The 68,194-nt window shown below is 55.0% G+C and overlaps 4 protein-coding genes and 1 long non-coding RNA gene across 9 annotated transcripts in view; 4 read left to right on the top strand and 1 right to left on the bottom strand.

Moving 5' to 3' along the window:
• LOC123275602 (tumor necrosis factor receptor superfamily member 1A-like) overlaps positions 1–5,010 on the top strand; it is a 15,900-nt gene extending 10,890 nt beyond the window's left edge. Inside the window, exons 9-11 of the mRNA XM_044750131.2 lie at positions 448–705; positions 2,788–2,830; positions 3,792–5,010. Coding sequence (XP_044606066.1) covers positions 448–705; positions 2,788–2,830; positions 3,792–4,096 — 606 coding nt within the window. The 3' untranslated portion in view covers positions 4,097–5,010. The remainder of the gene's footprint in view (positions 1–447; positions 706–2,787; positions 2,831–3,791) is intronic.
• Positions 5,011–7,934: 2,924 nt separating this feature from the next.
• Positions 7,935–37,822, top strand: LOC123277940 (cysteine--tRNA ligase, cytoplasmic-like). 5 transcript variants are annotated; one of them, XM_044749991.2, is made up of 12 exons: positions 7,935–8,042; positions 15,534–15,782; positions 19,555–19,646; positions 20,791–20,879; positions 21,348–21,444; positions 21,979–22,077; positions 23,075–23,227; positions 31,412–31,552; positions 31,733–31,821; positions 33,558–33,679; positions 35,667–35,771; positions 36,076–37,822. In XM_044749991.2, the coding sequence occupies exons 1-11, from the start codon at positions 8,018–8,020 to the stop codon at positions 35,726–35,728; spliced, it is 1,218 nt and encodes a 405-aa protein (XP_044605926.2). In that variant the 5' UTR covers positions 7,935–8,017; the 3' UTR covers positions 35,729–35,771; positions 36,076–37,822. The 5 variants fall into 5 exon arrangements, with proteins under 5 accessions (XP_044605926.2, XP_044605925.2, XP_044605928.2 ...); XM_044749990.2 differs by lacking the exon at positions 36,076–37,822 and having other exon boundaries at positions 35,667–35,948; XM_044749993.2 differs by lacking the exons at positions 35,667–35,771; positions 36,076–37,822 and adding an exon at positions 33,817–34,871.
• LOC123277942 (uncharacterized) lies at positions 36,492–46,526 on the bottom strand. The gene is made up of 3 exons (XR_011495237.1): positions 46,445–46,526; positions 37,194–37,271; positions 36,492–36,623 (listed from the first exon to the last, which is right to left on the bottom strand). It is a non-coding gene; the product is annotated as an uncharacterized lncRNA (long non-coding RNA).
• LOC139040849 (proline-rich protein 36-like) lies at positions 39,867–44,441 on the top strand (the record flags this gene model as incomplete). The annotated part of the gene is given in 5 exon segments (XM_070488579.1): positions 39,867–40,568; positions 42,414–42,697; positions 42,938–43,112; positions 43,320–43,575; positions 43,927–44,441. Coding segments are annotated over 5 exon segments (1,794 nt in total), but the record flags the coding sequence as incomplete, so codon positions are not given.
• Positions 46,527–51,025: 4,499 nt separating the features above from the next.
• LOC106826120 (tumor necrosis factor receptor superfamily member 1A-like) lies at positions 51,026–66,988 on the top strand. The gene is made up of 11 exons (XM_044749997.2): positions 51,026–51,332; positions 54,379–54,466; positions 55,843–55,971; positions 58,806–58,920; positions 60,584–60,687; positions 60,908–60,997; positions 61,389–61,427; positions 61,531–61,556; positions 62,422–62,679; positions 64,762–64,804; positions 65,766–66,988. The coding sequence occupies exons 1-11, from the start codon at positions 51,102–51,104 to the stop codon at positions 66,068–66,070; spliced, it is 1,428 nt and encodes a 475-aa protein (XP_044605932.2). The 5' UTR covers positions 51,026–51,101; the 3' UTR covers positions 66,071–66,988.
• The last annotated feature ends 1,206 nt before the right edge of the window (positions 66,989–68,194 follow it).

Here is a 68,194-nt window from a genome sequence, read left to right as displayed (position 1 = left end):
TGGTTGCCAGCGATCCTCAGCATTCTTTGGCTTGTAGACGCTCGCCCGAGTCTCTGACCCCGTCTTCACGGGGTGCTCTCCCCATGTGTCTCTGTAGCTTAATCAGTATCCTTATAAGGACACTAGTCATTGGATTTAGGGCCCTCTCTAATCCAGTATGACCTCGCCTGCAAAAACCCTATTTCCAAGGGAGGTTCCGTTCACAGGTCCCAGAGTTAGGACGTGGGCATCTCTCTTTGGGGGCCACCGTTCAACCCACAAGAGTCTTGTGTTGGGATCCCCTGGGGAGTGGGTGGCAGAGTGGGACCTGACCCCATGCAGTATTCTCTCAAATGGCACAGCTCTGGCTTACCTATCAGACTGTTGGCATTTCTTTCTCTAAAAGTGGCTTGGGAACGGCCCATCCTGCAGGCTCCTGGCACCAAAAGAAATGACTTTGTCTTCTAGCCACCTGCACGCAGCCAGTCTGACGACGCATTACTACCCCCGGACCCTGAGCAGGACCCATCAGCCGCTGGTGTGGAGACAGAGCGGGAGTTGGAGGAAGAAAGTTTGGCTTTGGACCCCGGGGCCGGGAGCTGCCCAGGGCCTTCTGAGGACCCCGAGAAAAGCATCAAATTGCGGGTGCCAGCAATTTGTGTCCCCGGCGCCCATGGGCCCAAGGGCCTGGCGGAACAGCACCGCTCCCTCAGTAGTCTGGAGCAGGTGAGTGAGACATCTGGGTGGCTCTGAACAATAACAAAGCCTACGTTTATTGAGCGCTTACTGTATGCAGGGCCCTGTGTTCAGTGCTAACACGCGTGCTCCTCTCACATTCTTGTATGAGTGTCCTGGGGCGGCCTCCACAAAGTTCCTGCCACGGCCATGGCGGCTGAAACAGCAGGAACTCATTGTCCCCCAGTTCTGGAGGCTGGGAGTCCGAGATCAAGGTGTGGGAGGGCTGGTTTCTCCTGAGTGCTGTGACGGACAGTCTGCTCCCGGCCTCCCGCCTGGCCGTGGGTGGTTTCTGGCAATCTGTGGGCTCCTTGGCTTGTAGGAGCGCCATCCCGACGTCGGCCCTCATCTTCCCATGATGTTCTCCCTGTGTATGAGCCCGTGTTCACATTTCCCCTTTCTATGAGGGCACTATTCAGATTAGGGCCATCGTAATGACCTCGTCTTTACCATCTGCAAAGACCCTGTTTCCATACGAGGCCACATTTATAGGTATGGGAGTGAGGACTTCCACATGTGGAGAACACAAACCAATCCCTAACAGTCCCCAACCCAACCTGCTGTCCAAGGGGACGCCGAGGCTCAGTGTCCTTGCTCGGCTCCCGGGTCTGGAATGTGGCAGGGTCGAGGAGGCCCACAGGCCGGTGTTAGACCGCAGCCTCCTGAGTGCATGCTCATTTCTTGGGTCAGCGCCGCACACCTCAGCTAAGCCGCTCCTGTGTGCCAGGCGTGGCGTCTGGAGAAGACAGGGTTGCAGGGACCGGGGAGGGAGTGGGGAGCACACACGTCCGCCGGGTGGACCGTGCAGGATGGAAGCAGGTGCCATGTCCAGCTGTGCACAGAGTGACAGTCTCTGTCCTCCATTGTGGGGCTTCAGGGGTGCTGTCCCGAGGCAGTGACAACTTGAATAAGGTTTGGCAAGATGAGCAGACACCTGCTAAGTGGCCCTGGGGAGGAGGGCCCCTTGGGAAGATGGGACGTTATGTGCAGCTGAGGGGAAGGGTGTCAGGGAGGAGATCATGGGGCCCCTGTGCCAGAGGTCGTGGGCCCCTGGGCCCCTGACTCTGGCCTGGAGGTGGAGCTCTCGGAGACTGTGGCTGAGTGGGTCATGTGCCCTTAGGCAGCATTTCAGGGAGGTGGTCTGTGATCATCGGATTCTCCAAGGAGTCCGAGAAGATGAAATGCACAAGTGAGGACTCTGCCCATGTCAGTGAGAGGCACTGGGCGGTCAGGCAGGGTGCGGGGGCCCTGGGTGCCCCTCTCAGACTGTGCCATGAGCATACAACCCGTCTTAGTCTGCGGCTGAGCAGCTACGGGAGAAGGAGGGTGAGGCAGGCGCCGAGCCAGCCGGGGACAAGAGGCAGAGCTGGGACTTGAACCTCGCAGTCATGTTCTGGGCCTTACGCCCAGGGCAGGTGGCTTGATACTAAAGAGAAGGCCTCAGCTCGTCCTCAGGAGGCCCGGGCGTGGGGAGCCATCGCTAGTAGCGGCTCCTTACAAGGGCGGGCGGTCCAGGGTGTCTGGAGTCCGGTCCGCACTGAGGTTTCCATGAACCAGAAAACTGCGTGGAAGTCACTAACATTGCTTCACGGTGCGTTCTGTGCACAGGTGTCCTCTCCGTTAGTATTGTCCCGAGTAGAACAGGTCACCCGCAGGTGACATCATTTTACTGATTCCTGCCGCCGCCATCCCCCCGCCCAGGGTGGAGGGAGCGAGGGCTGGGTCTGGGAAAGAGTCGGGGGGCACGCTCAGAGCAGCCGGGCCACCCAAGCAGGGTCAGCCGTGACAACACAGTGTGGTCCTCGTGCCCCAGCAGTGTCCTGCGGAGCATGACCCAGAGGACACAGGTGGGCTGTGAGCTCTCTGCCACCTGTGGGTGGGACAGGGGGGCACTTCCCTGTGGGCGGACTTTGCCGTCCCACTCTTGGGTCTCCTCAGGTGCACGGAGGGCCGCTGGCCCCCACCCCGCTGCTCCTTCCAGAGAGCAGGTTCTGGTCCTGTTGCAGTAGAATTCCTCGAAGAGGCCACACAGATTTCTTCTCCTGGAACAATTTTATTCTCTTCTCTCTGCAGGAATATGAACAAACGTATTTTTTGAAGGACATGTCCTCTAACGGTAAGTAAACCGAGTTCTTCTTTTATATTGACTGTTCAGGCTCAAATCTTGTTTGCTGTGAACGTCAAGGCCTCATGTCTCTATTTCTGAGATTGGGGAATATCTGCCTCCTCGAGGCTATAAGGACCTTCCCTGTGGATTTGAAATTCAGTTTTTCACGTTCACTAATGACATTAGAGAAAATAGACGTTTGTCAAATAGAAGTTTTGTGGGGTTCATAAAGAGTGAATGTTGCTGTTATTTTATAAAACGTTCATGTTTTTAAGAAAAAACATGAGTGAGTGGTAGGAATACTTGCGTCACCCTCGATTGTTGGGTCCCTCGTTGGCTCCGATGCTGTGTTTTTAGTGGTACGAGAGTCAGGATTTGTTGAACACATGCTGCATAGCAGCTGCTTTCTATAACCTCATCCTCACCAGCAGCTCGGTGAGACTGCCCCATTTCACAGGTTTAAAAGCAAGAGAATCCGAAACCCAGAGAGGTTACAAAACTTGCCCCAGTCTCAGATCCTGAGCGCGGCACCCCTGGCTCATGCCGCGAGGTCTTCTCAGGGCCGACCCCCTTACAGCCTCTCTCCCGGTGTCAAGGGAGACAGGAAGGGCAGGGGGCCCCTCAGCGGATTCCTTATCCCCACGGGGCTTCGGGCTCTCCCAGATCCTTGCTTCCTCCTGCTGGGCTCGTTGGCTCCAGGAATGAATGAGGCACGGGCGCAACCAGAACCCGAGCTGCGCAGGCCCTGGACTGACCTCCGTCTCCTGGCCTCTGCGCCTGCTCCCTTCTGTGGGATCAGCTGGGGTTGCACAGCGCCTCCCACGTCCTGGGCCGGGGCGTGCCAGCTGGTGTGCAGCCCTCGGGAGAGGAGGAGACGCCTCTGGGACAGCACCCCCAGGGAGCAGAGTTACAGTGTGTGCTCCACGTGCCTTCCAGAAATGTAAACAAACGCTTCCTTTTTGTTTTTCAGCCACCAGTCAGACCTATTATATCTTCGGACAGGAGGTTACACCAAGTAAATGGAACATGTTTATGACGCTTATCGGACTCGAAGGAAATGAGATCGAGAGGTGCCGTTACGAAAATCGAGGAAATTTGATTGAAGTGCATCATGAGATGCTCATCACGTGGAGAAGCAAGTTAGGCAGGGAAGCTTCCATTTTTAAACTCATGGCTGCCCTCCATCAAATGCAGTTACGTACATGTTTGGAAAATATTATAAACAAATTGATTGCTGAAAATATTTTAGCTAAGCATGCAGAGACCCCAAATTAGAGTCCACTCCTTTGGCACAGGCGCATGCCTTTAAGCAGTGTCGTGAATGGGTAGGATCTGAGCTTCCCACCCAGTGCTGGCCCCGGCAGAAATTGCCTGAATCCTTGCTGGGGCTGTGCACGTCGTCTCAATAGAGTCTACATAACGCTTCCCGTGGGGAGGTCAGTTCCGCATACACCCAAGAGTGCCGCTCTGCCAGGGCAGGGGAGTCCAGGCGGGCTGCCTCTGGCCAGCGTGGCAGAGATGGGCAGGTCCTCAGTGGACTTCAAGGAGATGTGAGCTTCTCTCCTGGAAACCACTTATTGTGCTGGGTAGGTTCACCTTCCCTGGAACCTGTTCCCAGGCACCGAGGCCAGGAGAGTTTGGTGATTGTCTTTCTGCAGCCACCGACTCCTTGATCTCAATCACTGGGATGTCCCCATGTGTGCAAAGCATTCCCCCAATCTAGCTGCCATTGTATCGTGACAAGGTCTGGCAATGGAAGGAGAATTGTGCAAGGCACTTCTCCAGGGAACATAATTCTTTAAGCAGAATCTTTTGTCCTCCTTTCTAAAGCCTATTACTGATTAACGTCTTCCCTCAGTCCTGGAAGCCTTGTAAAAACAGGCAGAACGAGCAATAAACATATCTCAAAGAACAAACAGCAGCCCCCAAGGAGGTGGGGTCTATAGTCCGTTAATTATATGCTCGCTGCCCTCCTAACTTCATAAAGACCCTGAAACTATGTAACCTCTTCCTAAACAATCCATATGTCTGCTGCACATGTGGATGTAGATAACCACCTTTGATTATTACCTTTAGTCACGCACTGCCCCTCATCTATTGTTCCCATGACGACAATAGTTAGACCACCTCGTGTGATTTTTTCTATATAAGTGTACCCTGTCCCCGAAATAAATCGGACTTGCTTGCAACTGCTTCGAGTCTCACGTCTAGCACTTACACTTTCGCCGACGCTGTCTCTCCCGCGGGTACCTGGACTCTGCCGAGGCTGGAGCCCGGCAAGTGGCGCCCTAACAGGGACCCGACGGGTAAGTTCTCCCCTCTTCCCAGGACGGATAGGTTCCTACCCAGGGCTGGAAAGAAGAGCCCCCTTTAGCCCCTCTCTGGAGAGGGAGGGTGAGGAAAGGACAGACAGGTAGTAGGTCAGAACTTAAAAAGTTGAGAAGTTTCAGTCCCTCTCCCTCTCTAGAAGGGAGAGTGAAATAAGGTCAGGAAGAGGAAGAAATATTAAGAACTTTTGAGAAGTTTTGGGCCATACTGAGTCTAAAGAAAGAAGGCTCTGTATAGAAATAATAACATGTATGCTTGCAAAAAGGAGACATAAGAGCCTCTTCGGGACAGATTGCTAAATTCCTACATTTCGTACAAGAACAATGTCCCTGGTTCCCCGAAGAGGAAACTGTTAATTTGGAAACCTGGATGATAGCGGGAACACAACTTAGAAGCTGATTTTCTTTATAAAGAGGTTATATCAACTTTGCCTAAGTATGTTTTAAAATGTCTAACTGGGAATACTTCCTTATGGGATAAACAGAGCTGTTAAGTCCTGGCCATGGGCCTGTCGCCATGCTACAGCTCTTCGCTGCCCATGGGCCCTGTCCCCACACTATCTTCTGAATAGAGGAGCGCTACTTCCAGACCTTGAGCCCAAGAAGTCTTTCTTTTGACTCCTTGGCTTGCTGAGCCTGCTTGCTTCACCAGCTTGTGAGCTGAAGTTATAGTCTTCCTTGTGCCTTTCTCTTTTTCAAGGATGGATCTAAATTCACTGCTCCATCGGGAACCCTCTCGGACAGCTGTATGAATCCATGTTTGCTGCCCATGGCTACTCTATGGGGCAAATTGTGGCATTCAGCCTGAAGAGAATCAGTACCTTAAGCCTGAGGGTGATGGAAAATGAATTAATCCATTTCTTCCTGATTCTATCTCTAATAGACAAATTTTACATGGGCACGGGTCGGCCACTTAAGTCATTAGGACGGCCGCCAATCTCCAAGACTCCCGTGACAGGTTTCTTTTCCTAAGGCTGGATTGGGATCCCTTTCTCTGGCACCTGACCGCTCTCTGAACTGCGGGAAAGTCCCAATCGGGACTCCAGTTCAAGGAAAGTACCAAACTCTAACCTTTGGTTGAGTATGGGGACCCCTTCTTGGGAGAATGGCTCTAGGACGCAATTGGGTAGAATGTCCCCCAGACCGGCGGAAAAATTCCTCACTGTTTTTCTCTGTTCTTTTATCTTTGGGACAATTCACCTGGCACTTAGGACTGCCAGGCATAATAGGGAAGGTGTACAAGGGATGCAATGCAGAGGGACACCCCCATCACCCCCTGCTATAGGAACCCCACAGGCAGAACAAGTAGGACGCTGCCCTAGGTTCAGGAGATTTTCAAGTTAATGGAACCTTTTCTTTCCTCTCTCTTAAAGTGACAGTGACCACTTTTGGGTTCCTTTTGAGCTTTGCAATTGAGAAACAAACAAATCTTTAAAATATCAAAGGATCCACCTCTGGGAGCCCCCCCTCTGGTTTCCGGGCCTGATCACCCCAGCAACCAAGTGGGGTGCCCTCTCTTGGCGATTGACTCGTTGCCTGATTGATGGCAGTGATTTTTAAAACAATATATGTGAAGGCTCTGTGTCTGTGTGTCTGTGTCTGTGTGTGTGATATTTTTACCCCCGGGTTATATGGCCAAAACTAAGAGCTCTGTTTAATTGGCTTAAAGTAAGCGCTTACATAAATTCTAAATACAATAGAAATTAACCCAATGTCTTTTAAGATGTTATGGATTAATCTTTGGTTAATGAAAATTTAAGTTTGTTGGTTTGATTAAAATGTTTGGAAATGTCCTCCAGAGTTAGCACTGCATATGCAAATATGCAGCCTGGGTTCCTAGTCAAATAAGTTCACGTTGTCTGCTGCTTCTTTCCATCCAGTGCCAGCCAAGCATCTTCAACTTGCTGTTTAGTGTTAAAGTGAATGCCACAACCACCCAGTCTCTCTCAGTCCAGAAACTAGGGTGTCTTCCCCAGCCCCACCGCCTACCTCATCCCGACACTTGTCGCGTTTACCGCCTCCCATGGCTTTCCTAGATCTGTCTGCTCACACTGCTAGTCCAGGCCACCATTTACTCTCCTACAGACGATCAAAACGTCTTCCTAGCAAGTCCTGCTTTCCCGAATCCATTCCAAGTCCACTCAGCAGTTGTCAGAATGATGGTTCTGAGCACGAATCTCTTCACACCCACTGCTGTCTAAAGCCTTCAGTGGGCCTCTGCCATTGTTGACTTTCTCAGATGTTTCAAGAAGCACTGGCCCTAGCCTGAGCCTCAAGCCCCATCTCTCGCCAGGGCTGCTCATGCGTGTCCTGTCGCCGTGCTGAGTTTCTCAGTGGCTTGCTTTCTGCTGGGGTCATTTGCAGGACGGTTCCCTCTGCCTGGAATGCACTTCCCACCCATCCCCAATCTCCTCCACTGAGCCTTCCTTTGAACAAGTCCTCTGTGCCTGACCAGCACATTTCTGTCCCTGGGAGGCCCTCTCTCACCACCTGGCTGGGGCTTGTCCCCACCTCACTTGGTGCAGTGCTAACCCCCGTGCCTGAGTCTTTAATGCTTGCTCCCCGCGGCGAGACTGCAAACTCCGCCCCGAAGCCAGCCCCCTGGTTCGTCACGGCCTTGTCCCCAGGCCGGACACGGACTGCGCGTCCCAGGGGATGCACACGGGCGCGGGCGGCAGCGCAGTAAGAACTACAAGTCCCAGCATGCCCCGGACTCTCGACGCCCCTACCCCGCGGCGGTTGCCTAGCGACTGGGCGTGTCCCGGAAGGTGGGGAGGGGCCGGCCAGGCGCGGGGAGGGACTTCCGGGGCGGCGGTTGCATCAGATTCTGGCAAGCTGTCGCCGCATCCGAGGGTCAGCGATTCCTAGGATGGCAGGTTGTTCCGGGGAGCACAGTGAGTGCGCGCGGCGGTCGGGCGGGGGGCGACCCCGGGCCTGAGGTCCCTGGACTGGAGGGGCGACCCCGGGTCTGAGGTCCCCGGACTGGAGGGGCGACCCCGTGTGTGAGGTCCCCAGACTGGAGGAATGACCCCGGGTCTGTGGTCGCCGAACTGGAGGGATGACCCCGGGCCTGAGGTCCCCAGACTGGAGAAGTGACCCCGGGTCTGAGTGTGCCGGGCTGGAGGGGTGACCCCGGGTCTGAGGGCGGCGCGTCCCCGGGCTGGGCGAGGTGTCTGGCGTGACCCCTGAGCTGGGCCAGCGCTCCTCGCCCTCCGTCCCCCGCGGAACCCAGCCCTGGCCCTAGCGCTCTCACTGGGTTGTGCCGAGGTCCTCTCGCGCCCCATTCCGTGGAGGTGGCCCTGCATGTCCCCCGACTGATCCCTGAATTTTGGGGCCAGGCAAAGCTGGAGCGTTGTTTTGGTTTCCGCCCAGCCCGGGCAGCATCTCGGGGGTGGGCAGAGGGCGCCTAGGCTGCCACTTAGGAAATTGGGGCCGAGGAAGTGAGGCACGCCCCCACACACACACATGAAAGGACTTGGGGTTTTACTGTGCAGCTGCACACAGTGGCCATAGGCGTTTGCCTGGTCACGGCGTTATTGCCCCACTTTATTGCCGCCCAGGAGGTTCTGTGAGCAGCTCTGGCTCTGCCCTCCTGTTGCTCATGTCACCAGCCGGTAGGCAAGTGCATCCCCAGGCTGCCATCCCAGGAGCACTGGGTCTTGTTCCGCCATCCCTCATGCAAGATTGCGCGGGAGAGACCAGAGATTGTCACATTCCTAAGTCTGGAGCCAACTTTCCTCAGGAAGAATTAGCAGTGTATACAGTTTTTATTTCGGCTGGAGAAAATCAGGTGCAGGTTTTTCTGAGACACCGCCAGCTCCACCCGCGGTTGAGGCTGTCCAAGGCTTCCTTGGCGCGCTGGGGTTCTAGGTGGGCAGCTGTCACCTCCTGGGTAATCTGGTGACGTGGGAGGCACCAGATGCCAGGGCTGCTGTCCCCTACTAGTACCCACCTTCCAGGCACTCTGCATTCCGCCTGACAGGTGTCATCAACACCCGCCACATAGCCCGGCCGCGCTCACCGTTCATCCAGACCCCTAAGAAAGAGCCGCGGAGCGATCCGGCTGGACTGGGGTCCCCACGCTGCCCCTTCCTCCCAGCACGGCAGGGAAGTCGTCCTGCCTCTGAGGACGTGTGCGTGGTAAAGGCGTCAGCAGATGTGCGTCTGGGCTTAGACCTGTGCCTGGCATGCGGTAGGCGCCTGTGTCCACCTGGGAAACCACAGGATGTTTCTTTGTTGTTTTATGAGCGAAAGTGTGTTTTGGGTTCGTCTGTGAAGACAAATGACATTGTTGTGTTTTTTTTTTTTTAAATTGCTTCCGCACTTGAGGTTTTCAGAGCCTTGATAAGATTGGCCTGGTTTTGGAGATGGACGCGTAGGTTGGGGTCAACCCTCCCGGCTGTCGGACAGCTGACAGTGTTTCCTAGTCTTAAACCTTAGGGCAGCATCTCCTACCCCGTGCTCGGCTCCAGGACGTAGCCCGCCTGCTTTTTCCTTGACTGCTGCCCCCCCCCACACACACCCTGTCCCGAGGCTCCCCCTCAAGGACGAGAATGTAGACCATCCTCTGAGGACACAGGAAATAAAATGAAGTGGTAGAGGCTTCATTGATACGGCTCCCAGCGTTCTACGTGTTCTTGGTTTCCAGTTTCTGGATGCGTTTTATTCCCAAGGTTGGATTCATCAAATGTGACCGTCTTCCCAGACTTTTCACGGAGGCCCTCCTCTAGAATATTCTTCCCATTTCAGATCATCTTCCCTAAGTGGACTGAGAGCATCTGTTTGGTCCCCTGTGATGGCACTGAGTTTGCAGCTTCTTTGTAGCTTGAAGGTGCGCAGGCACGGTGCCTATTCCAGGGCCTGGTTGTCTTGGAAGACGCGTCTCACCTCTGAGGATCCCCGGGGTGGACGGAGCTCGTGTCCCAGGCCTTGCCCTGCAGACTCGGGGCACTCTCTGTGGCCGCCTGTGAGGTCAGACTGGAGGTTTAATTTTTTAAAGATTTTATTTTTGTTCCTTTTTCTCCCCAAAGCCCCCCGGTACATAATTGTATATTCTTGGTTGTGGGTCCTTCTAGTTGTGGCTTGTGGGACGCTGCCTCAGCGTGGTTTTATGAGCAGTGCCATGTCCGCGCCCAGGATTCGAACCAACGAAACACTGGGCTGCCTGCAGCGGAGCGCGTGAACTTAACCACTCGGCCACGGGGCCAGCCCCTGGAGGTTTAATTTTTTATACATTTAGTTCCAATGATGTTCATCATAATACTGCAGCTAGCATTTTTCTCAGCACGAGTCTGTGCCAGGCCCTGCTCTAAAGACATCTGTTATCGCCTGTAATCCTGAGAGCGACCCTGTGTGGTGGATAGGCCCTTATGTTCCTGTCCAGGTGAGATTCCTGAGGCTCAGAGAAGTGGGTTGTCCAGGGTCACACAGCTAGCCAGAGGCGCGGCCAGGCCTCCTCCGGTCAGTGTGATGGCAGCGGGATCTTCAGCACCGTGCCCTGCTCCCTTTGATGATTCTGTTGAGAATTACAGGACCCCAGTGCCCAAGGGAGTCAAGGCAGAGCAGAGGCTAGAGCTGATAGGCTTTGCTGTTTCCCGTTCTTACCAGGTGGGAGGAAGGAGGACTGCAGGTTGCTGAGAGCGGAGCCCCAGAGCAGGTTTAAATGCTGGTGGGAGGGCGGGGGCGCCGTGCGGGGCTTGCGGTTTCACGTCAGGAGTGCGGTTCATGTGATGTGAACACGTTTCTTGAGTTTGTGTGGTTTCAGGAAACGTCTTGTAAAGACTTGGGCTTTCTAAACGGTGGTCATCACAGTCGCAGATGCCTGCCCTGCTCGGGAGCGCTCCTCTAACCTTGGCATCGCAGGCCGAGAGCCAGACCACAGGCTGGCCCAAAACCGTGCCCACTTCACGGCTGGCCTCTGTGTGTGTTTCCTCCGTGGCCTTCATGCAGCTGCTGCAGTGAGCCCAGCGACTGTCGCCCAGGGCCTGGAAGCCCGTCCTCCCACTGCGCCCTGGGCACCGCCCCTCCGGCCTGAGGACAGCCTTCCTTTTTGAAGGTCTGAGCTGCTCCAGACGGCGCATTTTACATGTGTGTGTAGTCCCCAGGTAAACTCCTCCAGGGCGAATCTGATAATAAGAACAATAATGCGGGAGTGATTATGATAATAATAGTAATGGCAAACCCATTGGGCGCTGGCTGAGTGCCAGGAGGCATTTTAAACATTTGACAAGTGTAATTTTGCTTAATGCTCAACAGCTTTACCAGGCGTGTGTTGTCTGAGCCTGTTTCCCCACAGGAGGCGTCGGCCGGGGGGCCTGGCGCTGGTCCTCCAGGGCCACCTCCCCAGCAGCCCGCCCACCAGCAGTTCCCTCAACTAGTGTCTTAGCTCTTTCAAGCTGTCCGCTGGTTAGAACATTTTACGTTTTTTTCTCATCCTAGAAATAACATAAGGTAGAAGGTGGGCAGGGAAGAAAACAGAGGGAAATAATCGCCTGGATCCCCGCTCGACACAGACAGCCAGTGTGAGGGTGTGGGGAGTTCCCTGCCGTCTGCTTTGCTCCCTGGAAGACGTTTTTTGGGGAGACAATCTCTCCGTCTGCCTGCTATTTGGGGCTTCCGGGCGCTTAGGATCTTGAAATTGCCGTGCCACTGTTCTCAGAGTGGTGCTGTCATCTCTTGCTTTGTTTCCCCTCCCTCCCTCCGTGTCTGGTCCTGGCACACATAGTTGCACGAGGAAGATGCTAGGAGATAGGGAAGAGGGTTGGGAGCGGGCAGCGTTGGGGGAACAGCTTCCGAAGGACGGCCACCCCGTCCTGGGATGTGGCCCACCTCCCGGCTCTGTCCACACCTCTGGCAGGTCCTCAGACTTCTCTTCAGTGAACTGAATTTTCTTCATCCTAACAGAGGGGCATGGCCAGCAGCCACCTAGCAGACGGCTGAGCTGTTGGAGGAATGTCGCCGGGTAAAACAGAAGTTCCCTGGAAGGAAGGTGCTGTGCAGAAGGCTTCCGAGAAGTCTGACATTTGTTTCGTTAGGTTTTCCCGGGTGCTGGCTTAGTGGTGCCCAGAACTGCCCTGTCGGTGCCACCTTCCTGTCCCTGGGTTTCCTCTTCAGCAGGAAGAGAGCGTGTCTAGTCAGAGTCTCGACCTTGGTGACTGTGAGGCAGGGGTCATGAGGACAGGCCCCCTCCGTAGAAGAGTGGGAGACACAGATCTGCCTGGAACTTCCTTCTCTGTGTCAGGCAGACGCGGACACGGGGCCTGTGAGGATGGGGGCTGCTCCCGACAGCCCTCGGGCTGGGTCCTTAGAGCCTCCTGCTCAGGAGAGGGCAGGAGAGCTGGGGCGGCAGCTACTCAAGGGCCCTCGTGGGCCCTGGGACCCTGCTGGCACCTGCAGCAGGGAGGCGTCCGCCTCTGTGTCCCTTTGCTTCCTTGGACAGTTCCAAGGCCCCAAGTGCAAAGTGGCTTGTTCTCCTTGCAGGGCTGGCGCGAAGCAGAAGCAGCACCCCCTGGAGGTGTGCACCTTGGGGCAGCATGGCTCCCGCTGAGCAAGCCATTGGGCCTCAGAAGCTGCTCTAGACTTGCCGGCCAAGGCCCCAGAATGACAGCTGCAGCCCAGCCCACCACAGGCCGTACTGCACTTTGAGATGCACTCTGCTGCTCGCTCATTCATTTATTCTGCAGATTTATCGAGTGTCTAGAATCTTCCAGGCTCAGTTCTAGATGCCGAGTATGTCTGCTGAGCAAATAAAGCAGCGCAGAATGACCGGAAACAGGGAAGACAGTAAAGGACAGACAGAAGGAGTGGAAGTTAGAAATAAGTGCTCTGGAGAAGGAAAGCAGGAAGGGGTGGGACTCCAGGGGCGGGTGGTCATTTGGAACAGTGTCCGGGAAGGCCTCCTGGAGAAGGGGACACTGAGCAGAGCCTGAGGAAGGGAGGGAGCCCGGCCCCGTCTGCGGGAGCGTTCCTGGCAGGGACGGTGGGATAAGAGACCCTGCAAAGGGAGCAGAGCAGGCTCCTGTGGAGTGAGCAGGGACCCGTGTGGCTAGAGTGGGGTGCGTGAGGTGGGGACGGGAGCTGATGTGAGACAGGTCTGGAGGCCCACGTGGGGCTGTCCTGAGGCCGGGGTAAGGCCTGGGCTTGTTGAGTGAGGTGGGGGGTCGAGAGGGAGCGGTGTGAGCTTGCACTCTCAGCAGGGCCGCTGTGTTGTGCAAAGCCAGGATGCCTGTGGAGTGGCCTTCAGCGAGGGATTCGGGTGAGAGAGGGGCTGGGCCCTTGCCGTGGCAGCCACGGGGATCCGGTTGAAAGTGGAGGCCCTGAACTGTCCCGTGGGTTGGCTGTGGGGGTTCCTGAGGATAATTTGTGCAGGGGCGTGACTCCAGTTGAGATGGAAGGATGTGCGAAGCAGTGGCCCCTCATGGCCACATGGAACGGGCGACTGTCCTGTTCGCATCAGATGAGACGGGCCTCTGTGCTGGAACCTTCCTGGGGTGCAGTCGGGAGGAGCAGGCGGTGTTTCTGGAAAGCCTTGTCTGAAGCTCAGCATCCATTTGAGAGCTCAGGGAAGGTTTTTCCCGTTGTTGCTCACACCTTTCCTATAGGTGAAGAGGTCAGGATTCGGGACATGCCTGGGAAGCCAGTGTCCCTGGAGACAGGGCCCAGGGGAGTCACCGCACCGCTCCCCTGGGGCACCCTGAGACCGTTGGGGTGGTTCACGTTGCAGCAGCTTGGAAAATGCTGCAGGCTTCCATCCTTCTGTTGGTGGGTTCCTGCTCATCCTTGCTGACCCCAGCGAGTCCGGGAGGTCGTGTGGGCAGGACCCGAGTGGGGCTTCCCTGTAGTGGAAGCAGGTGCAGAAAGGCGTCTATGTTCGCAGCTGCTCCCCCCACATGCTCTGCCGTCTGTTTTCAGGAGTTGTGTGGGCTTGTTTGGGGTGATTTTCCTGTTCCTGTGCTGGGCAGGTAAACGGAGATAGGGAGGAAGGCGGTCAGAGGTGGGCGCGTGGCTGTGTAGGTCCGGGTCTCCTCCCCATCCAGAGCCGTCCCTGCCATGGGTCCTACATGATGACCTAGTGACCTCGTGGTGTCAGGCAGCTTGCTCTGAAGGGCTCGGGCGTCGGGGTGTCTGCCCTGTGCCCAGGAAGAAGGCTGTGCCTGTTGAAGCGAGAGGGGACGGGCCTGTCCTTTCCCTCTCTGAGCTGACTCCTGGGCTGAGGGGGCCCTGGGCTGAGAGGGTGTCTGTGGATGCCCTGTAATGGAGGGGAACAAGTGCTGGTCCTTTTTCCACAGTCCCCTCAGAAAATAAAACTAAAATCAGTGTGGGGTGATTCTTGGATGCGGCTCAGGCTCGTGGGCTCAGGGACCAGCCTCCTTCCCGCAGACGAGGGCCTGGTGCGACCCAACTTGCCTCTGCCTCCCTGCTTTTGTGGGGGGCTGCGTCTGTGCCCCCCTGGCCGAAGATGCACCCACCCGGCCATTTGTTAAAGCAGTGACAGCAGGTTTTACTCAGTGACCGACGGCAGGAAGAGCTGAGCTGGGCCGGATTTGTGCAGAGGCTGTGGCGAGGGCCCCGGGGCGCAGTAATGGGGGAAGGAGGGAGAGGGCAGGGGAGGGGCGAGCGGGACCCAGTACAGTCAGGGAGATGAAAGTCACAAAGGGTGGTGAGGTCAGGGCCTTGGGCCAGCCGTGTCCACTAGCTGGTGATTATTGGAGTTAGGAGTCTGTCCTCCCACAGATGGGAGAGGGGCCCACCCTTCCTGAAGATCCCCTCTGAGAGGGATGGGCTTCGGGTCGCTGAGGGAGATGCTCGTGGGTTCTGGGACACGTGGAGTCACAGTTGTCAGCCTTTTCAGTCATCGCTCTGAGAGGGAGGCCAGGCATGTGGTCAGCTGCTGGCTCGAGCTCTCTCAGGCAGGCGTGTCAGGTGGCTGCCGTCCTCCTAGGACACAGCCTTCGGCTGCTAGAAGCCTTGCTAGAGCAGGGGTCTGGACCGCGTCCTTAGGGCCGAGACTTCTGCATCCTCGCCCACCCTTGTTGTCCCTCCCGAGGCCCGGACGAGAGGTGTGCCACTGCAGAAAAGGGGCTGTGTGCGTGTTTGTTTATTTTGAGTTTTTCTTTCAGGTGAAATTACTGTTTTAAAGTGGACGATGATTGAGTGGCGTTTAGTGCATTCGCAATGTGGTGCAACCACACCTCTATCTGGTTCCAGAACATTTTCATCTCCCCACACTGAAAACCCCATTTCCCCGTGCCCAGCCCCAGGCAGCCGCTTGTCTGCGTTCTGTCTCGGTGGACGTTTCAGGGTTGACACCCAGGCGCCCCATCTTTGTGGACTCTCGCCCGAGGCCTCTGTCCCCTGACTGACATCGTGTGCCTCTGTCTTTGCAGCTCCCGACTACAGGTCCATCCTGAGCATTAGTGACGAGGCAGCCAGAGTGCAGGCCCTGAACGAGCACCTCAGCACACGTAGCTATGTGCAGGGGCACTCGCTGTCCCAGGCAGACGTGGACGTGTTCAGTCAGCTCGCGGCCCCTCCCGCTGATGCTCGGCTCTTCCATGTGGCTCGCTGGTTCAGGCACATAGAAGCGATCCTGGGCGGCCCCTGCAGCAGAGGCGAGCCCTGTGGGCTCCAAGCAAGTGAGTAGCAGAGCGGCCTCCCCAGCCGTTAGGAACTCTCCCGTCGGCGGCCCCCTCCCATGTCAGGGCCTTTCTCCATTGCCCCATGGATGCTCGGTGCTCGTTGGCAGCAGTGCCCTGGAGGAGCCCACGGGCTGCCTCCTGTCACCAGGTGCAAGCAAGTGGACTGGTGGGCCGACCAGCGCTCCCTGCTAGAGGTTAGGATAAAACACGCCGAGAAGTTGACTCTGGAGGACCAGGACCCCCGCAGTTGCTGTAGTGGAGCTGTGGGGGGCGCATGCCGCCTGGGGCTCCAGCAGGGCTGGGCCGCGGTCTCCGGCCTTGGCGTTTCCTCCAGCTCCTGCCTGGCTCGATGTGACATGGCTCTGTTTGTGTATTCTGTCCGTCATGTTGCCGCGGTTTGTGCCTCAGATGTGGAAGTGTTAAGTCCTAAAGCAGGATTGATTGACATTGAACTTCTGAACGTCAGCCGTGAGCCATTTCTCGGCTTGGAGGTGGAATCAGTTGCGTGGCTGTGGTTCCATCCTGTGACTGCTGGGGTGTCCATACTAGCGCGGCCCCCGTCATTTTGGGGGAGCTTCTGGAGAGTCTCAGGGCTCAGTTCACATGTGGGCTCTCTTTCTCCTCTGATATGTCATACAGGGGTCCTTCGTCCCGTAACGGCCTCCATGCCCTTGAGCAGCTCAGTCCCACCGCGGCTTTGAGCACCCCCCACCTTCACAGCGGGGTGGGCCACATGCTGTCTCTGGTGGTCCCTGCTGGGCTAGGTGCCCCCCTGGGGGCTTTCCAGACTTCTGCAAGTGCGGCATTTGGAACATTCCACAATGCCTGTACTGCTGGTCGCATCCACTGATCCCCCTGCGTGAGCAGCTGTTCGTGGGGTGTCTTTTCTCCGAGAGTAGGGGTGTATTTGGTTTTCTTGATAATCCTGCAGTAAACAGGATTGCAGCTAGGGTGGGAGCATTGGTCTCTGGGTCCGGTGCAGTGACCGAGGTGACTTCTTGGTGTCAGGCATGTTGTCTCTGAAAGGCTCAGGTATCAGGTTGACCCTCAGGCCCCGGCTCCCATGGCACAGCCTTCGGGGGCCGAGATCAGGGAGAATCTGGGGCTCCCCACCTCGCCAGAGGCCTGTCTGGTCTTCCATGCAGGGAACTTGTTGAAAGATTGATGTAGACACATGTCCTCTTAAGCATCATGAGATAAGAAAGAGTCTGCCACTCGAGGCAAGGCGTGGCCTGGCTAATGAGGGAGGTGGCTCTAGGCTGACTCAGAGGCGGGTGGAGGAGGCACCCTGAATGGCATGCATAGGATTGTCCTGCCTCCTATCATTTCCAAGTCACTTTGTCACCGAGGCCATGCAGGAGTCCACCAGGGACCTATGTGCCCAGGGGATGGCATGTGTTAGGTCGGCTGGCCTGCAAGACAGGGCTGGGGTCCAGCCCTGCTGCCTGTCAGCCTGTGGCCTCCAGCAGGTCCCAGAGCCCTCGGAGTCCGACATCCTCATCTATTGCCTGGAATAGCAGGAGCTGAGCATCCGCCTCCCCACATTGCTGCCAGGACCGGAGCAGCTGCCCATCTCAGACATCTCTGAAGGCCTGTCCTGTGCGGGAGCACCACCTCTTCCAGCCCCTCTCTCCGCAGCACCCCATCCGCCTTCCCTCTGAGTCCCTGTTTCTGCTGGAGATTCCGTCCCTGCTGGGCATCCCGTCAGCACCAGGTGTCATAGCTGGTCCCCGTTCCCTCTGCTGACCCCCAGTCTATGTCCCTGTGCCACCTTCGTGCCCTCCATGTCCTCTCCTCTTGGCCATGGGCCCCAGCAGCCCAAGGGACCCTCTCAGACATGAGAAGTCAGACCATAGCTCTGCCTAAGCCCCTTCCCTGCCTCTCTCTTCCTTCTGCTACCCCATCTCCGTCTCATCGCCTCCTCTCTGCGGCCCCAGCATGGCAGGTCCGCTCCACTCAAGGCCCCATCTTTGCTGTGTCTGTGTCTGGAGCGCCCCTCATCCAGAGCAGGGCTCCCCGCCGACGGCCTTCCTCCCAGGAGCCCTCTGCCACCTGCCACATCCATCCCCCCAGGATGTGTGCTCTTCCCTGAGAATACCCGGCAGGCACGGGGCCGTCGGATGCTGAGGCCATGTGTGTGGGAATATAAGCGATTGTGCTGCTCTCTCCTTTGTGGCCGACAGCCCTATGTCCCTATGAAGTGCTTCTCTGCTCTCCGTGGCAGGGGACCATTAATTATGTAAGGGAACACTAGTGAAAATGTCTTCGTATTAAATCAAAAGTCCCTGTCCAGTATTTCCCAGTTTTTCCCTTAAGCAAATAGACTTTGTATATGCCAAACTTCCCTGAACCTGTCACCAGCCGTGTGGCAGTAGCAGCCCTTTGGGGAGCTAGAAAGCCTGAGTGTGACCCAGTGTCCAGGACAGTGTCCCACTGGCCAGGGTCTGGGCCAGCTGTGTCCTGTCACCAGCCGTCTCAAGTCTTCTCCAATGGGCCTTCGGTCCTCTGATCCCCGAGCCCTTCGTGCTGAGCAGGATGGTCGCTGATGGTCGTCTGGTTCACCTCAGTGTGTGGGGCGACTCTGGCCAGCATCCCCAGTCATCCCAGGTGGAGTTCCAGGGTCTGATGGAGGGAGGGGGTTGATGGAGTCCTGAAGTGGCAGATTGACCGTCACCTCACCGTGGACTGAGAGTTCCCTTCGAGGGCGTTGGCTGCATTTAGGGTGACCCTTAGTCAGCATCTGGTGTTTGCGTGAGGATTCGGACTTTTCCCAGTGGGAGAACCTGTGAGTTTGCTGGCACTTAGCTCGAGTAAGAGCTCCTGTTGAGCGCTGTCTATCTGTCTCCCTCCCTCCCCTCTCCTCTCCTTGCTGGCAGGCTGTTGCAGGCACACACACAGGGCACACGCACGCACGCACACACAGCAGCTGCCTTCCTCCTCTCCCCTTCGCCTGTCCGTTACGCACATCCTCTGTCTGGCGGACGAGACCTTGGGTGAATGGCGGAGCCCAGGACTGACTACTCTGTGACTCCGTTGGGAAGCAGCGTGTAGTGATCTGTTGGCTGCATTTGTCATCGATTCAAGGAGGCCTGTGCAGGGTCTCATCTGTCGTCAAACCGTCCGGCATGAGGGAGAAGCCCTCTGCAGAGAGGGGCGGAGAGGGGAGTGGGCACACAGAGGGCAGCTCAGTGCGCCAGGGACACAGGCCTTGCCGAGGCCTCCACCTCGTGGGCCCGTCCTCGGGCAGGCCTGGGGCAGCAGCCGTGCCTGCAGGTGTGCACGGTGGAGTGCGCCACAAGCCAGCTTGGTGCGAGGACTAAAGGGAACAGCTGGGTTCGGGGCACAGGAGCAGAGCCTTGGGAGTGGTTAGAATGTCACCAGGCACCCATGAGGTGCAAATAATCACCTTTTCAGTTAGCACAGACTGACCCACAAGCGCCTCCTCGTGACCCATGAGCTGTGTCAGACGCTGTGCGCACGGAGCGAGCAGGCGGGCCCATGTTTGAAGCCCAGTGGGATGTGATGGGCGTGGACACGTCGTGGAGGCGTTCTCCCGCCGTGCTGGGGTTGGGGGTTGTCGTGGGATCCCTGCCGCGCAGAATGGGAGCACAGCAAAACAGGGAAGCAGTTGCATTTGACTGGGGATGCTGACAGAGATTCATGTTAATGTTGTTTCACATTTTGCTGAAAACAAGATTTCTGTTGTAAAAGCAAACACGCAGTGTGACTTGCATTTCCTGTGACCTGGCCACTCTCTCTGCCCTCGCAGGTAAAGGCCGGCGGGTGCAGCCTCAGTGGTCTCCTCCGGCCGGGTCCGAGCCGTGCAGGCTCCGCCTTTACAACAGCCTCACCCGGAACAAGGTGAGGAGGGATCCCATGGGGGCGGGGCAGACACGGCTCTGTGGGCCCCACGTGCCCTTTCAAAACACACAGGTGTTGTCTGTGCCTCACGGTGGCCTGCCCTGGAGTGCCCGCAATCCAGGTGTGGGATCCTTGAGCTCCTCACGTGGACTCTCTGTGTGGCCTGACGAGGAGCTGTCCTCTGAAACTTGACACACTCATGTCACACCTCGCTGGGAAACCTGCCCATTGGTTTCTGGGCATGGAGCACCCAGAGTAGGCTTTTGAGCCCTGCCCAAGTGTAAATGCTCAGGGTCATTCAGAGCCGAGCCAAGTGTTGGCATGCTCTCGGAGAGGACACGTGGCAGCAGCAGACATCACAGTACAAGCCAAGCAGAAGTAGCAACACAGTGGACCTGTCCAGTGTTGCTGGGAGCTGAGCAGATTTCGAGAAGACTTTGAGTGGGGTTTGCTTGGTTGGTTCTGCTCAGCGTGGCCCGTGGCTCCAGAGATTCTGAAAAGGGCTCTGGCCGTGTGCTGATTGCGTGTCCATCAGCAAGCAGACTTAGCAGACGGGAGACAGGGTGTCCTTCATGGGCCGGGTTGATGCCGGCGGCCCCTGAATTGGTCCGACAGTGTCGGCATGCAGAGCAGTTGCAAAGAGCGCTTGGATCCAGCGGTCCTTGCCTCTATGCCAGGCTCCTCCAGGAGCGCGGACGCTGGGCAGCTGCTCGAGACCTGTGTCTTCATCTGTGAAAGGAAGAGGGCAGCACCCACCTGCGCTGACTGTTTCTAGGAGCAGGTGTAGGTCAGTCTAAGTGCTCGGCGCAGGGCGGGCCCGGCCTAGGCGCTTCCTCAGTGCGGCTGCTGCTGCTGCTAACAAGGCAGCTTTCCAACAAAGTGGCCCATGCGTTTCCTCCACCTCCAGCCCCCCTGAGGGGTGGGAGCCAGGGAGGAAGAGGGCCTCCTCATCCTTGGGAATCTGGCCTCGAGAGTCCGATTGCCCCCTGTGCTGAGACTTTGTGACTTCTTTTAGTAAAACAAAACGGCCCTTGCTAAATTGTCTATGAACCGACAGACCTCGGTTCTCCTCGCGGCTGGTTGGAGTGTTCCTGCGCGACGCCTCGCCCTTCTTGTAACTGTCGTTCTTCTGCTTCTCACTAAGGATGTGTTTATACCTCAAAGTGGGAAGAAGGTGACGTGGTACTGCTGTGGGCCAACCGTCTACGACGCCTCTCACATGGGGCACGCCAGGTAGGGCCCGCTGCTGGGGCTGCACACGTGCGGGGCCCCGGGGAGCAGCTCAGCTCCTGAGGCTTGATGGGAAAATCCACCCTGGACTTCTTTCTCTTGATTTGAAGATAGACATTTTCATTTCATAAGAAGCCATATTCTCTGTAGAAAACTTAGAGAATACTGACAGCCAATAAGGACAGCACCCCGCAGCCCCACTGTTGATCTCTTGGACTGTACCCACACGCTTTTTTCCGTGTGCCTTAAAGTTTTCCTCACCCTGAAGCTCGGGGGGGATGTTTCCCAGACACTCAGACCTGGGGCCTAGTGGATGCTGACCCCGTGGTGGTCTCGGGGTACCGTGTGTAAGGGCAGCTGGCTGTGGGGGAAATGCCACGGCCTCCTTTCCCTTGTTCATGTCTTCATTGCGATGCCGAGATGATGTGCCGAGTGTGCGGTTTGCAAATGCCTGTCTTTTCGTTGCTGCAGGTCCTATATCTCTTTCGACATCCTGAGACGAGTGCTGAGGGATTACTTCAAATTCGACGTCTTCTACTGCATGAACATCACAGACATTGACGATAAGGTAAGGGGAGCTTGCAAGATGAAATTTCAGAAACAATGGATGTTACGAAGGCAGAAAAGACTTTTGGATGTGTCGATAAAAGAAGGTGGGCTTGAACGAGCTCAGGTCTTGAGTGGTAAACATTATTTGAACCCCCTCAATGAGCTGGTATCTCAGTTTATGCAAATGGTGTTCTGTTGGATTTAGATGTTTAGATGCTGTTTGAAACCTGCATGTTCAGGGCCCAGGTTGGCTAAATGTTAATGCTCCGTGGTGCTTCACGGAAGGAAGCACATGGTTTTGTGTGTGGCACTGCGTGGGAAGCTGGGGCCGGCCTGTGTCCTCCACGTCGGAAAGGTGACTGTGGAGCAGTCTCTGCACCAGGAGGTGTGGCCTTCGGGCACCGCTGGGCAGTCGGGTGATGGAGGGCGATGATGTTCCCCCAGGGCGTGCACGGCCAGGGCCCACGGCTGCCCCTCGCTCAGAGTCCACCTGCTGCACAGAGATTGAAGCAGGCTCTGCGCACAAGCCACGTGTTGCCTTTTCTCTTTCCAGATCATCAAGAGGGCCCGGCAGAACTACTTGTTTGAGCAGTACCGGGAGAAGAGGCCCCGGGCAGCGCAGCTCCTGGAGGATGTTCACGCCGCCCTGAAGGTGGGCCCGTCACTGCCTGCTCCCTGATTCCTGGTCTTGGCCCTCGGCCCTCGGCCATTCCTCATCACTGTGCCTAGAGTAGTGGCTGCCCTCAGCAGGCCTCACAAAGTATACGGCACCCAAGCCAGTTCCATCAGGGCTCACTGAAGTCTTGACTGATGTGGGCCCTTGGGCCAAGTCGCCAGGAGAGAAACGCATGGCCGGGGGAGTGGATTAGGGGACTGTTCCTGCCACTCATGGGAAAATGTCAGGACTCGTCACCGTGCCGCTAAGCTACACTTACCTGTCAAAGGCTCCTAACATTGCTATCGAATCTTCCACCTGAGGTCACAACCAAGTCAGATCCTTTTGACTGAGATGCAGAAGCCGTGCCAGCTTCTTAAATTGGTAATACTGGAAATTTTCAGAGTTATTTGAAGAAATTAGTTCTTTCTAATTTAATATTTTAATTTGGAATAAACAGTATTACGAATTATAATATTCCATAGTCAAATAGAACAAGTCATTTTATTCTCCTCAGTAATTACAGTAATAATTACTGGTGTGCTTATACCGCTTTATCTCTGAAAGAATAGGAATAAAATTAGAGCTTAGCAATCTTTTCTGCCAACGAGGTGAGGGCCCAGTAGGCTGTGGGCGCCTTTGTGACAGAGGTGGCCGGTGGCACCTCTCGAGGTCCGTAGATGACACCTCGTGTCGTCCCTAGCGTAGTCTTAGGAGTGCTGCTCTCACAGCCACTGTCCGTCAGAGAGAGGGAGGTCGGGCACCCTGCCCAGGGTGGTGTGAGGAGGCAGCAGCAGGGGGCTGCCTGGGCCGGGCGGCAGGGTCTCTGCTACCGTCCTGCCGCTTGGGGAGAGCTAGGAGGACACTCTCAAGGACACACTTCCTAATGGCCGCAGGCAGTGGGAAGCCCTGGTCTCTGCTGCGCTAAGTAGCCTTTGAGGGCAGGGTCTGCTGGGCAGTGTCTGACAGCCTTGCCTTCTCCTCACGCTTGTAGCCGTTTTCGGTAAAACTCAGTGAGACCACGGATCCCGACAAAAAGCAGATGCTTGAACGCATTCAGCACGCGGTGAAGCTAGCCGCAGAACCGCTGGAGGAAGCTGTGCGGCGTGACCTCGCTGGAGAGGAGGAGCTCAGCAGCCACGTGGAGGTGAGGTTTGGAGTGAGTCGGGCCAGCCCTGTGCATGGAAGGGGCTCCCTGCACGCAGACGTGGGGCTGTGTTAGCACCCAGCACCCTGGGCCGGGCCACTCTGCTGTCCCACATCCTCCTGCCCCTGCTCCGACTCCTTCCCACCACGTCCCCCAGATAAATAGGAGTCGCACTTGGCATGCCTGGGGGAGCAGCCTTCTCTCGAAATTATTCCAGGATTGTCGGTGGGCTCGCCGCTGATGGTTCTCAGTGCAGCTCCTGGAGAAGGAGGAGCAAGAGATTGAAGTGGAAATGAGCTGCGGGGCCTGGGGCCCCTGCTGAACTTCTTCCTCTGTGAAAGGCCTTCCTTCAGACAGATTTGGGGCACTTCATACGAAGGGGCCCGCGCCCTCTCGGGGCCTCTCCCTGCCTGAGTGCCACACAGGACTGCCCCGCAGTCTGGCCTCCCCGCGTTGCCCTCCCCTGCTGGTGGGAAGGTGTCCATGGCCCTTCTCCTTCCCGCCGGCGCCCCCTGCTGGTCACCATCTTCAGAACTCCATGGAGACAAGAAACCTGCAGAAACCATGCGGTGAAGGGGCTGTAAGTCACAATCTGCATGAGGAAACTCGCACACGGGGGCCCGCCCGGCTTCAGTGTTGCTCCTCTGTGGCCGCACACAACGGATCGCTAGGCTGTGCTTGTTCTGAGCTTGTGAAAAGCACGCAGGCCTTCGTGGTCTTGGGGACGAGCCCTCTTCCATGTGCTTCCGAGATGGGCCTGTCCTTACTCAGTGGACGCCTCATCCCTTCCTCTGGGACAGCAGAGCCGGTTCCTTGTCAGCAACAATGCTGCCGTGAATTTTTTCCCGATTGTCCCACTAATATCCTTTTTTAAAAAATTGTGGTCAAATATGTGTAACGTAAGATTTACCGTCTTAACCTTGTTTAAGTGCCCAGTTCATTGGCAGGAAGCACAGCCTCATTGCTGTGCAACCGTCACCTCCGTCCATCTCCAGACATTTGTTCACCTTCCCAAACTGAAGCCCTGTCCCCACTGAACACCAGCTCCCCATTGCCCCTCCCCCAGCCCCTGGCACCCATCATCCCACTTTTTGACTCTGTGAATATGACTCCTCTAGGGACCTCATATAAGTGGAATCCTACAGTATTTGTCCTTTTGTGACTAGCGTATTTCACTCAGCAGGATGTCCTCGAGGTTCGTCCATGTTGTAGCATGCGCCAGAATTTCCTTTTTTGAGACTGAATAATATTCCATGGTGTATATATACGGTATTTTGTGTATCCATTCATCCATCGATGGACACCTGGCTTGTCTCCACCTTCTGGCTGTTGTGACTAATGCTGCTGTGAACATGGGTGTGCAGATTTCTGTTTGGGTCCCTGCTTTCACTTCTTTCAGGGATAGATCCAGCAGAGGGATTGCCGGCTCACATGGTAATTCTTTTTTAATGTTCTGAGGACCCGCTGTACTGTTCCCCACAGCAGCATGAGGCTCCTGGTTTCTCCACGTCCTCGCCAACACCTGTTACTTTGTTTCACCGATGGTAGCCATCGGGATGGGTGGGAGGCGGTACCTCACTGTGGTTTTGCTTTGCCCTTCCCTAAGCACCAGTGCTATTCAGCGTCTTTTCGTGAGCTTGGAGTTGTGTTCTGTTTGTCTGTGGGTGCACGTTTACAAGAGTTTCTTTGGGCTGTCCACCTGAGGGTGAAATTGCTGAGCTGTAGGGGCTGTGTAACTGTTAGGGGTCCCCAACACCTCTCGCACGTTCCGTGATTCTCTGGAAGGATTCATAGGACGCAGCAGAGATGGAAGAGATGGAAGAGACGGAAGTTTGATCGCAGGGGCGCAGAGGGGGAGGAAGGCCCGGGGGGAGTCTGGAGGATCCCATGGCCGGCTTCTGAAGCCGCCTTCCTCCCTCCCCTGAGGGGCCCGAGCACACTCTCCCCACCAGGAACACTGCAGCTGCTCGGGCGAAGTGTTCCTGCTCGGGGAGCCCCTCAGAGCCTCAGCACCCAAGGCGTTACTGGGCTCTGTCGTGTAAGCGCCCCCGCCTGGCGTGAGCCCCAATTTCCGACTCAGAAGGAGAGCACGTTTGTGTTCTGAGGGAGCCGCACTGTGCAGGGACAGCCTGGAGCAGCTGCAGCGGGGCTGGGCGTCCTCACCTCTCAGTGCAGGGGACGTTTATTCTCCAGACACAGCCAGGGACCGACCTGCCAGCAGGCGTTTCTCGGGGCGGCAGCTGGGGCCTGCCGTACGGTAACAGTTCCCTAAACGTGGGTGCAGGTGTGTCCGACGACTAATACATTTCCAGTGTTGTGTTAATTTGCATGAACACCAGCTCTTCATAGTGTCAGAGTCTTTCCTTTTCATAAACTGTGAAGTGGTCATTACTGTGGTGTGAATGTGCATTTCTCCAACCTCTCGTGAGACTCAGTGTCTTTCCACATGTGCATTTTAGTTCTGTGCCCGGCCTCTCCATTTTTCACTGGGCTATTTGTGTTTTTCTTACTGGTTGGTAAGCCTTCTCCCATCTCTGGACCCTAATCCTTTGTCATTTAAATGTGTTACAAACACTTTCTCCCAGTTAATGGCTTTTCTTTTCACTTTCTTTTAATAACCGAGGGTCTTGAGTTTAATGTACTCAAATTTATCAGGACTTTTTCTTCTTCTTCTGCTTCTCCCCAAAGCCCCCTAGTACGTAGTTGTATAATCTAGTTGTAGATCCTTCTGATTGTGCTGTGTGAGACGCCACCACAGCATGGCTTGATGAACGGTGTGCCATGTCCGCACCCAGGATCTGAACTGGCGAAACCCTGGGCCGCTGAAGCGGAGCTTGTGAAGTCAACCACTCAGCCACGGGGCCGGCCCCAGGTTCTTTTTTCTATACTTACAGTTTCGTGTCTTAAGAAATCTTCCCTACCCTGAGACATAAAGATATTCTCCAGTATTTTCTGCTGGAGATTTTAAAGTTGTACAGTTCACATTTGAGTCTTTGATCCTCCTAGAATCAGTTTTTGTAAGTGGTGTGAGTAAGAATCCAATCCCCTTTACCCTCAAAATACGGAAGGCCACCCCTCCTCGGGGACCTGCAGGGCCCGCTCTGTTATGTGTCGGGTTTCTGTCCGTGGGTCTGTCAGTCCTGTTGGTTGGTCAGAGGACCCACCTGCAGAGGTGTCACCATGTCTCTCACTGATGTCTGCTGAGGAAGAGGCCTCATCTTGTTTTTGTTTTTCAGGTGTGTTTTGAATTCTCCTCACCTTGTCAAGTCTCATCCAAGACACTGTTGGGATTTGAAATCTTACTTCTGAGAATTGTTTCAAATCCAACTCTGGCTGTGTTGACCCTCCCTGTTCTGTCTTTCTGTTTCGTCAGTATTTTTAAAGAGCGGTTTTTGAGAGTAGTTTGAGGTTCACAGCAGAATTGAGAGGAAGGTACAGAGATTCCCATGTACTCCCTGCACCCCCACGCATAGCCTCCCCGACTGTCACCGTCCCCCACCAGAGTGGCATGTTTGTTAGAATTGAGGAACCGACGTGGATGCCTCCTCACCACCCAGAGTCTATAGTTTACCTGAGGGTTCTGTCTTGGTGTTATCCATTCTGAGGGTTTGGACAAATGTATAATGACATGTGTCCGCCATTCCAGGATCCTACGTAGTAGTTTCATTGCCCGAAAAAGCCTCTGTGCTCGGCCTGTTCATCCCCCCTCCCTCTCCGCTGACCCCTGGCAACCACTGGTCTTTTTACTGTCTCCATAGTTTTGCCTTTTCCAGAATGTCACAGAGTTGGGTTCGTGTAGTGTATAGTTATGTAGCCTTCTCAGATTGGCTTTTTTTCACTTAATGTGCATTCTAGTTCCTGCTGTGTCTTTTTGTGGCTTGATAGCTCCTTTCTTTTTAGTGCTAAATAATAATTCCATTATCTGGATGTACCACAGTTTATTTATCCTTTCACCTACTGAAGGACATCTTGGTTGCTTCTAGGTTTTGGCAATTAGGAATAAAGCTGCTATAAACATCTGTGTGCAGGTTTTTTGGTTTGTTATTTTTTTTTGAGGAAGATTAGCACTGAGCTAACATTTCCCGCCAATCCTCCTGTCTTTGCTGAGGAAGGCTGGCCCTGAGCTCACATCCGTGCCCATCTTCCTCTACTTTATACGTGAGACGCCTGACACAGCATGGCGTGCCAACCGGTGCCGTGTCCGCACCTGGGATCTGAACCAGTGAACCCCGGGCCGCCGAAGCGGAACGTACGCACTTAACCGCTGCACCACCAGGCTGGCCCTGTGGGCAGGTGTTTGTGTGGATGTCAGTTTTCAGCTCTTTTGGGTAAATGCTAAGGGGCATGACTGCTGGGCTGTATAGTAAGAGCATGTTTAGTTTTATGAGAAACTGCCCAAGTGTTTTGCCAAGTGGCTGTACCATTTTGCAATCCCTCCAGCAACGAGTGAGCATTCCCGTTGCCCCACATCCTCACCAGTATTTGGTGTTCTCAGTGTTCTGGATGTCGGCCATTCTGATAGTGTGCAGTGGTGTCTCGTTTTAATGCTCAGTTCCCTGATGACTTGTGATGTGGAGCATCTTTTGAGAATTATTTGCCATCTGTGTGTCTTCTTTGGTAAAGTGTTTGTTAATGTTTTTGGCCTATTTTTTTTAGGTTGTCATTTGTGTTTTTGTTTCCAACTACCTCCTAATCACACCTCCTCTGGGTGAGTTCAGCTTGTATATTTTCATTACTATTACTGTACTAATTATTTTGTGTGTGTGAAAAACATCAGTGCCACATTCTGATTTGCTGTATTTTTTTTCCTTTGAGTTCATAATAGTTTACATCACTGTGAAATTTCAGTTGTCCTTTCTTTTTTTTTTTTTTTTTTTTTTTTGAGGAAGATCAGCCCTAAGCTCACTGCTGCCAATCCTCCTCTTTTTGCTGAGAAAGACTGGCCCTGAGCTAACATCCATACCCGTCTTCCTCTAGTTTATGTGTGGGACGCCTACCACAGCATGGCGTGCCAAGCGGTGCCATGTCCGCACCCGGGATCTGAACCAGCAAACCCCAGGCCACCAAAGCGGAACGTGCGCACTTAACCGATGTGCCACCAGGCCGACCCCTGTCCATTATTTCTTGTCTCTCACCACATAGGTGCTCCCCTTCCCCCACCGTGCCCACCCCGCTTCCCCTGGTAACCACTGAACTGTTTTCTTTGTCCATGTGCTTGTTCAAATTCCACACGTGAGTGAAGTCACCTGGTGTTTGTCTTTCTCAGTCTGGCTTATTTTGCTCAGCATAATCAGCTCCAGGTCCGTCCAAGTTGTTGCAAATGGGAAGGTTTTTTCTTTTTCTGGCTGAGTAGTATTCATTGTATGTCCACCACATCTTCTGTATCCACTCATCGGTTGATGGGCGCTTGGGTTGCTTCCGTGTCTTGGCTACTGTGAATAGTTCTGGAATGAACACAGGGGTGCATGTGTTACTTTGGATTGTTGATTTCACGATGTTTGGGTAGACACCCAGTAGTGGGATAGCTGGGTCGTATGGTAGCTCTATGTTTAGTGTTTTGAGGAATCTCCGTACTATTTTCCATAGTGGCTGCACCAGTTTGCATTCCCACCAGCGGTGTGTGAGGGTTCCCTTCTCTCCACACCCTCTCCAACATTTGTTATTTTCAGTCTTAGTGACTATAGCCATTTTAACAGGCACTTGTTATTTGGTGACAGATAGTTGTATGTCATGCTTCCTACTCAATATACCTTTTATTTTCTTTTCTCGCCTTCCAGTATGATGTTGAAATGGAGTAGTGAGAGGGGACATTCGTGCATTGTACTTGATCTTAGTGGGAAAGCTTCTAGTTTCTCACTGTGAAGTGTGGTGGTAGCTGTAGGTTTTTTGTAGATGTTCTTTATCAAGTTGAGGAAGTTCCCCTCCATTCCTAGTTTTCTGAGAGTTTTTATCATGAATGGGTGTTGGACTTTGTCAAATGCGTTTTCTGCATCTATTAATATGATCACGGCATTTTTCTTTTTTAGTCTGTTGATATGAAGATTTATAATAATTGATTTTATAGTGCGGAGCCAACCTTGCATACTTTTGATAAATCCCACTTGATCATGGTATATAATTTTTTTTATACTGTTGTGGATTCAATTTGGTAATATTTTGTTAAGGAGTTTGGCATTGTGTTCTTGAGAGATACGGACTATAGTTTCCTTTGCTTGTAATGTCTTTGTGTGGTTTTGGTATTAGGATAATGTTTTCCTCCTCATGGAATGAATTAGGAAGTATTCTGTCTTCCCCTGTCTTCTGAAAGAGACGGATATGATTTCTTAAATGTTTGGTAGAATTCACCAGTGAACCCGTCAGGCCTGGTGCTTTCTATTTTGGAAGGTTATTCATTATTTACCCAGTCCCTTTAATAGATACGGGCTTATTAGATCATCTGTATTACCTTGTGTGAGTTTTGGCAGCTTATGTGTTTCAAAGAAGTGGTCCATTAATCTAGGTTATCACATTTTGGGGCATAGAGTTGTTTGCAGTATTCCTTTATTATCCTTTTAATTTCCGTGGGATCTGTAGAGATAGCCCCTCTTTCATTTCTCATCTTGGTATTTGTGTCCTCTTTCTTTTTTCAATTTTATTGATCTTTTTGAAGAAACAGCTTTTGGTTTTGTTGATTTTCTCTATTGATTTGTGTTTTGTACTTTAATTTTTATTGTTGTTTTCCATCTGCTGACTTTGGAGTTATTTGTTCTTTTTCTAGTTTCCTAAGGTAGAAACTTACATAATTGATTTTAAATCTTCTTTTCCGTAATGTATGCATTCAATGCTATAAATTTCCTCTAAGCACTGCTTTTGCTGCATCCCACAGGTTTTTGGGGGGTAGGGGAGAAGATCAGCCCTGAGCTAACATCTGCCACCAATCCTCCTCTTTTTGCTGAGGAAGACTGGCCCTGAGCTAACATCCGTACCCGTCTTCCTTTACTTTATATGTGGGAAGCCTGCCACAGTGTGGCTTCACAAGCAGTGCATAGGTCCACACCCAGGATGTGAACCTGCAAACCTCGGGCCACTGAAGCAGAACGTGTGAACTTACCTGCTACACCACCAGGCCAGCCAGTGCATCCCACAATTTTGATAAGTTGTGTTTTCATTTTGATTTATTCAAAATATTTTTAAATTTTTCTTGAGATGTCTTTTTTCACCCATATCTTATTTAGAAGTGTGTTGTTTAATCTCCACGTATTTTGGGATTTTCCAGTTATCTTTCTGTTATTGACTTCTAGTTTAATTCCACTGTGATCTGATGGCAGACACTGTATGATTTCTGTTCTTTTAAATTTGTTCAGGTGTGTTTTATAGCCTACCTTGTGGTCTGTCTTGGTGAATATTCCATGTGAGTTTGAGAAGGATGTGTATTCTGCCTGTCGTTGAATGAAGTAGTATATAGATATCAATTATATTCAGTTGGTTGATGGTGTTTTTGAGTTCAACTATGTCCTTATTGATTTTCTGCCTGCTGGTTCTGTCCATTTCTGATAGAGGGGTGTGGAAGTCTCCAACTGTGACAGTGGACTCATCTATTTCTCCCGTATATCAGTTTTTACCTGATGTAGTATCATCTTTAAAAAAAGAACGGATAAACAATGCACGTGTGTCTTCCCGCTGAAGAACAAGTTCCACTGGGCAGGGGCCTGTCGACCCGCTCAGTGCAGCAACCCCTGGGCCCAGCACAGGACTCGGCAGGAGACAGTGGCCAAGCACCCTCTGCTTCATTCAACCATTCACTGCTGTTGGTGACAGTCTGCTTGTGTCTGTGCGTCAGGGACCCCACGAACACCCTATCCTCTCCCAGCCGTGGATGACCACACTGTGTGCACTCCTGCCCTGCCCCGTGGCAGCCCAGCTGCATGGCTCGTCCTCCCCAAGCCCCTGCTGACCCTCTGACCACGGCAGTCGGAGCTCCTGAGCACGCCGAGCCTCTGAACCTGCCGTTTACGAGCCTGGTATCTGTCTCCGTCTGGGCCCTCGTGTGAGCAGTGCGGCTCCTGGGAAATGCTGCGTCTTCACGGGCCAGGGCTGCGCACAGCGCCTTTGAAGTCAAGGCCTGGATTGATACACGTCGACTGCACGGCATGTGATCCGAGAAACTTTGTAATGTGTGTGGATGTTCCGTTTCTTTTCCTTTAGGTCTTGTTGGACGAAGCAAAGGATTTGCTTTCTGACTGGCTGGATTCCACACACGGCAGTGAGGTGACTGACAATTCCATTTTCTCCAAACTGCCCAAGTTCTGGGAAGAGGAATTCCACAAAGACATGGAAGCCCTGAACGTGAGTGCCGCCGATTTTCTTGTCCTTGCTCTCGGGCCGCGGCCCCTACTTACCCAAAGGCCTTGTGTGACCCAGACCGTCTTCGTTTTGCAAGGGGCACGAGGGGCTTCTTGGCTTACGTTTGGAACTGCTGGTTTCCTGGAGAAGGGAAGAACCCAGGACCTTCTCTTGTGATCACAGGTTCTCCCTCCAGACGTCTTAACACGGGTTAGTGAGTACGTGCCAGAGATCGTGAACTTTGTCCAGAAGATCGTGGACAACGGTTACGGGTGAGCTCAAGGCCCTCCTCGGGGCTGCACGACATCCCGGGGAGGGTTTTCCAAGGTGAACAGCTGTCCGTCTCTGAGTCAGGATCTGGCAGCAGGAAAGCTTGTGCTTGTGGTGCTGCTCGGGGTGCTAGTGCCCTGGGGCTGCGGTCACAGAGTGCCACGCACCGGGCGGCTTAGACAGCGCAGAGGTTTGCTCACGGCTCCAGAGGCCGGAACTCCGAGCTGCAGGTGTCGGCAGGGCTGGTTCCTCCGAGGGCCCTGAGGGCAGGGTCTGTGCAGACCCTTCTCCTTGGCTCGCAGCCGGCTGCACCTCCCTGCCTCTGCAGCGTTTGTCACTGTGCACACGTGTCTCCTTTCGTGTCCTGATCTCTTCTTAGATGGACACCAGTCATACTGGATGAGGGCTCACCCTGGTGGCCTCGTTTTCGCTTGATTACCTCTGTAAAGACGCTCTTTCCGAATACATTCACGTTCTGAGGTACTGGGGGTTAGGACGGCAGCATATGAATCCTGGGGACACAGGTGAAGCCGTAACCTTGCCGTAGCAGCAGCCTGTTCGCACTCACCCCCACGGCAGGCCTCCTTGCTCTCTGCCGCTTAGCTCTCAGCTTCCCGGTTGCTTTGTAGGAGGACTCCCTAGTTTCCCTTGGTATCGGCTGCCATTCCTACAGGTATTGAGCTGTGCAGAAAGCACCTCTTGGGGCGGGGCAGGCAGGAAGAGCAGCATGGTGTTGGCTGCACCTCAGCCTGCCTCGCAGCCCCTACAGCTCTACGGCTCAGGGCCCTGCCCAGGACTGGGGGCATCTCCGCCCAGGGGGCTGACCGCCCCTTCTACTAGGAAGCTCACAGTTGGGAACCTTCAGCCACGAGGGCCCCAAAGCAGCAGGCTGGTGAGCATGGACGCTCTCAGGTCTATGGAGGTGTCAGCCCCCCGTGCAGGCCCTTGGAGAGAGCTTGTCCTTGTGTCACATCCCAGGCGGGGTTGGTTTCGTCCCATGTCCTATCGCCTGGCTGATTCCACCACACACCACTCCTGGTCACGGGCTGCCCCTGCCCAGATTTACCGTTCTAGCACTATGTGACTGCACAGGACTTTGCAAGTCTCTGAAGTTGACATTTTCAGAAATAACCAACAAACAGAAGAGCAGAGGGACCGGGTGTCTGTCTGCAGCACTCGCTCCTGTGTGCTGTGCCCCTGCTCCGGGAGAGCTGTTTCCCCACCTCGCTGGGGACGAGGCCGGCAGGAGCCGCGTGCGCTGCGCCGAGTGAGGCATGGAGGCCCCTGGCACGGTCCCACAGCAGCACGGGCTCTTGAACAGTGACAGTGCCTCCGCTCTCCGCCACTTGACACGAGATCGTGTGCCAGGCTGGGATAATCGAGAGTGCTTCTGGGAGGCAGAGAGCCATGGCTGGGCTGTGCAGGTGGGTAGAAAGTAGACAGAGGTGAGGGCACGTCACACAGATTGTAGTGTCACCAAGGCAAGGGGCAGGATGCAAGGCAGAGGGTCTGTGCAGGTGACACGCTGACCTGGGAGTGAGGAGTTTGCCTGTGCATTGCGAAGTGTCTTTGTCACATTCCGCTCAGCCCACGCAGCGGCCGTGGTTTCGAGGAGCAGAGTCTGCAGAGCCCACAGCCCGTGTGGCCCTCGGGAGTTCCAGGTTGTCACCCTGTGCAGCGGCTCTGGCCGCTCTTTGGGTTTGTCACACTTTCCCGGAATTCCTTTTCTGTTTTCCAGCTATGCTTCAGACGGGTCTGTGTACTTTGACACGGTGAAGTTTGCTTCTAGTGAGAAACACTCCTACGGGAAGCTGGTGCCCGAGGCTGTTGGGGATCAGAGAGCCCTGCAGGAAGGGGAAGGTAAACAGCGTGGGGGGCGGGGGCTGTGGCCTCGCAGATGCCACTGCCGGCACCTCGATGCACCGGGGACTGCGTGTTTTCACCTGACGGGATTGGAGGGTTTTCTACACTGAGCCTGTGTCATGGTATTTTTTAAGAGACAAAGAAGTGAGCGTATAAGATGCCGTCTATGTTAAAAAGTACAGCACACCTCGGGGCCTTGATCCACAGCGCTGGCATTTGTCTATTTATCGGCATCCAGAGCCCCTGAGGGTAAGGTGGGTTGTAGGACGCTGTGTGTGAGCGAGTGTGTTGGAAAACCCAGAGCTGGTGTGTTAAGAACATGCAGATGATGACCTGCTGAATGAGAGGGCACAAGCCACCCACACAGGGTCGGCAGGTGGCACCCTGGGTGTCCCAGCCGTCCTGGCGGTGCCCGTGGGGAAAGGTGAGCATCCACAGAGGTGCAGGACAGGGCCAGGGCACGGGCACGCCAGAGCCCCTCGCTGCTGCAGAGTACGACTGCCCCATCCTGGGGACCCAGGTGCCACAGAGCCTCACAAGACCCTGGACGCATCATATCGTGTCTGCAGCTGGGGCTGTGGGTGGATTGGACCTCCTCAGAGACCCCTGTGTCCTGATGGCTTTTTGTTCATATTCTATCACTATTTTCTTCGTAGTTGTCTTAGGATTACAGTTAGTATGCTCTGACTGGAATTTCTATCAGCTTAACATTAGTAGCATACAAAAACTCGGCTCCTGTAGCTCCATGCCCACACCCTTTTAGTTAATCCTGTCACAAAATTACATCTTTGAGGGGCCGACCCCGTGGCCGAGTGGTTAAGTTCCTGTGCTCTGTTTCCGGTGGCCCAGGGTTTTGCCAGTTCAGATTCTGGGAACGGACATGACACCGTTTCTCTAGCCATGCTGAGGGGAGGTCTCACATAGCACAACCAGAAGGACCTAAAACTAGAATGTACAACAATGTACTGGGGGCTTTGGGGAGAAGAAGAAACAAAAAAGAAGGAGACTGGCAACAGATGTGAGCTCAGGTGCCAATCTTTAAAACTAAAAGAAAGTAAGCAATTATAAACCTATTTTTTTTTTACATTAGTATTTTGTGTCTTGGGAAATTTGTAAATACTGTTTATAATTTCTAAAAACATGTTACTTCATAGTAAAATCTTTTAATAAAATAGAAGACATGTTTACTAATACACGTAACTTTTAGGGTGGTTTTGTAATGAGAAGCCAACAGTAGAGAAACATACAGTTAATAATTAATGCCTAATATTTTATCTTATTTAGAGATTATCTGGATATTTAACGAATCTTTATCCCTTAAATTAACCTAGCAACTTCAAAGTTTCAAGTTAGCAAGCAGATTTTGGAAGCTGTTTTAGGTACATGCACCATAACACATAATTATTGTTAAAAGTTCCCCCAACACTCATCTTTTTCACACCTACTAGTTACTTGTTCCCAATAATCATTTAGATTGCCTACAAGACTTCACGAGACATTAGACAAAATTAGCCATCGTTTTAGTTATTATGCTTGTTAACCAGTTTTGTAACGCAGATAACATCAGCTTATGTGACGGATCAACGTAGAATGAAGGCCTCGTGTGCGCATCATATCCGATGCTGACGGCTCAGGGGACAGGCCTGTGTTAATCAAACAAACAAACTTAAACAAGCTTTCGTTTACAAACATTATTGCCTATCACGTCAGCTTGAAAGACATTTGGCTTAGTTGCATTTAGAAAAACAAAAATTTTGTGAGCGCTTACTTTAAGTCAATGGAATAGAGCTCTTTAGAAATCGTACCATCCGGAGGTAAAATGCCACACGTTTGTAACACACATATATAGACACAGACAGACAGACAGACAGATAGACAGACAGACACAACAAAGATTTTCCTTAGATTTCTGGGCTAGGGTGTTTTCATAGCAGATGGCTTCTGCAAACACTTCTTTTCCCATTTCTTTCTTTCTTCCTTTCAGTCTTAGGAATCTGGGATGGGAACATTCTCCCTTTTGTCAAGCACTTGCATGTCATAGCGTGAAGCCAAACAGAGTTCAGAGGAGAGGCTGCCCCTTTGGGATCTGGTGAGGCTTTTTTAGAAGCTTGATTTCCTGCTTTTCTTTTAATTAAAGTTTAAATTTAATGAAAATTTTTAATTTTTGCTATAAAGTCCGAACAACTTCTTGCAACAGTGTAATGGGTCCTAAATCTACTGCTTGTGAGTGTTACTCCCTAAAGAAAGGTCGTAAACAGTCTCTTACATGCCTCGGTTTCTCCCTCGGGCAGTCTAGAACCTCTGTGGGGGCCAGAGTGCGGGTGACCAAACCTTGCATGTGCTTCCCGGACGAACCATGATTAGTTAATGAGAATGATGGTGGAATTCCCTAGGGGCCGCTGCACGTCATGAGGCATTCTATCCTCCAGCACACTCCGTGAGGTCCTCAGTCACCCGACAACGCCATTTGGCCGGGAGGAGCAGTGGCCCTTCTCTTCAGAGCTGAACACGTTCACTCTCTCATTTCTCTATCAAGCAGTTTGTTCACACTTTATAAACACAATTCTTTTCCATTTAAAGCCAAATTAAACAGGTCAGCCTGCCCCATTCACTCCAAAGTTCTCCCTTGGCTCCCCTGGCCTGGGCATTCCCCCGAGGTTCCTCTTACCGAGGGTGTGTGCTGGGGCCCCCTTGTGACTCTTAGTCTTAAGGTTAGAAACAGCTCATATAAACTCTGGACCGTCGACTTAAAATAAGGAGGCCTGGGTTTCAGGAGAACGCACCAGGGTCACCTGAAGAATGCAGTGATGTGGGGGGCTCAGTGGGCCCATGCTCGTACCGAATGCCAGTTCAGTGTAGGTTCCAGGCGCTCTCTGGTGGGTTTCTCTGAAATCCTTCTGACTATGCCAAGAAATGTCGATGAAAATAATCCATAACCAACCTATAATTGAAAATTGGGCTGAGTTTATTGTGAGCCAGATCTGAGGACTAGCTTAGCCTGTGGCCTTCCTTCTCCAAAGAAGGAAGGGCCCCCAAGAAGAGGGAGTGTACGGAGTGGTTCTATACCGTCAAAGAGCATCTATCACATATGATTGAAAGTTCCTTTCACAAGAGTCTCGGGATTGCCCTGTGAGCACAGCTATTCACACAGCAGGTGGTGGGTCAGCTGTCTCACTGGACACAGCGGATAGTTGGTCTGCAGTCTCGAGCTGGGTGGTTATAGGTGAGCACAGCAATCAGTTTCTAGCCTAGGGAGAGATGCTCATCCTTAAGGAAATGCCAACGTGGGGGAAGTTGCACCTTTACCTTAAGACCATTTGTTCTTGTCTTTGGGACACAGCAAATGCTTCAAGCAGGCATACAGTGCATGCTCAATGGCCACGTTAGGCCGTTTTGGAAAAAAAACAAGGTCAGGCCGAATTAGCTTTAGACCAAATGGCTTCCTCATAGACTCCAATAGATCCTATTGTTAGCCATTTGTTTATCAATCCAAAGGAAACCAAATCACTACCTCTGAGAGACATCTGCTCTCCCATGCTCATTGCAGCGTTATTCACAATAGCCAAGACATGGACACGACCTCAGGGACCTTCAACAGACAAGTGGATAAAGAAAATGTGAGAGAGAGACAGACAGATAGCGGTATACTATTAGGCCATAAACAAGGAAGTCCTGCCATTTGCAACAACATGGATGCACCTTGAGGGCATTATGTTAAATGAAACAATTCAGACAGATAAAAAATACTGTACGATATCACTTACATGCAGAATCAAAGAAATGAACTCATAGAAACAGAATCGAATGGTGCCTGCCAGAGGCAGGGGGTGGGGGAGGTGCAAATGGATGAAGGGGTCAAAAAGTCCAAGGTATCTTTATTTATAAGATAAATAAGTTCTGGGAAGCTAATGCACAGTGTGCTTAATATAGTCAACAATACCATTTTGTATATTTGAAAGACGTTAAGAGAGTAGATCTTGAAAGTTCTAATCACAAGAAAAAAAATTGTCACTATGTGAGGTGATGGATGTTACTTATTGTGGTGACCATTTCACAATACATACATACATACATCAAATGATTATGTTGTACATCTGAAAGTAATACAGTGGTATATCAATTATATCGCCATAAAACTGGAAAGAAAAAGAAAACATTTGAAAAGAGCTTCTATTTTGAAAAGAGGTTCTATTTGAAAAGAACCGTTTCCACTCGGTGCTTTGATATCGATTTCCAGTGAAGTCACTGCCCCCTGGAGTTCCTGAGAAAAACGACTGAGTGTGAACAAGACCCCCTGCTCAGAGTTAGCATGCTGAGCGAGAAATGGCAGAAATCAGTACATCTGAGTCATATGCAGATACGGATTAATCAAGGCATTATTAACTCAGAAATATCAAAGTTCCTCATTACTCGAATTTAACTGAGCCAAAAGGTGTTTGTATTACAAAAACTTTGCCCCCTGAAAGGAAGAACTTTTTAGGGAGGAAAATGCTTCTATCATTCTGTTCCTAGCATTAGCATTCGCTAGTTCATATCTAGTAAAGCCCTCCCCACAGACGCATCATTAATAAAACACTCAGAATGGCTTCTCTCAAAAAAAAAATAAATACATCTGTTGATGAAAGTGTCCTCCATGGGCAGGCCGTGGGCCCCTCTGGCCAGACCCCCTTTTCACCTTTGGGGCCAAGCAAGCCTCTGGGTGGCTCTGGGCTCTTGCCCCGGAGGGAGGAGCTGGCAGGGAACCAGAGCCTCCCTTTCTCAGGTGGATCCGTGGGGAGGAGAGGGGAAGGGAGCTTATGGCCCCAGCAGGCTGGGCTCCTGCTGGTGGCACCAAGGAGAATGACATCTCTGGCCTGCAGGTGTGGGACCCGTACCCAAGGTGTCCAGCCGTCTCCTTTCTCAGGACAGGGGACAGGGGCAGTCTGAGGAAGGTGCCAGATCAGGGAGGCAGCTCGATTCTCTTACACCCCATCTCTTTACCGTTCTCCTTCCTGGGTTATTTTTAGCCAGCTTCCAGATCTGATGTGATTTCATCATTTGAGCAGCCTCTTCCTCTCCATCTGGGCCTTCAGACAGGGTGGGAGCTTCCTGAGGCTGAATTCTTTTCCTGGAAAAGACCTCCCTGGCTGCCCAGGCCTGATGTGGTTCAAGACACGCCCTGTGGCAGGTGCCCGGTGCTAAGGCAGTACCATGCGCCCTGGTGCAGCTGTGTCCTGCGGGCCCGGTCTCTCCACTGCGGGGCAGGCCCCTCGTTCCAGAGGGTTGCTGCAGACACAGCTTCCTCCCACAACCGATTTAAGCAGAAGGACGTTCCTTCAGGTGCTACCGGCCAGTTGGCAGAATTGCTGGGGCTTCAGGCTGGAGAATCTCAGTGAGGATGAAGGTCAGCTTCACACCGCAGAACAGGTGAGGTGTGGATGGCACGCCCTGCACGACCACCCTGCCAGCCCTGCACACAAGGGCCTGCAGCCTGCTGCCCCTAAGAGCCCGGTCAGGAGCACTGTGGTCACCACCTGGGCACAGGCTCCTAGCCCACAGACAGACCCTGGCGGTCCCTGCTTCCTTATCGCACCAGATGCTAAGTTCAAGCCTGAGGCAGGGGCGCCTGGAGAGCCCAACTCATCTGGGCTCTCCGCGGATTTCCTGCTTTTAGCACTGAAACACCCCTGTCCCAGAAACCCTTCCAGCAGGGACAAGCCAGGATGGCTGCTTTGCTCACTTCTTGGAGCTGCCAGAACAAATGACCACAAACAGGGAGCTTGAAGCCACAGGAATTCATTCTCTCCCTTTCGGAGGCCCTGGGGGAATCCTTCCTGCCTCCGCCGGCTCCTCCTGGCACCGCCTCACCCTCCGTGCCATCCTCACTTGACTCCTCACCAACAGCACTCCTCCCCTTTGTCCCTCACAGACTCCCCGCCTCCCGCTCCTCCCAGGTGTGAGTCATCGCCTCGTCCCCTCCCAGTCTCATGCATCGCACCCATCCCCATCGTCCGCCATCGCCTCACCTCCTGGCGCTCCTTCCGCAGCGTCCCTCACAGATTCCCTGCCTCGCGTTCGTCCCCATCGACCCTCACAGCATCGAATTCGTCCCCATCGACCCCATCGCCTCATCTCCTCACCGCCTTGAGCTCCTTCCGCGTCGCCCCCCCACAGACTCCCCGCCTCCCGCTCCTCGCCAGCTTGACTCATCGCCTCACAGCCTCATAGCTTTGCAGGCGTCCCCATCCGTCCTAACAGCAACGCCCTCGTCCCCATCGTCCCTCACCGCATCGAACTCAGCCCCGTCTTCCCTCAAGGCAACGCAGGCGTCTCCGTCCTCCCTCATCACATCGCACTCGTCTCCCTCGTCCCTCCTCGCCTCACCGCCTCATCGCATCGCAGGCGTCCCCATCCTCCCCATTGTATCGCGCTCGTCCCCATCCTCCCCCATCGCATCCCACTGGAGCCCATCGTACCCATCGCCTCACTGCCCAGCGCTCCTTCCGCGTCCTCTCTCACAGACTCCCCGCCTCCCGCTCCTCCCCAGCGTGACTCATCGCCTCACAGCCTCATCCCATTGCAGGCGTCCCAAACCTCCATCGTAGGATCGCACTCGTCCCCATAGTCCCTCACCGCATCGCGCTCCTCCTCATTGTCCCCGATCGCATCGCACTGGTCCCCATTGTCCCTCATCGCGTCGCGCTCGTCCATATGGTCCCCGGTCGCATCGGACTCGTCCCCATCGTCCCTCACCGAATCGCACTCGTCCCCATCGTCCCTCATCGCATCCCCTCGTCAGCATCGTCCCGGGTCCCATCGCAGTCGTCCCCATCGTCCCCATCGCCTCACCGCCTGGCGCTCCTTCCGCATCCTCCCTCACAGACTCCCCGCCTCTCGCTTCTCCCCATTATGACTCATCGCCACACAGCCTCATCGCATCCCTGGCGTCCCCACCGTCCCCCATCCCATCGCGCTCTTCCCCATCGTCCCTCACCGCATCGCGCTCTTCCCCATCGTCCCCCATCGCCTCAGCGCCTGGCGCTCCTTCCGCATCGTCCCTCACAAACTCCCCGCCTCCCTCTTCTCCCCATCTTCACTCATCGCCTCACAGCCTCATCGCTTCGCAGGCGTCCCCATCGTCCCTCTTCGAGTCACACTTGTCCCCATCGTCCCCATCGCATTGCGCTTGTCCCCATAATCTCTCATCGCATCGCACTCCTCCCCATCGCCTCATCGCCTCACTGCCTCGCGCTCCTTCCGCATCCTCCTCCACAGATTCCCCGCCTCCCGCTCCTCCCCAGCGTGACTCATCGCCTCACAGCCTCATCTCATCCCAGGCGTCCCAAACCTCCATCGTAGGATCGCACTAGTCCCCATCGTCCCCCATCGCATCGCGATCCTCTGCCTCGTCACTCACCGCATCGCACTCGTCCCCATTGTCCCTCGTCGCATCCGCTCGTCCCCATCGTCCCGGGTCGCATCGGACTCGTCCCCTTCGTCCCGTATCGCTTCGCACTTGTCCCCATCGTCCCCCATCGCCTCACCGCCTGGCGCTCCATCCGCATCCTCCCCCACAGACTCGCCACCTCCCGCTCCTCGCCAGCTTGCCTCGTCGCCTGACAGCCTCATCGCATCGCTGGCGTCCCCATCCTCCATCGTTGGATCGCACTCGTCCCCATCGTCCCCATCGCCTCACCGCATCGTCCCTCACAGACTCCCCGCCTCCCGCTTCTCCCCATTATGACTCATGACTGCACAGCCTCATCGCTTTGCAGACGTCCCCACCATACCCCATCGCAGCGCTCTCGTCCCCATCGTCCCCCATCGCATCGCACTCGAGCCCATCGTCCCCCATCGCCTCAGCGCCTGGCGCTCCTTCCGCATCGTCCCTCACAAACTCCCCGCCTCCCTCTTCTCCCCATCTTCACTCATCGCCTCACAGCCTCATCGCTTCGCAGGCGTCCCCATCGTCCCTCTTCGAGTCACACTTGTCCCCATCGTCCCCATCGCATTGCGCTTGTCCCCATAATCTCTCATCGCATCGCACTCCTCCCCATCGCCTCATCGCCTCACTGCCTCGCGCTCCTTCCGCATCCTCCTCCACAGATTCCCCGCCTCCCGCTCCTCGCCAGCTTGACTCATCGCCTCACCGCCTCGTCGCATCGTAGGCCTCCCCATCGTCCACCACATTGCAATCGTCGCCATCGTCCCTCGTCTCACCTCCTCATCGCATCGCAGCCGTCCCCATCGTCCTTCACCGCATCTCACTCCTCCCCATCGTCCCGATCGCCTCACCGCCTCGCGCTCCTTCCGCAGCGTCCCTCTAAGATTCCCCGCCTCGCACTGGTCCCCATCATCCCTCACAGCATCGCACTCCTCCCCATAGTCCCTCATCGCATCGCATTCGTCCCCATCGTCCCCCATCGCCTCACCACCTCGCGCTCCTTCCGCATCCTCCCCCACAGACTCCCCGCCTCCCGCTCCTCCCCAGCGTGACTCATCGCCTCACAGCCTCATCCCATTGCAGGCGTCCCAAACCTCCATCGTAGGATCGCACTTGTCCCCATCGTCCCCCAAGGCATCGCGCTGGTGCCCATCGTTCTCCATCGCCTCACCGCCTGGCGCTCCTTCCCCATCATCCCTCACAGACTCCCCGCCTCCCGCTCCTCCCGAGCGTGACTCATCGCCCCACAGCCTCATCCCATTGCAGGCGTCCCAAACCTCCATCGTAGGATCGCACTCCTCCCCATAGTCCCTCACCGCATCGCGCTCCTCCTCATTGTCCCCGATCGCATCGCACTGGTCCCCATTGTCCCTCATCGCATCGCGCTCGTCCATATGGTCCCCGGTCGCATCGGACTCGTCCCCATCGTCCCTCACCGAATCGCACTCGTCCCCATCGTCCCTCATCGCATCCCCTCGTCAGCATCGTCCCGGGTCCCATCGCAGTCGTCCCCATCGTCCCCATCGCCTCACCGCCTGGCGCTCCTTCCGCATCCTCCCCCACAGACTCCCCGCCTCCCGCTCCTCCCCAGCGTGACTCATCGCCTCACAGCCTCGTCCCATTGCAGGCGTCCCAAACCTCCATCGTAGGATCGCACTTGTCCCCATCGTCCCCCAAGGCATCGCGCTGGTGCCCATCGTTCTCCATCGCCTCACCGCCTGGCGCTCCTTCCCCATCGTCCCTCACAGACTCCCCGCCTCCCGCTCCTCCCCAGCGTGACTCATCGCCTCACAGCCTCATCCCATTGCAGGCGTCCCAAACCTCCATCGTAGGATCGCACTCGTCCCCATAGTCCCTCACCGCATCGCGCTCCTCCTCATTGTCCCCGATCGCATCGCACTGGTCCCCATAGTCCCTCACCGCATCGCGCTCCTCCTCATTGTCCCCGATCGCATCGCACTGGTCCCATTGTCCCTCATCGCATCGCGCTCGTCCATATGGTCCCCGGTCGCATCGGACTCGTCCCCATCGTCCCTCACCGAATCGCACTCGTCCCCATCGTCCCTCATCGCATCCCCTCGTCAGCATCGTCCCGGGTCCCATCGCAGTCGTCCCCATCGTCCCCATCGCCTCACCGCCTGGCGCTCCTTCCGCATCCTCCCTCACAGACTCCCCGCCTCTCGCTTCTCCCCATTATGACTCATCGCCACACAGCCTCATCGCATCCCTGGCGTCCCCACCGTCCCCCATCCCATCGCGCTCTTCCCCATCGTCCCTCACCGCATCGCGCTCTTCCCCATCGTCCCCCATCGCCTCAGCGCCTGGCGCTCCTTCCGCATCGTCCCTCACAAACTCCCTGCCTCCCTCTTCTCCCTATCTTCACTCAACGCCTCACAGCCTCATCGCTTCGCAGGCGTCCCCATCGTCCCTCTTCGAGTCACACTTGTCCCCATCGTCCCCATCGCATTGCGCTTGTCCCCATAATCTCTCATCGCATCGCACTCCTCCCCATCGCCTCATCGCCTCACTGCCTCGCGCTCCTTCCGCATCCTCCTCCACAGATTCCCCGCCTCCCGCTCCTCGCCAGCTTGACTCATCGCCTCACCGCCTCGTCGCATCGTAGGCCTCCCCATCGTCCACCACATTGCAATCGTCGCCATCGTCCCTCGTCTCACCTCCTCATCGCATCGCAGCCGTCCCCATCGTCCTTCACCGCATCTCACTCATCCCCATCGTCCCGATCGCCTCACCGCCTCGCGCTCCTTCCGCAGCGTCCCTCTAAGATTCCCCGCCTCGCACTGGTCCCCATCTTCCCTCACAGCATCGCACTTGTCCCCATAGTCCCTCATCGCATCGCATTCGTCCCCATCGTCCCCCATCGCCTCACCGCCTGGCGCTCCTTCCCCATCGTCCCTCACAGACTCCCCGCCTCCCGCTCCTCCCCAGCGTGACTCATCGCCTCACAGCCTCATCCCATTGCAGGCGTCCCAAACCTCCATCGTAGGATCGCACTTGTCCCCATCGTCCCCCAAGGCATCGCGCTGGTGCCCATCGTTCTCCATCGCCTCACCGCCTGGCGCTCCTTCCGCATCCTCCCCCACAGACTCCCCGCCTCCCGCTCCTCCCCAGCGTGACTCATCGCCTCACAGCCTCATCTCATCCCAGGCGTCCCAAACCTCCATCGTAGGATCGCACTAGTCCCCATCGTCCCCCATTGGATCGCGATCCTCTGCCTCGTCACTCACCGCATCGCACTCGTCCCCATTGTCCCTCGTAGCATCCGCTCATCCCCATCGTCCCGGGTCGCATCGGACTCGTCCCCTTCGTCCCGTATCGCTTCGCACTTGTCCCCATCGTCCCCCATCGCCTCACCGCCTGGCGCTCCTTCCGCATCCTCCCCCACAGACTCGCCACCTCCCGCTCCTCGCCAGCTTGCCTCGTCGCCTGACAGCCTCATCGCATCGCTGGCGTCCCCATCCTCCATCGTTGGATCGCACTCGTCCCCATCGTCCCCATCGCCTCACCGCATCGTCCCTCACAGACTCCCCGCCTCCCGCTTCTCCCCATTATGACTCATGACTGCACAGCCTCATCGCTTTGCAGACGTCCCCACCATACCCCATCGCAGCGCTCTCGTCCCCATCGTCCCCCATCGCCTCACCACCTCGTGCTCCTTCCGCATCGTCCCTAACAAACTCCCCGCCTCCCTCTTCTCCCTATCTTCACTCAACGCCTCACAGCCTCATCGCTTCGCAGGCGTCCCCATCGGCCCTCTTCGAGTCACACTTGTCCCCATCGTCCCCATCGCATCGCACTTGTCCCCATCGTCCCTCACCGCATCGCGCTCTTCCCCATCGTCCTCATCGCCTCACCGCCTGGCCCTCCTTCCGCATCCACCCCCACAGACTCCCCGCCTCCCGCTCCTCGCCAGCTTGACTCCTCGCCTCACAGCCTCATCGCGTCGCTGGCGTCCCCATCCTCCATCGTCGGATCGCACTCGTCCCCATCGTCCTTCATCGCTTCGCACTCGTCCCCATCGTCCCTCAAGGTATCGCGCTCTTCCCCATGGTCCCTCACAGCATCCCACTTGTCCCCATCGTCCCCCAAGACATCGCGCTGGTGCCCATCGATCTCCATCGCCTCACCGCCTGGCGCTCCTTCCGCATCCTCCCCCACAGACTCCCCGCCTCCCGCTCCTCCCCAGCGTGACTCATCGCCTCACAGCCTCATCCCATTGCAGGCGTCCCAAACCTCCATCGTAGGATCGCACTTGTCCCCATCGTTCCCCAAGGCATCGCGCTGGTGCCCATCGTTCTCCATCGCCTCACCGCCTGGCGCTCCTTCCCCATCATCCCTCACAGACTCCCCGCCTCCCGCTCCTCCCGAGCGTGACTCATCGCCTCACAGCCTCATCCCATTGCAGGCGTCCCAAACCTCCATCGTAGGATCGCACTCGTCCCCATAGTCCCTCACCGCATCGCGCTCCTCCTCATTGTCCCCGATCGCATCGCACTGGTCCCCATTGTCCCTCATCGCATCGCGCTCGTCCATATGGTCCCCGGTCGCATCGGACTCGTCCCCATCGTCCCTCACCGAATCGCACTCGTCCCCATCGTCCCTCATCGCATCCCCTCGTCAGCATCGTCCCGGGTCCCATCGCAGTCGTCCCCATCGTCCCCATCGCCTCACCGCCTGGCGCTCCTTCCGCATCCTCCCCCACAGACTCCCCGCCTCCCGCTCCTCCCCAGCGTGACTCATCGCCTCACAGCCTCGTCCCATTGCAGGCGTCCCAAACCTCCATCGTAGGATCGCACTCGTCCCCATAGTCCCCCAAGGCATCGCGCTGGTGCCCATCGTTCTCCATCGCCTCACCGCCTGGCGCTCCTTCCCCATCATCCCTCACAGACTCCCCGCCTCCCGCTCCTCCCGAGCGTGACTCATCGCCTCACAGCCTCATCCCATTGCAGGCGTCCCAAACCTCCATCGTAGGATCGCACTCGTCCCCATAGTCCCTCACCGCATCGCGCTCCTCCTCATTGTCCCCGATCGCATCGCACTGGTCCCCATTGTCCCTCATCGCATCGCGCTCGTCCATATGGTCCCCGGTCGCATCGGACTCGTCCCCATCGTCCCTCACCGAATCGCACTCGTCCCCATCGTCCCTCATCGCATCCCCTCGTCAGCATCGTCCCGGGTCCCATCGCAGTCGTCCCCATCGTCCCCATCGCCTCACCGCCTGGCGCTCCTTCCGCATCCTCCCCCACAGACTCCCTGCCTCCCGCTCCTCCCCAGCGTGACTCATCGCCTCACAGCCTCGTCCCATTGCAGGCGTCCCAAACCTCCATCGTAGGATCGCACTCGTCCCCATAGTCCCCCAAGGCATCGCGCTGGTGCCCATCGTTCTCCATCGCCTCACCGCCTGGCGCTCCTTCCGCATCCTCCCCCACAGACTCCCCGCCTCCCGCTCCTCGCCAGCGTGACTCATCGCCTCACAGCCTCGTCCCATTGCAGGCGTCCCAAACCTCCATCGTAGGATCGCACTAGTCCCCATCGTCCCTCACCGCAGCGCGCTCCTCCTCATTGTCCCCGATCGCATCTAACTGGTCCCCATCGTCCCCCATCGCCTCACCGCCTGGCGCTCCTTCCGCATCCTCCTCCACAGACTCCCTGCATCTCCCCGTCCCCATCGTCCCTCATCGCGTCGCACTCGTCCCCATTGTCCCTCACCACATTGCACTCGTCCCCAACGTCCCTCACCGCGTTGCACACATCCCCATGGGACCCGCATCGCTGCGCGCTGGGCCCCACCGTCCCTCATCACCTCACAGGCGTCCCCAGCGTCCCTGAGCTGATCCACTCCTCCCGCCTCTTTCTCTCGATCTGGGCCTTCAGACGGGATGGGAGCTTCCTGAGGCTGAATTCTTTTCCTGGAAAAGACCTCCCTGGCTGCCCTGGCCTGATGTGGTTCAAGACACGCCCTGTGGCAGGTGCCTGGTGCTGAGGCAGTACCATGCACCGGGCGCTGCGCCATGCTGCAGCTGTGTCCTGAGGGCCCCTCTCTCCACTGGGGGGGAGGCCCTTGGTTCCAGTGGTTTCCTGCAGAAACAGCTTCCTCCCACAACCGATTTAAGCTGTGAATGATTCAGTGGCTTTTAGTTCACTCACAATGTTGTGCCACCGTCGCCACTATCTAGTTTCAAAACATTATCATCACCGCCCAGAAAGAAACCACACACCCATGAAGCTGTCACTCCTCATTCCTCCAATCCGCTCCCCCCATCACTCACTCCTGGCTCCTGGAAAACACCAATCCACTTTTCGTCTGTATGGATTTGCCTATTCTGGACATTTCACATAGATGGAACCATACAATTAAAAAAGGTGGCCTTTTGTGTCTGGATTCTTTCACTTAGAATGAGGTTTTTGTGGTTTACCCACACGGTAGTGGATCCGTGCTTCACTCCTTTTTGTTGCATTTATAGTGTATATATACCACATTTTATTTACCCATTTGTCAGGTGATAGACATTTGGGCTGTATCCACTTTTTGACTATTGTGAGTAAAGATGCTGTTGACATTTGGGTACAAGTTTTTGCGTGAATATGTGTTTTCATTTTTGATAGATCTAATTTTTATTGACTTCCATTCTATATCTAGGACTTTTTCTTAAGTATCTCTAACCCAATGCACCAACACATCTTTTCTAAGACTTATCAGAAAATGTCAAAACCAAGAGAATCCAAATTCTTCTATTGGAGGGCAATAAGATTGAGTTTGAAGGAGTTTTTTAAGATTTTCTTTTCCCCCCAAGAGTTGGGAAAATTGTTTTGTCAAATCTGAAGCTTCCGTTTGACCCTTCGTTTTACCTGGATGGAATGAGCGCTAACATTTTCTGCACTGGAACTGAAAAACCGCGGTTGCTACCGCGGTTACACACATCCGGAGCTGAGTTCCAGTCGACCAAAATCTGACTTTCAGAGTGAGAAACATCAGAATCACTCTGATTTTGTCTGCCTCCACAAGGAGTCGTCCCCTGAAACCGGCACAGGGGGGAGAGGGGGTACTTCTTCAGGATGAGCAATGCTTTCATTGCTTACAGCTGGCTTTGATCCTTAAAGGCAGCAGCGTGCTCTTGGGGCACGGTGCAGCGGCCTCCTGGAGAGGCGGCACCCCTGCCCTGAGTGGCCCTGGGTGAGTCACTCTGCCTGGGGCTGATCCCGACCCACTCCCCGCTCCCTCTGTGCCCCCAGTCGTGACCTGCCTGCGTCTGTCCAGTGACCCACCTGGGCGCCCCGGCGCACTCCTGCAGGCGCCTGGCCCGGGCAGGAGGGCAAGTCCATCCGCGGGTCCCCGCCAGGACGCCTCCTCAGTGGGCTGCGCCGGAGGCTTCGTTTCAGGGTGTGATGGCCCCTCGATTAAGAGCTCTAGGAAACGCTGCCACGAATGGTGCCTGGGAGCCGCTGTCAAGCTGCCTCTGCGATCATGGGGTCTGAGAAGAGATTCTTCGGGATCAGGCTTCGGGCCTCATTTCGTTTATTAGTTCCAACAGGAGGTTGTTCATTTGGTGGCATCTCTGGGGTTTTGTCCGTGTAAGATAATGTCATCCGCAAACAGAGATTTTACTTCCCCCTTTCTAATTTGGACACCTGTTCTTTCCTTCTTGCCTGACTGCGCTGGCTGATGTCTGGCCTTTGAAGCAGCTGGGGAGCAGTACTCTTGTATTCTTCAGAAAGAGGAGAGGAGAGAGAAACCCAACGGGAACTGGGTGACGATTGAATTCAGTAGTGAGATGCCCGGAGGACGCAGCTGATTCACCTGAGTGAGTCAGCCAGTGGTCTGAGTCTTGCGAAAGCATAAGTGAATGTATGTGTGTAGTTGAATGCGCATGCCAGGAAGAAAACATTTATTTGGACAAAGGGAAAGCTGACTTACGCCTTAGTGAAAGCTCTCTTCTCAGCCTCTGAGTGGCACCAACGGCATAATGACCAGCATCCAGCAAGCACCTACTGAGTGACCCTGGCGAGCCAGGCCGACCTGACTCCTGAAACTGACACTACAGGGAGGCCAGTTTGTCTCCCTTCTGTCCCTCAAGGATGGGTGGTGAAAACGGAAGAGCTGAATACCATACTGCCACAGTGGTTTGTTTGCGCATTTCTTTCTTTATGGTTTTTCATTTTGGTAAAATACACATCACATAAAATTTTCCATCTTAACCATCTTTAAGTGTTTACAGCTCAGTGGCATTAAGTGTATTAACAGTATTGTGCAACCATCACCACCATCCATTTCCAGAACTTTCCATCTCACCCAACAGAAACTCTGTCCCCATTAAACACTAACTCTCCATCCCCCCACCCCCTCTGTCCCTGGCACCCACCGTCCTACTTTCTGTGTGTGACTTTGACTGCCCTAGGGACTGCATAGAAGCGGGACCACACAATATTTGTTCTTTTGTGTCAGGCTTATTTCACTTAGCATAACACCCTCCAGGTTCATCTACAAGTGGTAGCAAGTATCAGAATTTCCTTTCTTTTTAAGGCTGACTTATATTCCATCACAGGCATAGACCACAGTTTGTGTATCCATTCATCTGCTGATGGACACTTGGGTTCCTTCTACCTTTTAGCTCTTGTGAATAATGCTGCTAGGAACATGGGTGTGCAACCATCTCTTCAGGATCCTGCTTTCAATCCTTTTGGATCTCGAGTGGAACGAGAAACAGCTTTGCCACAGCGGGTCCTACCAGGATCCTCATAATCCACTCCTTGGGAAACCAGCACCATCAAAGACCTGTCATTGTGGAAGCACTATCTGCCCCCCAGGGGACGGATCTGTGATTCGGAGGAGCAGCAGGGGCTGACTCTCAGCTCCAGCCTGGCCAACACCAGGAGCTCCTCCTCCTGAATCCCTTTCTTTATCCTCCTGTTTCACCTCCTGAGTCCCCAGCAACTGCACAAACGTCTACACTGCATGGCGACTTCAGGCATTAGTTCTTTGACAGTTTAACCAACAGCCCTCAACGTGGAGGATTCAGACGACACATGCAAAGCTCTCAGAGCAGCCCGCGGCAGGCAGTTGGGAACTTGTTTGACTAAAGAACAGGATGCTCCTTCAGGGCTCGTTCATTCTTACCTTCCTCCCCTGCTGTCGTAGCTACTTCCAGTAGTGTCATTAGATGACTCTGGACCAGACATCTCACGTTATGGGATGAATTGTGCGCCCCCCCAAATGTATATGTTGAGGTCCTAACCCCCATACCTCACAAGGTGGCCTCATTTGGAAATAGGATGTAATTATCCTATTTGCAGATGTATTTAAAGACAAGGTCCTAACGGACTAGGGTGGACCCTAATCCAATGTGACCGGTGTCCTTATAAAAAGGGGAATTTTGGACACCGACACGCACAGCGGGAGAACACGTGGAGATGGAGGGAGAGATGGGGCGACGCTTCTGCAAGCCAAGGAAGCAAAGGAAGTTCGCTGGCACCCACCAGAAGCCGGGGAGTGGGGGGAGACGGGGAACAGGTTCTCCCTCCCAGCCCTCCGAAGGAGCCCGCCGTGCCCGCCCCTGGGCTCGGACCTGCAGCCCCAGGACTGTGAGACGAGAACTTTCTGTTCTTTAAACCACTGGGTCTGCGATACTTCATTGGGGAAGCTCAGCAAGCTAACACAGGGCTCCCCTGTTGGCGTGTGTGGTTCCTTCAGCTCTGAGGACGATTTATTTTAGCCAATTACACATCACTTTCAGGAATTGAGGAGCTCAGGGGCACCGCCCACCTGCTCCCCTCGCTCGCGTCACCACGAGTCGCTCCACCCGCCTGTGGAGAGGCGGGGCGGGGGCGGGGCTTGCCGCCGATGTGCGCACGCTCGGCGGGGCGGGGCTTGCCGCTGGCTGTGCGCATGCTCCCCTGGCGGGCGGGGACGGCGCGGCTTCCAGCCGGCTGTTCGAAGCCTCCTCTGGGCGAGCGGGGCGGGGCTTCCAACTGGGTGTGCGCATGCTCCTCCCCGCGGGGCGGGGACGGGGCTTCCAGTTCCCGTGCTGGAGGAGTTACCCGCTGGGCCGGCGTAGGATGGAAAGCGGGGAGCCGGCGTCCCGGCCCTATAAATTCGTGAGCCGTGGCCCGACCGTGCGGCAGCTCCTCCCTCGCCGGCAGCCGTTTGTCTTCTTGGTTGGCGGAGTTATGTCGCCGTGCGGGCTGCTGCTCCTGCTGCCGCTTCTGGGACGGGTGAGTGGGGCTTGGTCGCGGTGACCGGCCGCTACAGCACGGGCGGCTGCTACTGGTCCGCGGACCCGGGCCCGGGAGAGAGGACGAGAGGCCGGGGCGCGATGGGAGGCCGGGGCGCGGGGCGCGGGGAGAGAGGAGGAGAGTCCGGGGCGCGGGGAGAGAGGAGGAGAGGCCGGGGCCCGATGGGAGGCCGGGGCGCGGGGAGAGAGGAGGAGAGTCCGGGGCGCGGGGAGAGAGGAGGAGAGGCCGGGGCCCGATGGGAGGCCGGGGCGCGGGGTGCGGGAAGAGAGGAGGAGAGTCCGGGGCGCGGGGAGAGAGGAGGAGAGGCCGGGGCCCGATGGGAGGCCGGGGCGCGGGGCGCGGGGAGAGAGGAGGAGAGGCCGGGGCCCGATGGGAGGCCAGGGCGCGGGGTGCGGGGAGAGAGGAGGAGAGTCCGGGGCGCGGGGAGAGAGGAGGAGAGGCCGGGGCCCGATGGGAGGCCAGGGCGCGGGGTGCGGGGAGAGAGGAGGAGAGTCCGGGGCGCGGGGAGAGAGGAGGAGAGGCCGGGGCCCGATGGGAGGCCGGGGCGCGGGGAGAGAGGAGGAGAGGCCGGGGCGCGATGGGAGGCCGGGGCGCGGGGAGAGTCCGGCGCGCGGGGAGAGGTCGGGTCGCCGGGAGATGTCTGGCCTGTGAGGGATCCGTGGTTCGCGTAAGGCAGGGGCCCGGGGCGGGGGTGGGGGGGTGTTGGGGGGGGTGGCGACGGCGCGCGTTGGGGGCGGGGCCATGCAGCTGGGCGGAAACGAGGAGCGTTTTGGAGAGCAGGGCACTGCGGTTCATTCCCAAGTCTTTCTCAGCCTCCTGCAGGCTCTCCCAGCACCCTCCTTCCTGTGAGGAAGGGTTGCCCAGGGAAGCAGACGGCTCACTTCAGGTTGGTGGCATGTACTGCTCGTTTAAGGCCTTTTGTGGGTCCCCGAATGTGTTGGTTGTGGTTCCCACAGGGCGTCGGGTGTCCAGTGGGCGATTCTTTTTTTTTTTTTTTTTTGAGGACGATTAACCCTGAGCTCACTGCTGCCCATCCTCCTCTTTTTCCTGAGGAAGACTGGCCCTGAGCTAACATCCATGCCTATCTTCCTCTACTTTATCCGTGGGACGCCTACCACAGCATGGCTTGCCAAGCGGTGCCATGTCCGCACCCAGGATCCGAACCGGCGAACCCGGGCTGCTGAAGACAAACGTGCGCACTTAACCACTGCGCCGCTGTGCCGGCCCCCAGTGGGCGATTCTTTAGGGGTTTCCTGGGACAGGAGTGAAGGCACTGGAGGGGATTTTTCAGCCTGAGGAGTTGGTAGAAGGAGCCAGGGGGACAGCAGAGGGGGACGGGGAATACTGGAGTGAGGAGAGGGACCCGTGGCCAAGGCAAGCCCCAGGGGGTAGGGACATTGCCAGTGGGAGGTGGCCCATGGCCAGGAAAATGGGAACCCCTCGGTCATCTGCAAGGGAGGGGCCAGAGGAAGGTGTGAGTGAGGTACACGTGTCAGGTGTGAAACTTACAGGGGCATCAAAAACACTCAGAAAACAGGATAGATATTTTGATGTAGTATTTTTTTTCCCAAGATTGGCCCTGAACTAACATCTGTGCCAAGGTTTTTTTTCCTTCTTCTCCACAAAGTCCCCCAGTACATAGTTGTCTATTCCAGTTGAAGGTTCTAGTCCTGCTGTGTGGGACGCTGCCTCCGCATGGCTTGATGAGCAGTGCTAGGTCCGTGCCCAGGATCCAAACTGGTGAAACCCTGGGCCGCCGAAGCGGAGCGCACACACTTAACCACTCAGCCCTGGGACTGGCCTCCTTTTTTTCTTCAGGGGAAGATTTCTCCTAAGCTAACATCTGTTGACAGTCTTTTATTTTTTTTTAAATTTCTTTTCGTTTTTCTCCCGCCAAAGCCCCAGAACGTAGTTGTGTGCAGTTGTTGGTCCTTTTAGTTTTTCTGTGTGAGCCGCCACCACGGCAAAGGCTATTGACAGATGAGTGATGTGGTTTCGTTTGATGCGGCGTTTTTAAAACATGAACAAATCATGCAAAAAAATCAAATCATTTTAAATAGAGACAGAATGCGACCCTGACCCCGCTCAGCTGCTTCGCATCCTGGTATCCCAACTCTGGTTCAAAAAAAACTTTATGTACAAAGGCCGGCAGCCGTTTGCCGATCTGATTTTTTAAAATATTGCATGAAATAGTATTTCTCTTCATTGCTGAGTGTTTTGGGAGCCCTTCCATTTTGCCTCGTCCTGGGCCTGAGAGGTCAGGGGATGCAGGAATGGAGGGCACACACTAGGGGGCAGCCAACCCTGGTGCAGCCGAAACAGCCGCTGACCCTCCCAAACTCGCTCTTGGTCGCGGTGAGGAGGCGGAGCAGGGTGTTTTCAGCAGGAGGAGCGGTGGCAGGATGGGAGGCGCTGGGCAGAGAAGGCTTGATGTGGCGTTGAGGTGGGCAGCCCTGCCGGGGAGGGCCAGGCCCTGCGTGGCCAGAGGAGAGGACACGACTTCCTGTAGTGTTTCCCGCTTGCCGGGGACCGGCAGTGGGCTGTGACGGTGAGCCTTGCCTGGATGGAGGACACAGCCTCCGTTATCTTGACCGGGCAGAGTTCCCGAGACAAAAGCTGCATTTCTCTGGTCTGAGATTTTTTTTTTTATAAGTTTTTAATTTTTAAAGTTTCATTTTGAAATAACTTCAGACTTAGAAAGTTACCAAAATAGACCAGATAGTGGCACAACAGTGTGAATGCACTAAATCCCGCTGTATTGTACACTTTCAAATGATTACTTTTAAGTTACGTGAATTTTAGCCCAATTTAAAAAACCCCACAACATCCTTCAAAAAATAAAAGAAGTTTGATACCACAAAGACTTATCTAAGAAAAGGGTCCCAGTGTGCACTGCTCCAATGAAGCGCACCCCCGCGAGCAGAGCAGTGCTCCCACGTGGCGGGCGGCGTGTCGAGGACGTGGACGCTTCCCTTGGGAGCAGAGGCATCTCTTGGTAACGCCAGTCTCCCCTTTGTGATTGAAGGTGACCACAGCACCCAGTGTGACCGAGTGCGGCCCGGATGAGTATGAGGCTGAGGGTCTCCACCTGTGCTGCAAACTCTGCCCAGCTGGTAAGCCCCTGGATGTCTTCCAGAACCTTCGGAGGCAGACCTCCTGTCCTGAGGGGAGGGAGGCTGCAGGTCCTTTGAGCAGAGCTGGAGGCCGCCCTGTGTGGGGAGAGCCTGGCTGGCTCGGGGTACGTGGGCCTCCCCTGGGCAGCCACTCACCGCTGTTTACCTGCCCAGGCCACCCTGCTCCCCTCTTTGGGGCTGTCGTTGGAGCAGAGGGGTTTGTGTGCTTGTTCTGAGGTGGGTGAGTGAGTTCTGCAGGGCTTGGAGGACGGAAGTGGGGGTGCAGGCCCAGGCTGGACACTCCCACCTGCCCTCCCGTCGGGGGTGGTGGTGGACTCCTGGGGAAGGGAAGCTCCCCACAGAGAGGCCACGGCCACTTCCTCGCCCACAGCTGATCCCTGGAGGTTTATCCCTCCTCACAAGGAAGCTGTGAAATCGGAATTCCCCCGTGAAGCCAACGATGAGCCGCAGCTCTCAGGGCCTGCTCCCCCGACCCCCCAGTCCTCAGCTCCTCATGGCCAGTCATGGCCACAGCACCTGGGCCTTCAGGGGGAACCTGGTCAGGGGCCCGCCACCCAAACCCCCACACCCCATCTGCACACGTGGACAGGTGTGCACACAGTAGCAATGAAATGACCTCATGGGTCTCCTCTTTGAAAAGGCCCACTCCGTCCCTACACCCATCGCCATCCGTACCCCCCAGTCACACGCATGCCTCATTTTGTCCGTGAACCTGTGCTTCCATGGGGCTGCCGCTTCAGGGAGCACACATAACCGTACATAAACTACATGCACACGCACGCCTATATGCACGTGCACGCACCACATTTGGGAAAGAGTGAACACCGTTGGCCCCACGTGAAATGCGTGGACTCCCGGCACACGGGCAGAGTGGGTGCTGTTATGGCCTCTTCCCAGGGAGGCCATGATTTGGCTCAGCTCCAGTCTTTGCATGAGGCGAGCGCTGGGCCAGGAGGGTGTCCCTAGGACTGGGTCAGCTGCCTCTGTGGATGGGGCCGTGAGCTGCTGAGTCTGCGCAGGTTGTCAGGAGCCTGGGTGGAGGGGGGATGGAGGTGTTCGCAGGCTCTCAGACGGGTCCAGCATCAGTGCTCAAAACAGTCCGCTTACACATGCTGCAGGACACCCATCAAAGCCGAGGGGCGATTCAGGTCCCCAGTTCCTGGGACGCGCAGCCCACTACCAGTCCCAGAGTGTTCTGAGGAGATAGGAGTCGAGGGTGGGTACTGTGCAGAGGGCCCAGCGCCCAGGCACCTCTGGGCCTCCTCGAGCAGAGGCCTCAGGGCCCAGATCAGGTCTGTGCTGGAGCAGGACTGCCCTGGGCCCTCACCTCCCCTCCGTGCCCCCCGCTCCCGCAGGATCCTACGTCAGTGAGCACTGCACGGTGAACCACAGCAAAGGGCAGTGCAGGGAATGTGAGCCTGGAACCTTCACTGCCCACCCCACGGGGATGACCAGCTGCCTGCCGTGTGCCCAGTGCCGGGAGGGTAAGTGGACTACAGTCAGGCTCCGGGAGTCCTTTGGTTTTCAAATAGGGGCCCTTCGACCGGCTTGTAGAAATCGCCCCAAAGGGCATGATGACAGATGACACAGCAACTGAGCTGCCACCGTAGCCCTCAGCCGCGGTGTGTTTTATACGATGAACCGTGTAGATGGTGAAAGGGTCCATCTCCGTGGGCGCAGGCTCTCAGAGTTGCCACGTACCAGAATAATATACGGAAGTTCATCTAAATCTCTCTATATTCCCAAACTTGTTTGTAACTTTAAAAAAATATGCCATTTGTATTAACAAAAACCAAAAATATAAGATACTTTGGACTAAATGTAGCAAAGGATGTGTGAACATTTATGTGAACAAGCAGCATTTAAGAAACTCTAAACATGCAGAGCGAGACAAGATGATCGTGAGTACGATGTCAGTCCTGCGTGGAATGATTCTCCGATCAGTGCGTTCCCTGTGAAATTCCCCACGGGACCGTCCACTCGTCATGCTGTCCACCTGCGATACAGACAACTTGTATTAGAAGAAAGTCCCTACAGGACTTTGCACGAAACCTGATAAGCTGACAACTCCCAAAAGACTCCTGGAGAACGCAGAGAAGATGGCATGCTGGCTGTCCCAGGTGGCAGGACTGTATGGAGACAGTTACAGACAGCGTGGTGTTCCCGTAGGGGTAGACCATGGGACCCGTGGAAACAGCCCTGTGGATGTGGAGTGCGGTGTGGTGCTGTGACCTGTCCCTTCACAGGAGGAAGGTGGGACCCTCAAACGATGCTAGGACAGATCACGAATTGTCCACGTAGGAAGAGATCCCCTGCAGGACACAAGTTTCTACTGTCCCTACCTCTCGCCAGCCACAAAAATCAATTCCTGGTGCATCAAAATCCATAGGTGAAAAGTAAAACTTTAAGAAGAAAAGATATGGGGCCGGCCAGGTGGTATACCAGTTAAGTGCACACGTTCCGCGTTAGCGGCCCAGGGTTTGCCAGTTCGGATCCCAGGTGCGGACATGGCACCTGCTTGGCAAGCCATGCTGTGCTAGGCATCCCACATATAAAGTACAGGAAGATGGGCACACATGTTAGCTCAGGGCCAGTCTTCCTCAGCAAAAAGAGGAGGATTGGCAGCAGTTAGCTCAGGGCTCATTTCCTCAAAAAAGAAAAAAAGAAAGAGTATTTATGACTTTAGGACAGTGAAAAGATGTTTGTTAAAAGAAAAACATAAAAGATTGATAAATGTGACTACATTAAAATGACAGAGTTCTGTTCATCAAAAGACACCCAAATTGGAAAAGTGAAGCCGTGAATTGGGAGAATATATTTATGATACATACAACTCATGCAAAATTAGTATCCAGAACAAAAAAAGCTTGCGTATAAATCAATAAGGTTTGAAATTTTTTTTTTTCTTCCTGAGGAAGATTCACCCAGAGCTAACATCTGTTGCAAATCTTCTTTTTGCTTGTGAGCCTCCACAACAGCATGGCCACTGATAGACGAGTGGTGTGGGTCCCCACCCGGGAACTGAACCCAGGCTGCTGAAGCAGAGCTCGCTGAACTTAACCACTAGGTCACCCAAGCTGGCCCGGATTGAAAAAAAAATTAAGTGGGAAGAGACAAGGACATTACAGGGAAGATGAAAGAGAAATGATCAGGAAGCATAGAAAAAGGCCTGGAGTAAATAAAAAGGGACTCTATTTTTTATCTACTAGACTGACAGATTTAAAATGTTGATGCCAAGTGTTCATGGGGACATGGAACAATGAGAACTCAAAAACTAATGGAAGAAGTGGGAAATGGGTACAGCCACTTTCGGAAACAATTTTCGCATAGCTACTGAAGTTGAAAATGTGCCCCAGGCGGGGCCCAGCCGCTCCACGTCTCCGTCTAGACCTGGACAAGCTCTTGCCGTGTGTGCCGAGCGAGATGGGGAAGAGTTTGTAATAACGTGAAAGCAGAAGCACCCCAACCGCCGGTCGACAGCGCAGTGGGTGTAAACGATCGTGGGAATTCACGCTGTGCTTAGTGCCCGCCCCGAGAATGGGCTGAAACAATCCAAGTGAGCAGAAGCCGCCCCGGGTTGGGGTGCGCAGCAGGATCCCGCTGATGCCCGTGTCGTGTCAAACACCGGGTTCAAGGACGACGAGAATGTGATGGGATTAGAGGGCTGAAGTGGGGGTCTGGGGACAGGGCCTCAGGCGCGTGGTGGTGGGCTGGGTGTCAGGCTCGGGATGCGGTCCCGTTTTGTTTTCATTTATAGCTCACGTCAAGTTCTTTCAGGGTGTTAGAGGAGAAAATGTGGGGGTCGGCACAGGCCTTCTTAAGCACGCCCCCCTTTGGGAAGCTGTTCGCCCCAGCGCAGATTCAGCGCCCGACGTTCGGCGGGTCTCGCCCTGCGCCTGTCTGGCGGGTGTGGACGAGCGCTCTGGCAGGGCGGCGTCGGCGTGACCGCAGAGGCGTCGCTGGCGGCCGGGGGTCAGGGCTTCTCTGCTGTCCACTGCTCGCTCTGACGTGTTCCTCGCACGAGCACGCAGGAGGGGAGTCCTTTGTGGGCAAGAGAAAAATAGGGGGATATGTCGGAGGGGTTGCATCTGGCCCCCACCCCACATTTCAGGGGTAGCCACTGGTCTCTGCGAAGCCCCCAGGTCTTGGGGTCACCCACCAGCCTCTCCGTGGACACCCTGTTGGCGGGGGACATGGTCTGGCTGTTCCCTCCAGGCCGTCTCTGTTTGAGAAGGGAGGCTGAGTGCAGATTCTGTGGCTGCCACCCAGCAGCTGGACGTGGCCCCGGGTGACTGACCCTCAGCCCTCCCTCTCGCAGATCAGGAGGTGGTGACGAACTGCTCACGGGTCAGCGACCGGCAGTGCCAGTGCCAGCAGGGCAGCTTCTACTGCGACTCCCCGGACTGCGCTGAGAAGTGTTTCCGCTGCACAAGGTTCGGGCCTCGGGGGCACAGGCAGACCAGACAGGCCTGGGATGGGACCCCACTCCTCCATTGACCGTCATCTTGGTTTTGGGTCATTTAGTTATCTGCCCCCCCCTCCCTGAGCCTCAGTTTCCCCATCTGTAAAATAGGGCCAGTGGTAGCACTTACCACATACAGGTGCCCTGCAGATTAAATGTGACATCGCCTGGATGTTTCCCCCTGGTGGCCGGCCTTGAGTCAGTGCTCGTTCGTTCATTCATTCATTCATTCACTCACAAATGGTTCTGAGCCCCACTACGTCTGGCAGGTGGCATTGCAGGCCCCCAGCCCCCAGCAGGGGTGCAGACAGAGGGTCAGGACACGTATGCGGTGAGCTGTCGGTGAGGAGTGGGGGTGAGGGGGCGGCACTGGGCAGAGAGGACGGCAGTAGCGTCCTGGCGCTGCTAGAAGAAGGCGCCACACTAGGGGCTTTAAAACAAACAGCAGAAATGTGTTCGTTCACAGTTCCAGAGACAAGCAGTCCGAATGGCGGTGTCGGCAGGGCGCCCTCCCTCTGCAGGATCTGGGGAGGCTCCTTCCTCGTCTCTTCCAGCTCTGGGTGCTGCCAGCGCTCCTCCGCTGTGGACTCACTGTGGCGGCCTCTGCTTCTGCCTTCACGGGGTTCTCCCCTGCGTGTTCGTGTCGCTGCATCTTCGCGGGGCTTTCTCTCTATCTGCGTGCAGATTTCCCTCTTGGGAGAGCAGTCGTGGATTACAGCCCACCCTAATGCAGTATGACCTCTCTCAATGATATCTACGAAGACCCTGTTTCCTCATAAGGTTTCCTTCTGAGGTCCCGGGTGGGTTGGGTTTCGGGAGGACTTTTTGGGGAGACGTTTGCAGTGGTAAAGCCACGTGCAAAATAGCTCACATTTGTGAGGCACACGTGGATTCTTAAATACCACTCGGACTGTGCCGAACCGCTGGCATGTATAGTGACAGATCCCAAGTCAGGACTGCCTTCAGGTCTGGTTTGATCAGGCCTCTGGCTTCTCTGCTCTTGCTTGCCTGTCCCCTTCTCCATGGGCTTCCTCTTTGGGCTCGCTTCCCTCTTGGTAGAGATACAGCTACGACTGGTGCATTCCTCAGAGCCGCACACAGCTCTATCCAGGAACAGAGAGGGTGGGCTGCTGTTCCTGCATATATCACAGAGAATTCCCAAGCTTTACTCTCACTGAACCAATTTGGGCCACATTGCCAGGGAAATGGCAGACACTGATTGCCGGCAGCCTGGTGGGCCATCCTGGGAGCTGGGGCTGGTCCCTTCTAACCCCTTGCCTGTGGGTATGAGAAGGATGCCTTGGGCCCAATGGGTGGGGGAAGCAATGTTCAATTTCTTTCTTTCGTACTTTTTCTTTTTTTTTTTTGGCGAGGAAGATTGGCCCTGAGGTAACATCTGTTGCCAGCCTTCCTCTCTCTTTTGTTTTTCCTCCCCAAAGCCCCAGTACATAGTTGTCCATCCTAGTTGTAAGTCCTTCTAGTTCCTCTATGTGATGCCGCCACAGCATGGCTTGATGAGCAGTGTAGCGCCAGGATCCGAACTGGTGAACCCCAGACCACCAAAGTGGAGTGCACGAACCTAACCACTATGCCGCCAGGCCGGCCCCCAGAGTTTCTTCTCTCTTTCTTTTCAGGTGTCAAGGTTCAGTCCTTCAGCCCTGCAGTGCCACACGGGATACAGTTTGTGCCGTAGAAACTAACCAGGAGCCAGATGAGAGGCTGATTCCATCTCTTCAAGGTGGGTCGGCACACCTTTGCCACGAAGGTAACTCGTTTAGGCTCTGCGGGCCCTGTGGCTGTGTCGTCACTACTCAGTGATCAGCGGGAGAGCACTTTGGGGCCTGGGGAGTCACGACCACTGCCGTCGCTCCCAGGAGCAGAGACTTTCTTTCTGCTCAGTAGGATGAGGAAGGCGTGCTGAGCCCTGCTACAGCATCCTCTCCTTTGCCTCCTTCCAGGAAACGGAAACTCGAGTGAGCCCTTCATTGCGGTGGCGGTGGTGGTTGTCCTCCTCCTCATCGTCATCATTGTCGTTTACCGGAAAAAAGGTAACTTAGAGTTAGATGAATCCTGGAGAAAACTAGATCAGCCACTGTGTCAGGAGCTCAGAAGTGGGCCCTGGTGGAACAAGGTTCTTGACAGGTTTTCATTTAAAACACAGCTATGCGCACTTTGTAACTCAAGGGGCCGCTCGGGCGCCTGAGCTCGGCGCGCTGGGGCGGGGAGCCGTGCGCTGCGCTCCCTGAGCCATGGGCCTTAACGCCCCGAATCTCGGGTCAGCTGAGATTCCAGCCAGCTGCAGACTGGCTGTCCGGGGTGCACTCCGCCAGGAGGGTGGGGAGACTTCAGCCAGGGGCAGTTCCTCGAGGGAGGAGGGCTCCAGCCGGGCCCCGGGGACTGGCGAGCGCTCCATGTCACCTCACCTCCTGTGTCTTCCAGGTGTCCAGATTCGCCGGTGGGTGGTCGGTTGCTTGAAACGTAAGTCCTCTTTTTTGTGAATTCAAGGCATTTCGTCTCCCCCGTGGAAGTCATTGTCCTGTTGAGTATCAGTTATTTTCATTTCTGTCTTCTTTGTTTTCAGGTGAATCGGAGGAGCCCGGCAGCCCTGTAAGTATCACCCAGGGCTTCGCCTAATGGTAGCTTCAGTCCTTGAAGGCAGTGGGGCCTCAGGAGACATCCCAGGGGCGGGCGCAAGGCAGCCCCAGGCCTTCCCACCTGGTGTGCAGCCTGCTGTGCGGTGCTGTCTGCCTCCACCTTGTCAGAGCCCTAGAATGTCTATGCTGAAAGAAGATTTAAATTCCGCTGGTCTAGACCACTGAGTGGAAACTGAGGCACACAGGGGCAAAGGGCTTTGTCTTGGTTTCCTAGAGCTATCCAAACAAATTATCACCAACCGGGTGGCTTGAAACAGTAAGGAACTTACTGTCTGCCAGTTCTGGAGGCCCAACGTCCGAAATCAAGGTGTCGGTGGGGTTGGCTCCCTGAGGCTCGCGGTGGGCAGGGGGCTCTGCCCCGCCTCTCTCCTTGGTTGCCAGCGATCCTCAGCATTCTTTGGCTTGTAGACGCTCGCCCGAGTCTCTGACCCCGTCTTCACGGGGTGCTCTCCCCATGTGTCTGTGTAGCTTAATCAGTATCCTTATAAGGACACTAGTCATTGGATTTAGGGCCCTCTCTAATCCAGTATGACCTCGCCTGCAAAAACCCTATTTCCAAGGGAGGTTCCGTTCACAGGTCCCAGAGTTAGGACGTGGGCATCTCTCTTTGGGGGCCACCGTTCAACCCACAAGAGTCTTGTGTTGGGATCCCCTGGGGAGTGGGTGGCAGAGTGGGACCTGACCCCATGCAGTATTCTCTCAAATGGCACAGCTCTGGCTTACCTATCAGACTGTTGGCATTTCTTTCTCTAAAAGTGGCTTGGGAACGGCCCATCCTGCAGGCTCCTGGCACCAAAAGAAATGACTTTGTCTTCTAGCCACCTGCACGCAGCCAGTCTGACGACGCATTACTACCCCCGGACCCTGAGCAGGACCCATCAGCCGCTGGTGTGGAGACAGAGCGGGAGTTGGAGGAAGAAAGTTTGGCTTTGGACCCCGGGGCCGGGAGCTGCCCAGGGCCTTCTGAGGACCCCGAGAAAAGCATCAAATTGCGGGTGCCAGCAATTTGTGTCCCCGGCGCCCATGGGCCCAAGGGCCTGGCGGAACAGCACCGCTCCCTCAGTAGTCTGGAGCAGGTGAGTGAGACATCTGGGTGGCTCTGAACAATAACAAAGCCTACGTTTATTGAGCGCTTACTGTATGCAGGGCCCTGTGTTCAGTGCTAACACGCGTGCTCCTCTCACATTCTTGTATGAGTGTCCTGGGGCGGCCTCCACAAAGTTCCTGCCACGGCCATGGCGGCTGAAACAGCAGGAACTCATTGTCCCCCAGTTCTGGAGGCTGGGAGTCCGAGATCAAGGTGTGGGAGGGCTGGTTTCTCCTGAGTGCTGTGACGGACAGTCTGCTCCCGGCCTCCCGCCTGGCCGTGGGTGGTTTCTGGCAATCTGTGGGCTCCTTGGCTTGTAGGAGCGCCATCCCGACGTCGGCCCTCATCTTCCCATGATGTTCTCCCTGTGTATGAGCCCGTGTTCACATTTCCCCTTTCTATGAGGGCACTATTCAGATTAGGGCCATCGTAATGACCTCGTCTTTACCATCTGCAAAGACCCTGTTTCCATACGAGGCCACATTTATAGGTATGGGAGTGAGGACTTCCACATGTGGAGAACACAAACCAATCCCTAACAGTCCCCAACCCAACCTGCTGTCCAAGGGGACGCCGAGGCTCAGTGTCCTTGCTCGGCTCCCGGGTCTGGAATGTGGCAGGGTCGAGGAGGCCCACAGGCCGGTGTTAGACCGCAGCCTCCTGAGTGCATGCTCATTTCTTGGGTCAGCGCCGCACACCTCAGCTAAGCCGCTCCTGTGTGCCAGGCGTGGCGTCTGGAGAAGACAGGGTTGCAGGGACCGGGGAGGGAGTGGGGAGCACACACGTCCGCCGGGTGGACCGTGCAGGATGGAAGCAGGTGCCATGTCCAGCTGTGCACAGAGTGACAGTCTCTGTCCTCCATTGTGGGGCTTCAGGGGTGCTGTCCCGAGGCAGTGACAACTTGAATAAGGTTTGGCAAGATGAGCAGACACCTGCTAAGTGGCCCTGGGGAGGAGGGCCCCTTGGGAAGATGGGACGTTATGTGCAGCTGAGGGGAAGGGTGTCAGGGAGGAGATCATGGGGCCCCTGTGCCAGAGGTCGTGGGCCCCTGGGCCCCTGACTCTGGCCTGGAGGTGGAGCTCTCGGAGACTGTGGCTGAGTGGGTCATGTGCCCTTAGGCAGCATTTCAGGGAGGTGGTCTGTGATCATCGGATTCTCCAAGGAGTCCGAGAAGATGAAATGCACAAGTGAGGACTCTGCCCATGTCAGTGAGAGGCACTGGGCGGTCAGGCAGGGTGCGGGGGCCCTGGGTGCCCCTCTCAGACTGTGCCATGAGCATACAACCCGTCTTAGTCTGCGGCTGAGCAGCTACGGGAGAAGGAGGGTGAGGCAGGCGCCGAGCCAGCCGGGGACAAGAGGCAGAGCTGGGACTTGAACCTCGCAGTCATGTTCTGGGCCTTACGCCCAGGGCAGGTGGCTTGATACTAAAGAGAAGGCCTCAGCTCGTCCTCAGGAGGCCCGGGCGTGGGGAGCCATCGCTAGTAGCGGCTCCTTACAAGGGCGGGCGGTCCAGGGTGTCTGGAGTCCGGTCCGCACTGAGGTTTCCATGAACCAGAAAACTGCGTGGAAGTCACTAACATTGCTTCACGGTGCGTTCTGTGCACAGGTGTCCTCTCCGTTAGTATTGTCCCGAGTAGAACAGGTCACCCGCAGGTGACATCATTTTACTGATTCCTGCCGCCGCCATCCCCCCGCCCAGGGTGGAGGGAGCGAGGGCTGGGTCTGGGAAAGAGTCGGGGGGCACGCTCAGAGCAGCCGGGCCACCCAAGCAGGGTCAGCCGTGACAACACAGTGTGGTCCTCGTGCCCCAGCAGTGTCCTGCGGAGCATGACCCAGAGGACACAGGTGGGCTGTGAGCTCTCTGCCACCTGTGGGTGGGACAGGGGGGCACTTCCCTGTGGGCGGACTTTGCCGTCCCACTCTTGGGTCTCCTCAGGTGCACGGAGGGCCGCTGGCCCCCACCCCGCTGCTCCTTCCAGAGAGCAGGTTCTGGTCCTGTTGCAGTAGAATTCCTCGAAGAGGCCACACAGATTTCTTCTCCTGGAACAATTTTATTCTCTTCTCTCTGCAGGAATATGAACAAACGTATTTTTTGAAGGACATGTCCTCTAACGGTAAGTAAACCGAGTTCTTCTTTTATATTGACTGTTCAGGCTCAAATCTTGTTTGCTGTGAACGTCAAGGCCTCATGTCTCTATTTCTGAGATTGGGGAATATCTGCCTCCTCGAGGCTATAAGGACCTTCCCTGTGGATTTGAAATTCAGTTTTTCACGTTCACTAATGACATTAGAGAAAATAGACGTTTGTCAAATAGAAGTTTTGTGGGGTTCATAAAGAGTGAATGTTGCTGTTATTTTATAAAACGTTCATGTTTTTAAGAAAAAACATGAGTGAGTGGTAGGAATACTTGCGTCACCCTCGATTGTTGGGTCCCTCGTTGGCTCCGATGCTGTGTTTTTAGTGGTACGAGAGTCAGGATTTGTTGAACACATGCTGCATAGCAGCTGCTTTCTATAACCTCATCCTCACCAGCAGCTCGGTGAGACTGCCCCATTTCACAGGTTTAAAAGCAAGAGAATCCGAAACCCAGAGAGGTTACAAAACTTGCCCCAGTCTCAGATCCTGAGCGCGGCACCCCTGGCTCATGCCGCGAGGTCTTCTCAGGGCCGACCCCCTTACAGCCTCTCTCCCGGTGTCAAGGGAGACAGGAAGGGCAGGGGGCCCCTCAGCGGATTCCTTATCCCCACGGGGCTTCGGGCTCTCCCAGATCCTTGCTTCCTCCTGCTGGGCTCGTTGGCTCCAGTAATGAATGAGGCACGGGCACAACCAGAACCCGAGCTGCGCAGGCCCTGGACTGACCTCCGTCTCCTGGCCTCTGCGCCTGCTCCCTTCTGTGGGATCAGCTGGGGTTGCACAGCGCCTCCCACGTCCTGGGCCGGGGCGTGCCAGCTGGTGTGCAGCCCTCGGGAGAGGAGGAGACGCCTCTGGGACAGCACCCCCAGGGAGCAGAGTTACAGTGTGTGCTCCACGTGCCTTCCAGAAATGTAAACAAACGCTTCCTTTTTGTTTTTCAGCCACCAGTCAGACCTATTATATCTTCGGACAGGAGGTTACACCAAGTAAATGGAACATGTTTATGACGCTTATCGGACTCGAAGGAAACGAGATCGAGAGGTGCCGTTACGAAAATCGAGGAAATTTGATTGAAGTGCATCATGAGATGCTCATCACGTGGAGAAGCAAGTTAGGCAGGGAAGCTTCCATTTTTAAACTCATGGCTGCCCTCCATCAAATGCAGTTACGTACATGTTTGGAAAATATTATAAACAAATTGATTGCTGAAAATATTTTAGCTAAGCATGCAGAGACCCCAAATTAGAGTCCACTCCTTTGGCACAGGCGCATGCCTTTAAGCAGTGTCGTGAATGGGTAGGATCTGAGCTTCCCACCCAGTGCTGGCCCCGGCAGAAATTGCCTGAATCCTTGCTGGGGCTGTGCACGTCGTCTCAATAGAGTCTACATAACGCTTCCCGTGGGGAGGTCAGTTCCGCATACACCCAAGAGTGCCGCTCTGCCAGGGCAGGGGAGTCCAGGCGGGCTGCCTCTGGCCAGCGTGGCAGAGATGGGCAGGTCCTCAGTGGACTTCAAGGAGATGTGAGCTTCTCTCCTGGAAACCACTTATTGTGCTGGGTAGGTTCACCTTCCCTGGAACCTGTTCCCAGGCACCGAGGCCAGGAGAGTTTGGTGATTGTCTTTCTGCAGCCACCGACTCCTTGATCTCAATCACTGGGATGTCCCCATGTGTGCAAAGCATTCCCCCAATCTAGCTGCCATTGTATCGTGACAAGGTCTGGCAATGGAAGGAGAATTGTGCAAGGCACTTCTCCAGGGAACATAATTCTTTAAGCAGAATCTTTTGTCCTCCTTTCTAAAGCCTATTACTGATTAACGTCTTCCCTCAGTCCTGGAAGCCTTGTAAAAACAGGCAGAACGAGCAATAAACATATCTCAAAGAACAAACAGCAGCCCCCAAGGAGGTGGGGTCTATAGTCCGTTAATTATATGCTCGCTGCCCTCCTAACTTCATAAAGACCCTGAAACTATGTAACCTCTTCCTAAACAATCCATATGTCTGCTGCACATGTGGATGTAGATAACCACCTTTGATTATTACCTTTAGTCACGCACTGCCCTCATCTATTGTTCCCATGACGACAATAGTTAGACCACCTCGTGTGATTTTTTCTATATAAGTGTACCCTGTCCCCGAAATAAATCGGACTTGCTTGCAACTGCTTCGAGTCTCACGTCTAGCACTTACACTTTCGCCGACGCTGTCTCTCCCGCGGGTACCTGGACTCTGCCGAGGCTGGAGCCCGGCAAGTGGCGCCCTAACAGGGACCCGACGGGTAAGTTCTCCCCTCTTCCCAGGACGGATAGGTTCCTACCCAGGGCTGGAAAGAAGAGCCCCCTTTAGCCCCTCTCTGGAGAGGGAGGGTGAGGAAAGGACAGACAGGTAGTAGGTCAGAACTTAAAAAGTTGAGAAGTTTCAGTCCCTCTCCCTCTCTAGAAGGGAGAGTGAAATAAGGTCAGGAAGAGGAAGAAATATTAAGAACTTTTGAGAAGTTTTGGGCCATACTGAGTCTAAAGAAAGAAGGCTCTGTATAGAAATAATAACATGTATGCTTGCAAAAAGGAGACATAAGAGCCTCTTCGGGACAGATTGCTAAATTCCTACATTTCGTACAAGAACAATGTCCCTGGTTCCCCGAAGAGGAAACTGTTAATTTGGAAACCTGGATGATAGCGGGAACACAACTTAGAAGCTGATTTTCTTTATAAAGAGGTTATATCAACTTTGCCTAAGTATGTTTTAAAATGTCTAACTGGGAATACTTCCTTATGGGATAAACAGAGCTGTTAAGTCCTGGCCATGGGCCTGTCGCCATGCTACAGCTCTTCGCTGCCCATGGGCCCTGTCCCCACACTATCTTCTGAATAGAGGAGCGCTACTTCCAGACCTTGAGCCCAAGAAGTCTTTCTTTTGACTCCTTGGCTTGCTGAGCCTGCTTGCTTCACCAGCTTGTGAGCTGAAGTTATAGTCTTCCTTGTGCCTTTCTCTTTTTCAAGGATGGATCTAAATTCACTGCTCCATCGGGAACCCTCTCGGACAGCTGTATGAATCCATGTTTGCTGCCCATGGCTACTCTATGGGGCAAATTGTGGCATTCAGCCTGAAGAGAATCAGTACCTTAAGCCTGAGGGTGATGGAAAATGAATTAATCCATTTCTTCCTGATTCTATCTCTAATAGACAAATTTTACATGGGCACGGGTCGGCCACTTAAGTCATTAGGACGGCCGCCAATCTCCAAGACTCCCGTGACAGGTTTCTTTTCCTAAGGCTGGATTGGGATCCCTTTCTCTGGCACCTGACCGCTCTCTGAACTGCGGGAAAGTCCCAATCGGGACTCCAGTTCAAGGAAAGTACCAAACTCTAACCT

Source organism: Equus asinus, chromosome 17 (genome assembly GCF_041296235.1).
Source record: "Equus asinus isolate D_3611 breed Donkey chromosome 17, EquAss-T2T_v2, whole genome shotgun sequence".
In the NCBI taxonomy this organism is placed as follows: Eukaryota; Metazoa; Chordata; class Mammalia; order Perissodactyla; family Equidae; genus Equus; species Equus asinus.
The sequence above is the reverse complement of the archived record's forward strand: the minus strand, read 5'-3'. Positions and strand labels throughout refer to the sequence as shown.

Coding starts and splice junctions, on each gene's coding strand:
- LOC123277940 (XM_044749987.2), top strand. CDS start 8,018: ATGGCAGGTTGTTCCGGGGAGCACA. Junction 8,043..15,533: donor AGGTTGTTCCGGGGAGCACA/GTGAGTGCGCGC, acceptor CTGTCTTTGCAG/CTCCCGACTACAGGTCCATC. Junction 21,445..21,978: donor TCACAGACATTGACGATAAG/GTAAGGGGAGCT, acceptor TTCTCTTTCCAG/ATCATCAAGAGGGCCCGGCA.
- LOC106826120 (XM_044749997.2), top strand. CDS start 51,102: ATGCTCCTCCCCGCGGGGCGGGGACGGGGCTTCCAGTTCCCGTGCTGG. Junction 55,972..58,805: donor GTGTGCCCAGTGCCGGGAGG/GTAAGTGGACTA, acceptor TCCCTCTCGCAG/ATCAGGAGGTGGTGACGAAC. Junction 61,428..61,530: donor GGTGGTCGGTTGCTTGAAAC/GTAAGTCCTCTT, acceptor CTTTGTTTTCAG/GTGAATCGGAGGAGCCCGGC.